Here is a 72,089-nt window from a genome sequence, read left to right on the forward strand (position 1 = left end):
TCAACAGTGTGGACTCACCATCAGTTTGCAAAGAAGAAAGAAAAGAAAAAAAATGGTTCAAATGGCTGTGAGCACTATGGGACCTAACTCCTGAGGTCATCAGTCCCCTAGAACTTAGAACTACACTCCTGGAAATTGAAATAAGAACACCGTGAATTCATTGTCCCAGGAAGGGGAAACTTTATTGACACATTCCTGGGGTCAGATACATCACGTGATCACACTGACAGAACCACAGGCACATAGACACAGGCAACAGAGCATGCACAATGTCGGCACTAGTACAGTGTATATCCACCTTTCGCAGCAATGCAGGCTGCTATTCTCCCATGGAGACGATCGTAGAGATGCTGGATGTAGTCCTGTGGAACGGCTTGCCATGCCATTTCCACCTGGCGCCTCAGTTGGACCAGCGTTCGTGCTGGACGGGCAGACCGCGTGAGACGACGCTTCATCCAGTCCCAAACATGCTCAATGGGGGACAGATCCGGAGATCTTGCTAGCCAGGGTAGTTGACTTACACCTTCTAGAGCACGTTGGGTGGCACGGGATACATGCGGACGTGCATTGTCCTGTTGGAACAGCAATTTCCCTTGCCGGGTTAGGAATGGTAGAACGATGGGTTCGATGACGGTTTGGATGTACCGTGCACTATTCAGTGTCCCCTCGACGATCACCAGTGGTGTACGGCCAGTGTAGGAGATCGCTCCCCACACCATGATGCCGGGTGTTGGCCCTGTGTGCCTCGGTCGTATGCAGTCCTGATTGTGGCGCTCACCTGCACGGCGCCAAACACGCATACGACCATCATTGGCACCAAGGCAGAAGCGACTCTCATCGCTGAAGACGACACGTCTCCATTCGTCCCTCCATTCACGCCTGTCGCGACACCACTGGAGGCGGGCTGCACGATGTTGGGGCGTGAGCGGAAGACGGCCTAACGGTGTGCGGGACCGTAGCCCAGCTTTGGAGACGGTTGCGAATGATCCTCGCCGATACCCCAGGGGCAACAGTGTCCCTAATTTGCTGGGAAGTGGCGGTGCGGTCCCCTACGGCACTGCGTAGGATCCTACGGTCTTGGCGTGCATCCGTGCATCGCTGCGGTCCGGTCCCAGGTCGACGGGCACGTGCACCTTCCGCCGACCACTGGCGACAACATCAATGTACTGTGGAGACCTCACGCCCCACGTGTTGAGCAATTCGGCGGAACGTCCACCCGGCCTCCCGCATGCCCACTATACGCCCTCGCTCAAAGTCCGTCACCTGCACATACGGTTCACGTCCACGCTGTCGCGGAATGCTACCAGTGTTAAAGACTGCGATGGAGCTCCGTATGCCACGGCAAACTGGCTGACACCGACGGCGGCGGTGCACAAATGCTGCGCAGCTATCGCCATTCGACGGCCAACACTGCGGTTCCTGATGTGTCCGCTGTGCCGTGCGTGTGATCATTGCTTGTACAGCCCTCTCGCAGTGTCCGGAGCAAGTATGGTGGGTCTGACACACCGGTGTCAATGTGTTCTTTTTTCCATTTCCAGGAGTGTACTTAAACGTAACTAACCTAAGGACATCACACATCCATGCCCGAGGCAGGATTCGAACCTGCGACCTTAGCGGTCGCGCGGTTCCAGACTGTAGCGCCTAGAGCCGCTCGGCCACCCTGGCCGGCCATCAGCTTGCACAATGTCTTGTTGACAACTGGGGTGCTTGCCTCCGTGTGACCTGTGCCAAATTCGAACTGTACCATCAACTTTTACCAACTGAAATCTGGACTCATCTGACGAAGCCACGGTTTTCCAGTCGTCTGGAAACCGATGTGATCAGGAGCCAAGGATAGCCTCTGCTTGCTATTTCGTGCTGTTAGCATAGGCACTCGCGTCGGTCCTCTGCTGCCATAGCCCATTTCGCCGCACCGTTTTAATAAATAATTTCGTCGTACGTCCCACATTGATTTCTGCGGTTATTTCACGCAGCGTTGGTAGTCTGTTAGCACTGACAACTCTACGCAAACGCTGCTTTCCTCGGTCGTTAAGTGAAGGCAGTCGACCACTGCGTTGCCTGGAATGTGGTATTCTGAACACACTCTTGACACTGTGGATCTCGGGATACTGAATTCCCTATTTCCGAAATTGAATGTCCCATCCTTGCAGCTCCAACTACCATACCACGTTCAAAGTCTGTTAATTCTTGTCGTGCGGCCATAATCACATCGGAAACATTTTCACATGACTCATCTGAGTATAAATGACAGCTCCACGAATGCACTGCCTTTTTATACGTTGTGTACGCGATACTATCGCCATCCGTATATGAGTATATCGTTATTCCACGACTTTTGCCAGCACAGTATATTTGCATCAAAACGTTAGAAGTGCTTAAAATATGAAAAATAAGCGGCTCATACCAACACTGAACACTGAAAAAAGTAAACAATGCACATAGAAGAAATTGAAACAAATCGTAAAGCTGTTATTATTAGCTTATCTTTGCTTTGTCCGAATTCTCCTGCTGCTCAGTATGGACGTTATGTACACTACTGGCCATTAAAATTGCTACACCACGAAGATGACGTGCTACAGACGCGAAATTTAACCGACAGGAAGAAGATGCTGCCATATGCAAATGAGAAGCTTTTCAGAGCATTGACACAAGATTGGCACCGGCGGCGACACCTACAACGTGCTGACATGAGGAAAGTTTCCAACCGATTTCTCATACGCAAACATCAGTTGACCGGTGTTGCCTGGTGAAACGTTGTTGTGATGCCTCGTGTGAGGAGCACAAATGCGTACCATTACGTTTCCGACTTTGATAAAGGTCGGGTTGCAGCCTATCGCGATTGCGGTTTATCGTATCGCGACATTGCTGCTCGCGTTAGTCGAGATCCAATGACTGTTGGCAGAATATGGAATCAGTGGGTTCAGGAGGGTAATACGGAACGTCGTGCTGGATCCCAACGCCCTCGTATCACTAGCAGTCGAGATGACAGGCATCTTATCCGCATGGCTGTAACGGATCGTACAGCCATGTCTCGCTCCCTGTGTCAACAGATGGGGACGTTTGCAAGACAACAACCATCCGCACGAACAGTTCGACGACGTTTGCAGCAGCATGGACTATTCAGCTCGGAGACCATGGCTGCGGTTACCCTTGACGCTGCATCACAGAGCAGGAGCGCCTGCGATGGTATACTCAACGACGAACTTGGGTGTAAGAAGGGCAAAACGTCATTTTTTCGGATGAATCTAGGTTCTGTTTACAGCATCATGATGGTCGCATCCGTGTTTGGCGACATTTCGGTGAACACACATTGGAAGCGTGTATTCGTCATCGCCATACTGGCGTATCACCCGGCGTGATGGTATGGGGTGCCATTTGTTACACGTCTCGGTCACCTCTTGTTCGCATTGACGGCACTTTGAACAATCGACGTTACATTTCAGATGTGTTACATCCCGTGGCTCTACCCTTCATTCAATCCCTGCGAAACGCAACATTTCAGCAGGATAATGCACGACCGCATGTTGCAGATCCTGTACGGGCCTTTCTGGATACAGAAAATGTTCGATTGCTGCCCTGGCCACCACATTCTCCAGATCTCTCACCAACTGAAAACGTCTGGTCAATGGTGGCCGAGCAACTGTCTCGTCACAATACGCCAGTCACTACTCTTGATGTACTGTGGTATCGTGTTGAAGCTGTATGGGCAGCTGTACCTGTACACACCATCCAACCTCTGTTTGACTCAATGCCCAGGCATATCAAGGCCGTTATTACGGCCAGAGGAGGTTGTTCTGGGTACTGATTTCTCAGGATCTATCCACCCAAATTGAGTGAAAATGTAATAACATGTCAGTTCTAGTATAATATATTTGTCCAATGAATTTCTTCTTGGTATAACAATTTTAATGGCCAGTAGTGTAATAACTGCTGACACTTGAAGACCGCTGGGCGAATGGTAAAAATGCTCTGTTACTTCGAAGATGCAACTTCATGGAGTGTTGTAAAATTCTGGGCATGTGTAATGTAGTGATATATTTGTTTGCGCCTTCAAATATCGACATCAGGTTTTCTTTTAACATCACACAAAATACAATAAGATATTGTGTAATGAAAACACGATTTCCTATAAACTGCACGGTGGGTTTCCTCCGCGTTTTCCTGGTCAAACGAAGACTGGGAAATGGGCAAAAGGAGTATCAAAATGACCATCGTGATGTCCCATTTTTGTCCGAATTTTCATTGCCAAACGAAGAGTGACAAATGGACAAATGGGGCACCGAACTGTCCAGCGTGACGTCTGCTTTTGCAAAAATGTGCTGAAAGGCTTGGAAGTAATCATCGTATTTAAAAAAATTAAATAGTGATTCGAAGGAACACTTTTTTCCTAATTTTAACAGCGAAATTATGATTAGGAAATGGACAAAATACAGTATCAAATAGACGAGTGGGTGGTGTAGTTTTGCAACGAAGGTTTTATTGCTTGAAATAAATTTATACATACTTAATTAGTAGTCTGAGGGAAAAATCTAAGTATTTCACGAAGAATTTCTGTTACCTATATAAATGAAATTTCAAGACGTTCATATCTTCAGGTTTAGCCATCTTTCATATAAAAAGTTACACTGGCGTGGCATTTAATTCAAAATGGCTTCCTTCCAACCAAGTACTATATTCAGAACATTTGCAGAACAGAAGTCGGTAGGAAAACTATTTTGTAAACGTCTCAGTATTGTCGCAGTTCTAAAAATGTTCTTTCTTCTGCAGCCGTTAGCGTTAAACAGTTGAAACCTGACAATAGTGCTCCTAGCTATAATAGATATTCTTAAACCAACACGACTATTTAGTCTGACATCGCCAGGCCACTAATGAACTGGAAGCGAATCCATTCTAGCAAGTCAACTGAATGCACACCAACTCCAAGAGAGTGCACACTTCCGGATAAGCAAGCGTGCCTCACTTTCAAAGACGCCTGGATAACGGGAGAAATCATCCAGCAACATTGAATGCGAGAGCGTGTACGAAGGCCTGAATCCGAAAAAGACAGTCCCGTCGCGCGCAGATATTTGAAAGTGTAGTCAAAATTCTTTGCAGGCATTGGCACTTTCTCGACCAAGTCGTGTCGGCTTTGCAGTCGCCAAATGCTTCCACATCTTTTCGTGTGGCGTGCAGATAACAAAATGATTAGTAAGCTGTGTCAGATAACAATATACCTGTCGATGATGATGGAAAATTATGCGCAATATGCTGTCCATTCATTGATCAGTCAGAGCACTACATCGCAAGTTCAAAAATGTTCAAATGTGTGTGAATTCCTATGGGACCAAACTGCTGAGGTCATCGGTCCCTAGACTTAAATACTATTTGAACTAACTTATGCTAAGAACAACACACACACCCATGCCCGACGGAGGACGCGAACCTCAGGCGGGAGGGGCCGCGCAATCCGTGACATGGCACCTCAAACCGAGCGGCTACTCCCTGCGGCTCCATCGCAAGCGAAGTGCAACAAAATGGAATTGGAGGAACTGCTGCCTGTTTCACTGACTTGTCATTCGAGGAAAAAACATCTTCTTGAGTTATTCCATGCATTTATAAGTATCCAGAGGTATCATTAAGTTATTCAAACAAAGTACTTTCCAAAAATCATTGAGAAAGTATTCGAGCAGTTCTCAAGCAATGTTATGGTTGCTGGCGGCATTGTGATCACATAAGACTTGCCGTCGATTAGTACCATGCGGTAGTTCTACATTCGACAAAAAACATGCAAGCTGCTTTTAATTACCTTAGGTTGCAAAACCATCTATACTCCAACGTTACTCTTATCAATTTCGAGAAATTGTCTTGCTCTGCGAAGTACTCAAATGTTCGGAAAATGTTACCTTCAAAGCTGTCATCAAAGCCAATGAAAAAAAGTGAAGAGGACGTAGAACCATGTGGTAGGGAACGTATTTCGCAAGAGCTGGAGGAAAAGAAACAACTACTCATTTCTACAAATGTCCACACATCAGGAGAACTACCATAACGATCTTTGAGTATTTCCATAAGCGTGTTTTAGGTAGCGATAAGAGATTCTGGTTCACCGAATATCATTTTTACGCTGACAAGAAGGTTGGGGAAGAGTGCATGAATACTAGCGTTAGTGTCTTAAGCAAAATCAGCAGTCCAGAATGTGACCCATCAAACGTGGCAGAGTCCACAGATATGAGTTCCATTTCAAGAATATACGTTCTTTTGCGAGTTACTAGAGAAGAACGTCAAGCGATCTCATGGCAACGGTCAGTCAGTTAGGACTTGCTTCCTGGTTTCATACGCTCAGCTCTAATGACTGTTTCTGCTCTGAAGTGATGGTTAGTATTATGGTAGTGAGCAGGCTCACCAACACTGAGAATAGCGTGGGCAAAGTTCGTTCGACGCCAGTCTGCACTGTTGCCAAATTTATCTAAGATGTCGGCTCTTCTTTGGCGGTAGCCATCTCCTCTCTGTGGGGGTGAATGTGGCAATGTCGCATTGTTGACGCACTACCCCTACTCGTCCCCCTCCCCCACTTCCCCTCTCTTCCCCGCTTTGGAACTGGTGGTAAAAGGTTCAGGCTAAGCTGCGCTGCTGTAGAGGAAGGACCTAAGGCACTGTCTTGCTTATCTTTTTATTTTTGAGGCTGTTATCCTGCTCGAAGAATTTCCAAAATTTTGGCAGGAAACTGAACTGACGTTTACCCTACAGCCTTGATGCATGAAATTCGAATAAACATATCTGCTTGAAACTGGTAGGGTAATAGAAAAACACTATCACGGAAAAATTGATCTCAAAATGCGCAGTAAATTCGAGCAGTATATTGTTCATTTATTTTAACACTAATTAAATTATTTTTCCTGGAAATTGTGTTCAATTGATGAGATGTTGGTTTTGGAAAGAGAAGGGTTTAATAAGTGTATTAACTGTAAGTAGCCGGCCAGTGTGGCCGAGCAGTTCTAGGCGCTTCAGTCCGGAGCCGCAAGACTGCTACGGTCGCAGGTTCGAATACAGCTTCGGGCATAAATGTGTGTGATGTCCTTAGGTTGGTTAGGTTTAAGTAGTTCTAAGTTCTAGGGGACTGATGACCTCAGATGTTGTCCCATAGCGCTCAGAGCCATTTGAACCATTTTGAACTGTAAGTACACTGCTCAGGACTGCGACCATTACCTTCTACATGGGATATGAAAGGAGGTGATAATGGATGTAAGGGGAATACCTGTCAGAAAATAATGGTGACAGAGCAGGATACACTGAAGGTGCATTTTGCAAGTCATAGAAAGTAATGCCTATGCTGGAAGTGTTCGTGTTTTTGTTTTGAAATGGCCAGTCAGTACATAATGCAGAAGAGAAGTTCGTCGTATTCCACTGTCCCAGAATGAACGAGAGGTGCTCGCCTTGCTCTATAGGGCTCAACTGAGAACGCTTGAAACGAGTTTTGTTCTTCTTTCTGACCATGTTTGGGTTTATGTTCATCTTACTGTATACCCTAGTCCACAATGTGACTTGAAATTGGCGAGGAACTGTCCAAAAGCCGCTGCTGGAAGAATTACCTCCTACCCATCAACAACTACAAGTTCAAGCTGCTGAACAACTTGTACACAGACACATGGTAAGAAGGGATAGGCAGCAAACTATCACTGAATTGTAGGAAGAGATGCCTCCTACCGATCTAAAAGTGTGTCGTTGCTGAGGAATTTGTGTGTGTGTGTGTGTGTGTTTATGCTACACAACTGAAAATGCTGCACTGTTCTAATTACAATCGAAACTGTCGAGTAAAAGCCATCACTCGTAAACAACGGATCGTAATACAGCACATGCACTGGTAATTGAGAAAAATCTTTGTAATAACTCATCTACCACTAAAAGCGACCCGAAAAGATCTCGCCAGGAGTGAATGGTGGTGGCTGCATTTATGTTCACCTCGATGTATGGATAAAAACTAAGGAGCTTAGAACAAGTCTCACCTCCCCTCCTACCTCCCCACCTCCCTCACTTTCCTCCCTCCGTAGTTCTCTTCCTGCAAGGCACTGGAGGCGTTTCACGGGTAGACTGTCCCCCTGGAACAATAGCGAAATACCTGAATATTTGGCATGAATGAAGAACTGAACGGTCAACAGCAATATGCTTTCAAACGTTCTGGATGTGCCGCCACTGTCCTTGGCTAAGTAACATCAGTTCTCTGTAGGAAAGACATTGAAACAATACGTTCCGCACAAATGAGACACACACACGTCTTTATATTATATTAGTCGGCTCACTGTGAGCCAATCTGACCACTCTTCCGTCGGCAGGTGGACAACAGTGCCCGCACTCGGTAGCCCCCGCTGCTGCATGCGGTTATAACCTGTCATTGCTCGCGTTCACTCTGCTTCTTCAGGTAAACTGCCCAAAGGCTGTCTAGTAGAGGTTTCAGACACTCTACTGTACCGAAAAACAGCACTATGTGTGCGCGCGCATGCGTGTGTGTGTATGTATGTGTGTGTGTGTGTGTGTGTGTGTGTGTGTGTATGTGTATGTATGTGTATGTGTGTGTGATTGTTCTTTGCCGCGCGGGATTAGCCGAGGGCTAGGGCGCTGCAGTCATGGACTGTGCGGCTGATTCCGGCGGAGGTTCGAGTCCTCCCTCGGGCATGGGTGTGTGTGTGTTTGTCCTTAGGATAATTCAGGTTAAGTAGTGTGTAAGCTTAGGGACTGATGACCTTAGAAGTTAAGTTCCACAAGATTTCATACACATTTTTTAACATTTTTTTATTGTTCTTTTATACTGTGGAAAGATGAGATTCCTGCTCTACAGACAATGCAGGAATAGACGGCGTAGGAATTTTACACAGATCACTTGCTACTGTGTATCTGAAGTGCGTTAGCGGCAAGAAACTATCAATGCCTTCTCTGCGCGATAGCGATGGAGATACTATCGAAGACAGTGCTACCAAATCAGAGTTACTAAACACAGCCTTCCGAAACGCCTTCACAAAAGAAGACAAAGTAAATATTGCAGAATTAGAATCGAAAACAGCTGCCAATATGAGTAACGTAGAAGTAAATATCTCCGGAGTAGTGAAGCAACTAAAATCACTTAATAAAAGCAAGTCTTCTGGTCCAGACTGTATACCAATTAGGTTCCTTTCGGAGTATACTGATGCATTATCTCCATACTTGTCATCTACAACCGTTCGCTCGACGAAAGATCCGTGCCCAAAGACTGGAAAGTTTCACAGGTCACAACCAATATTCAAGAAAGGTAGTAGGAGTAAGCCACTAAATTACAGGCCCATATCGTTAACGTCGATATGCAGCAGGATTTTAGAACTTATATTGTGTCCGAACATTATGAATTACCTCGAAGAAAACTATCTATTGACACACAGTCAACATTGGTCTATAAAACACCATTCCTGTGAAACACAACTAGCTATTTACTCACATGAAGTGTTGCATGCTATTGACAAGCGATTTCAGATCGATTCTGTATTTCTGGATTTCCGGAAGGCTTTTGACACTGTACCACACAAGCGGCTCGTAGTGAAATTGCGTGCTTATGGAATATCGTCTCAGTTATGTGACTGGATCTGTGATTTCCTGTCAGAGAGGTCACAGTTCGTAGTAATTGACGAAAAGTCATCGAGTAAAACAGAAGTGATCTCTGGCGTTCCCCAAGGTAGTGTTATAGGCCCTTTGCTCCTCCTTATCTATATAAACGATTAGGGAGACAATCTGAACAGCTATCTTAGGTTGTTTTCGGATGACGCTGTCGTTTATTGACTAATAAAGCCATCAGAAGATCAAAACAAACTGCAAAACGATTTAGAAAAAATATCTGAATGGTGCGAAAAGTGGCAGTTGACCCTAAACAACGAAAAGTGTGAGGCCATCCACATGAGTGCTAAAAGGAATTCGTTAAACTTCGGTTACACGATAAATCAGTCTAATCTAAAAGCCGTAAATTCAACTAAATGTCTAGATATTACAGTTACGAACAACTTAAATTGGAAGGAACACATAGAAAATGTTGTGGGGAAGGCCAACCAAAGACTGCGTTTCATTGGCAGGACACTTAGAGAATATAACAGATCTACTAAGGAGACTGCCTACACTACGCTTGTCCGTCCTCTTTTAGAAAACTGCTGCACGGTGTGGGATCCTTACCAGATAGGACTGACGGAGTACATCGAAAAAGTTCCAAGAAGGGCAGCACGTTTTGTAATATTGCGAAATATGGAAGAGGGTGTCACAGAAATAACATAGGATTTGGGCTAGACATCATTAAAAGAAAGGCGTTTTTCGTTGCGACGGAATTTTCTCACGAAATTCCAATCACCAACTTTCTCCACCGAATGCGAAATATATTTTGTTGATACCGACCTACATAGGGAGAAACGATCACCACGATAAAATAAGGGAAATCAGAGTTCGTACGGAAAGATACAGGTGCTCGTTCTTTACGCGCGCTATACGAGATTGGAATAATAGAGAATTGTGAAGGTGTTCGAAGAACCCTCTGCCAGGCACTTAAATGTGATTCGCAGAGTATCCATGCAGATGTAGATGTAGATGTCCTCGTGGTGTAACACACTGCACGTCTGCGTAAAGTGTAGCCGTTCTTAGTATCTGAAGTACTGTAATGTCAGCTTATTTATTTAAAAATAAGTGACTGAATAAACGTAAATACTCATTTCCTGCATGAAGTATTACTACTGTGTATTTTCCAGGTGTGATTCTTATGTTGCTACAACGAATATTGCTAGAATCATTGCACTAAAATCATTGGAATATCCAGCTAAATACGTGTAAACGCACTCTCGTGCTATGAACATAAGCTTGCTACAATGAATATTGAGCCGAGAACATTGAATGTTGCATTGAACATACTACAAAATTAGCACTTAACACCATCAAACAGTCAAATGATTCAAATGGCTCTGAGCACTATGGGACTCAACTGCTGAGGTCATTAGTCCCCTAGAACTTAGAACTAGTTAAACCTAACTAACCTAAGGACATCACGAACATCCATGCCCGAGGCAGGATTCGAACCTGCGACCGTAGCGGTCTTGCGGTTCCAGACTGCAGCGCCTTTAACCGCACGGCCACTTCGGCCGGCCATCAAACAGTCCTTGAAGATACTTTCAGCTAGTAAGTACCACATACTATGGTCGGTAGGAGACTTCATCAATAACTTAATGGTGGTAGGACCAAACAATGTGTGTCTTAGGACCACGCGAAATTAGTGTCTGTGGAAGTATTGTAAATAAATTGTCATGTAATTGGGTATTACATACATTTGAGAGGCACAAATATCAATACAGGACATCGGCTTTCACGCTCTCTATTCACATGTTGGGGAAAAAAAGAGTCCTTTTTATACCCGACACAAAGCTACAATTATTTCATAACGTCCAACTTAGTAAAAGTACGAACCGAATCTGCGATACTGTTGTCGATGATGTATGCTCAAACTGCCGAGGTTGGGGCTCTGTAACAATTATTTTTGTCGTATTTTTAATAATTTTACGCATTTTCCGTCATTTTTTGCAGCTTTACAAAGTTTCTTCGCAGTTTCAATGTATTTTACGCAGTTACTCGAGGTCCAAACCACTGCTATCGACTGCTTGTCAAGTCAACAAAACGTCACACCACGTCGATCTCGTGTTGGTATAAGCCAATAACATTGAATTATGGTTCTCAAATTCTGTGTCATTTCTAAACCACGCGCTGAATTACATTGCGATTGGTATATACATGTGGACATATCGTACGCCCTGTTACACTGCCTACATCACATGACACAAATATAGTTTCGTAGTGTCGGAAATAGCCAGCAGCAGACAAAAGGCACAAAAACTACGTTACTTAGCGGAAATACTTTAAAAATTCGGTAAGATTTTATTACGATTTGCTATCTCTCCCTAGTTGGGTGGGAATCACGTAGTATTCTCACATTCGTTTGATGATCTCGGAGATTCAAAGATCTCACCAAAATCTTCGATGCTTACCACCCCAACAATCGAATCATATCTATAGCAGCACTCTGCCCTTGGAAACGAGCTGTTCTTCGTTGAACCTATCGGCTATGGATCCTGAGCGAAACCCTAGATGGTCTCTCAATGCAGTGTGTACATGTTTCTCAGTCTTTAACCCGCCCTCCCTGCAACATTGTCTTGGTGCTCGTTCTGACAGGAAGTCGGTGTGCACTATATCGCCCATCTTTTGTGTCTCGTGGAGGAGCGAGTTGAGTTAATGCGACTGACCGCGTAGTAACAACTTGGTGGGAATGAGAACATGTTGTCATATGTACGCCGATCATGTTCTGCCTTCGACAACACGAGGCAATAGAAAGACACAGCGCGTGAGCAGTTACGTTGGTGCTCCTTATTGTCAAATTTGGAAGGCTTCGCATCATACGGGAACTGGGAGAAGGACGAGGAGTTTGCTACTGCTCTCAGCACTGTGGAGCGTTTACAAACTATAGGCACTGCCAGCCGAAGGCGATTACCTGTACACTGTGCAAAATCCCCACGTCAAATTGCAACCGCATTTAAAAGGTTGTAGCATCACAAGACAGCTGCATGGTGAGGGATTCTGATCACCTGTTCATGGTGTTCTGCCGACACCTAAACCGTTTGCGAAGAGATCAACAGCATGTAGAGTGGAATCGTTTGCGCTTCTCAGATGAGACCAATATCGGAGTGCAAAATCTTTGGACTGTGTCAACGTCACTGTGACACCTCACATCTTCCAGGGCTTACGATGCGTAACGGCACGTAGAGGCATTCTTGGTGTGATAAGATATTTGGCGAGACTTAAATGCAGTCGAGCATAGTGAGTATGCAGTGCACCATCTGTTGCTACTCGCGGTGGTGGAGGATTGGGCTGATTCACCTCACTAATTTCCTACCAACCGTGCGAGTGCTTTGCAGAGCATGCATCACTTTACCAAACTTACAGGTAGCGGCGTAAACATTTAGCAGCGTGAAGGCATCAGCACTAGGCACTGGAAATATGATCATGCCTAACACCGACTTTATGATATCGACACCGAACGCAACGTGCAGTGCATTCACATTCCAATGTCGTAGCTACCGTTCCGCGAAAATTGGGTCCGAACCAGGGCAGTACAACTGTGAATTATAGGTGTATATCTCAGCATTCAGTTCAGACAAAATCGATGGTTAAGTAGTGCTCTTCAAACGACTATCAATTACACGGGTGATGATCAGTGTGCGTGTATTGATAGAGACTGTATTCACTGAAAAGTTACTAACTACGACGGGAACAAACTGCGTCATGTGAACAAGCACACGCACCTTTTTTTTTTTTTTTTAATTTCATTTTATTCGTTTTCGTTCGTTGTATCTGATCGGGGTGAACGTCGTAAGACACCCTTTTAAGTTCGTTGTTGGTTTATTAACTCAGTTTTTTTTATTACAGGGGGCTGCTAACCCTCTGACCAAGCACGCTGAGCTACCGTGCCGGCGTACACGTTCACCTTGCTGTGTGCCCTAGTTAATAAGAATACAACCGCCAACCAAAACAAGGCCATGCATCCGCTACCCCCTGCGTCTACTGGTTGCACAATATGAGCACAGCAAGCTCTCCCTCTCTGTATTCGGCCTGAAATAGAGTTTTTACTGTGATATCAAATTCACTTTGCCAACAGATTCACATTGTAATCAGAGAGAGAACGGCATATTTACCCCTCTGAAAAATGTCCGTTGATCCATCATGGATAGTTATCTATCAATGAAATTCGCCAACAGCCGTGTAATTGAGATGTTATTTTATTTCATCGTGACTACCAGATTTGGCATTCCACAACGCCATCTTCAGGCTCCACACGCATCTCTCGAAAATAAATGATATTGTCATATAGCGCCGTATATTCCTGGATATCGTGAATTCAAAACCCTATTGAATTCAAGACATCCAGGAATATACGGTGCTGTAAGACAATATCATTTATTTTCGAGAGATGCGTGTGGGGCCTGAAGATGACGAAGTGGAATGCCAAATCTGGTAATCACAATGAAATAAAATAACATCTCAATTACACGGCTGTTGGCGAATTTCATTGATAGATAACTATCCATGATGGATCAACAGAGATTTTTCAGAGGGGTAAATATGCCGTTCTCTCTCTGATTACAATGTGAATCTGTTGGCAAAGTGAATTTGCTATCACAATAAAAACTATATTTCAGGCCGAATACAGAGAGGGAGAGCTTGCTGTGCTCATATTGTGCAACCAGTAGACGCAGGGGGTAGCGGATGCATGGCCTTGTTTTGGTTGGCGGTTGTATTCTTATGAACTAGGGCACACAGCAAGGTGAACGTGTACACACATGCGATCGGAAAGGGGAACAAACCCCGTTTCAACACGCCCTCATATCAGTCTCATACACCAAGGCAAGTTCACTCAGTCTGGGGTAATGGAATAGGACGATGCAGTCTCTTGCACTGTGGATTGGCTGGCCATTTTGAAACAAAAACGTGAACAGCTCCAGCACAGGCAGTATTCTCTATGAGTTGCGAAATGCATCCTCAGTCCATCACGCTGCATCGTCATTATTTGCTAAAGAGTATTCCCACTACGCTCATGCATAATCGCCTCCTTCCATTTCTCGTGTAGTAGGCTATCTACGCTGTCCTCAGTTCTACACTTACAAGTAATACACTTATTAAACTCCTCTCTGTCCGACACCATCGTCTCATCAACCAAACACATTTCTCAGCAATTTAATTAATTAATGTTTAAATAAATAAAAAATGTACTGCCCGAACTCACTGCCCATTTTGAGATCCGTTTTTTTATGAGAGTGTTTTTCTATCGTCCTGCCAATTTTAAACAGTTATGTTTATTTGAATTTCAAGCAGCAGCACTAGAGGATAGCAATCAATTCGGTTTCTCATGTTCTTCCTCTGCAGCAGCTCAGAGGAGCCTTTTTTCCTCCAATTACCAAGTGGGAGAGGGATGAGGAAGTGAGGGGAGGAGGGAGAGACTGGGGGAGGAGAGTGGGAGGGGAGGATATGAAATGAGTGGGGGTGGTGACGTCAACAAGACATTTCCACATCCACCCTTATGGAGAGGAAGTGGGGGGGCGGGGGCGACCACCCAAGAAGAGCCGCCATCTTGAATAAATTTGTAACACTCCAGACTGGCGTTGTACGAATTTTTCCACAGTACTACTGACCAGGCTATGCACAACAGTATTGCAAAGTATGATGGGCAATTATACCAAGTGGTACAGAAGTATCAGACGAACAATCATTGCAAGACTTTCTGAGAAAGGAAAAAACTCCGCAGATTCGATTTTTCTCGTGAGGTTTGCTGGAAAACAACGATTCTGAAAATGAACGACATGAAAAAAAGGAACACTCGATTTGTCAATAGCAAACGAGAAACAGACGAGTAAATCATCAATTACTGTAATCCTGGCATTCGCAAGCCAGTATGGACAAATAAGAAGCAGTTGTAATGCTCTTCAATCTGAAGTTACTTCTCAAGAGTTGATGGTCTGTGTTTTTGAACACTGTTCACGAAGAAGAAAGGACAAGACTGCTTCATTTAGGACTAATATTGGACACAAACCTTTCGTACTCGTTTTCTAAGAGTATGAAAAGAGACGAGAAACTCGGACAACATTTGTCTCTCAGAATTTGCAGCAACTTAAGGACGGTTCTTCAAGTCTCGTGAAACAGAGCCCAGAAATGCGATTTATGTCGCGGATGCCACACAAAGCGCCAAAATCGCTCGTTTAGGTGGAAAAAAAGATTCAAAAAAGGTAGGTTTCAACAGTAGCAATAAATGTGCTAGGAACCACGCGAACAAATTGCTACTTTTGCTCAGCCCCTTCCGAAAAAGATATTCCACTTAGCGAAGGTAGTGCACTTTGTAGCAGGGTTCAAGAAGCGCTAGGTTCGAAAAGAGATTCACTGCAGTCAACATTCGATGCAGGCATAGAAGGTCTTGGGAATATGTGTCGCGAACTACTCAATGCTCTTAGTGTATTTGAAAACAAAGTTTGTCTCTTCAGGTCTGAAACGGGTGCAGTTGCGACCGCTGCACAGTCTGCCTTTGATTTTGACTTCGATTGCATCATTTCAGCTGAATTCATACCGCCAGCTGAACGCAAAGTAACGCGCGATGCGCTCACAACCGAGCAGAGATAAGTCAGCGATCTTGTCCAGCGCCAGGCAAATGCAGAATTTAGCGAGCAGCCGTCCTGCTCTACGTTTATTTGTATCTGGAGGCGCTGGAACTGGCAGAAACTTTATGCTCAAGGCGATGTGCGAGTTGCTACTAACTGCGTACCGCAAGGTTGATGTTGCGAAGCCTTCTTCCTGAGTTAGCAAGACTTATAGCCAAGAAATAAGCAGTTACACAATATGTATGTTGGTTTCACATTATCTTGATAGAAACCAATGGACCGAGGTGTTCATCCAGTGGTTTGACTCGACCGTCGGAGGGCAGTGACAGCAGCTCCAAAGAAGAGACGCAGGTTTCCCACGGCACTGCAGTTTACGAAAGTTGGATGCGGTAGGGCCCTACTCCGCACGTTGTCTGTAAATGTCAGAGGTTTTCATCTTTGAAGGTAGTCTGCTTCCGAGCTACTTGAAGCCCGTACTGTATCTCTGAGCGTATCAGACTCACCTCTCTGTAAGCAGATCTAACAATGGGCCACAATGACACTGCCCGGTCACCATGCCTTTCACTCCAGATTTTGTTATTCAGTAAACGAATCGTGCTCCCCCCCCCCCCCCCCCGCACTGCGTCGGAACGAGGGGCTCGACCAATGAATGCAACGTCGTTAGCATGTATCTGAGTGGTGTCTGGGCGGTCAGACATGTGCGACAGAAAAGACTAACAGATATACCCACTTCTGTATGAGCTACGGTCGCAGGTTCGAATCCTGCCTCGGGCATGGATGTGTGTGATGTCCTTAGGTTAGTTAGGTTTAAGTAGTTCTAAGTTCTAGGGGACTTATGACCACAGCAGTTGAGTCCCATAGTGCTCAGAGCCATTTTAGGTCTGTATGAGCGCGATGGCGCCTTTACGTTTGTTTCAGAGGGGAGACACTAATATCGTCCGAATTCCTACAGGGAACAATAATTGCGAGTTGCGGGTAAACGGTAGAGAAGTTGCGATAAGTTGAAAATTTTATCGGATGGAAAACGTACCCGCATGGGCAGTACGCTTAAGTCAGCCCTTCTAGAGAAGCGGAGCAGCACAGATTTTCGACGTTCACCATTGCCCTGTGCTGCTTGAAGTCACAAATTCCCGCCCATACTTTCTGATTGTTTCCCAGATCCCTATTTCATAAACACTGATAAGCCAAAACATTATGACCGCTGCCCACAGCGACGCTCGATGTCACCTAGTGGCGTTGCGGGAACTTGACGCAAAGGCATTTAAGTGGAGCAGACACGGACGGGGGATCACCCTAGCGAATACATGGGGTAAAAATTGGGAAATTCATTGAGATAGGCGACTTTGACAAAGGACATATTATTACACAGAGCCTGTGAACTAGCATCTCGAAAGTGGCGAAGCTGGTCGAATGTCCACGTGCTACTGTCGTGAGCATCTACGGAAAGAGGTAGAGGGACAGTGAAACCACCACTAGGTACTAAATGGTCGGATGTCCTCGACTCCTCACAGAAAGTAGGGTTGGGAGGATTGTCTGCTTAGTAAAATTTGATGATCTGTGGAATCTCTGCCTACAGAGCACAATGCTGGTGCACGCGCTAGTGTTTCGGAGCACGTCGTTCATCGTACATTGTTGAACATGGAGCTCGGCAGCAGGACACCCCTACGTGTTCACAAGTCGACCCAACGATATTGTCAGCTACGATTGTTGTGGGTACAGGACCATAGGGATTCGACCGTCGATCAGTCTGAACATACCGGCCCTTTGAGTGAATCTGATGTTCACCACACTAGGTCGCCCGTCATCTCCACAAACGCCATCATCGAGGTGAACGGCGGCTCGAAACGTACAGCGCGCCACGCGCGTGGGCTGTTGGGAGCAGTACCACGCTGTGGGAGACATTCTACATCTACATCTACATCCATACTCCGCAAGCCACCTGACGGTGTGTGGCGGAGGGTACCTTGAGTACCTCTATCGGTTCTCCCTTCTATTCCAGTCTCGTATTGTTCGTGGAAAGAAGGATTGTCGGTATGCCTCTGCGTGGGCTCTAATCTCTCTGATTTTATCCTCATGGTCTCTTCGCGAGATATACGTAGGAGGGAGCAATATACTGCTTGACTCTTCGGTGAAGGTATGTTCTCGAAACTTTGACAAAAGCCCGTACCGAGCTACTGAGCGTCTCTCCTGCAGAGTCTTCCACTGGAGTTTATCTATCATCTCCGTAACGCTTTCGCGATTACTAAATGATCCTGTAACGAAGCGCGCTGCTCTCCGTTGGATCTTCTCTATATCTTCTATCAACCCTATCTGGTACGGATCCCACACTGCTGAGCAGTATTCAAGCAGTGGGCGAGCAAGCGTACTGTAACCTACTTCCTTTGTTTTCGGATTGCATTTCCTTAGGATTCTTCCAATGAATCTCAGTCTGGCATCTGCTTTACCGACGATCAACATTATATGATCATTCCATTTTAAATCACTCCTAATGCGTACTCCCAGATAATTTATGGTATTAACTGCTTCCAGTTGCTGACCTGCTATTTTGTAGCTAAATGATAAAGGATCTATCTTTCTGTGTATTCGCAGCACATTACACTTGTCTACATTGAGATTCAATTGCCATTCCCTGCACCATGCGTCAATTCGCTGCAGATCCTCCTGCATTTCAGTACAATTTTTCATTGTTACAACCTCTCGATACACCACAGCATCATCTGCAAAAAGCCTCAGTGAACTTCCGATGTCATCCACAAGGTCATTTATGTATAATGTGAATAGCAACGGTCCTATGACACTCCCCTGCGGCACACCTGAAATCACTCTTACTTCGGAAGACTTCTCTCCATTGAGAATACATGCTGCGTCCTGTTATCTAGGAACTCCTCAATCCAATCACACAATTGGTCTGATAGTCCATATGCTCTTACTTTGTTCATTAAACGACTGTGAGGAACTGTATCGAACGCCTTGCGGAAGTCAAGAAACACGGCATCTACCTGTGAACCCGTGTCTATGGCCCTCTGAGTCTCGTGGACGAATAGCGCAAGCTGGGTTTCACATGACCGTCTTTTTCGAAACCCATGCTGATTCCTACAGAGTAGATTTCTAGTCTCCAGAAAAGTCATTATACTCGAACACAATACGTGTTCCAAAATTCTCCTGCGCTTGCATGGATCCTGTGATAGTAGTCGGAGACACGCTGGCAGGTGCGGACCTCCTGCAGTTCTTCGTGCTTAATGACTTGCGCGGCGGCCATATCATGTTTCAGCAGTATAATTGTCCGAGTCTCGGAGCCAGAGAGTTATAGCGAACTCACGTTGATGTCTCGGAGACCAAATTCGCCTGGTGTAAATCCTATGGAATCCATTTGGGTCGCTATCGGGCGCCATCACCGCCTACGCAAATCAGCGACCCATTATTTATGCGAATTTCATGCCTGTGCGAAGACATCTAATGCCACATAGCTCCACAAACTTACCAACAAACTGTCGGATTCCTGACACGCAGAACCAGTGATGTACCGGGTGATCAAAAAGTCAGTATAAATTTGAAAACTTGATAAACCACGAAATAATGTAGATAGAAAGGTAAAGATTCGAATGAATAGGGTTTTATTACAAGAACAAAAAAAAAAAAATACAAAGTTCACAAAATGTACAACGGATGGCACTGGACAGCAAAACTGCTACGGTGACGGGTGAGAGGTACGCCAATATGTTACAGAATCGCATCATCCCCAGCCTGCCTGATAAACACCTGCTGGAACGTACGATGTGTATGCAGGATGGCGCTCCACCCCATATTGATAGATGCATGAAAGATCTCTTGTGCATATCGTTTGGTGATGATCGTGTGCTCAGCCGCCACTTTCGTCATGCTTGGTCTCCCAGGTCCCCAGACCTCAGTCCGTGCGGTTATAGGCTTTGGGGTTGCCTGAAGTCGCAAGTGTATCGTGATCGACCGACATCTCTTGAGATGCTGAAAGACAACATCCTACGCCAATGCCTCACCATAACTCCGGACATGCTTTACAGTGCTGTTCACAACATTATTCCTCGACTACAGCTATTGTTGAGGAATGATGGTGAACATATTGAGCATTTCCTGTAAAGAACATCGTATTTTCTTTGTCTTACTATGTTATGCTAATTATTGCTATTCTGACCAGATGAAGCGCCATCTGTCGGACATTTTTTGAACTTTTGTATTTTTTTGGTTCTAATAAAATCCCATGTCATTCCAAGCATGTGGGTCAATTTGTACCTGTCCATCTACATTATTCTATAATTTATTCAGTTTTCAAATTTATACTGACTTTTTGATCACCCGGTATATAGGAGCGAATCCTCCGTCATTTAGTGTGAAGTGCGTTCAGTTATTTGGGCGAACAAATATCTATTGTATTCAGATCCGATATCAATATCAGGACCTATAACTTTCCAAAACCTTTTCCTAGTCAGCCGACCCTCTAAATATACAGAGAGTCCCGTTTATCTTGACCATCCTAAATAACTTTGTCCAGATGTAAATTACAAAATCTTTCAAGGAAATGTTCTTTAGCCGTTAGGGGGACATCAATCAGCATGATTGCCTTCGTTGTAGCTTTGTTTTTTTTTCAAAGATATGAACAGCGGTATGACTTTTTTAAATGACACCCTGTATTTTTTATTCGGCAATTCATTTCCTCCCCTAAAGACTTATTCAAAACTGTATCACAGTGTACCATTCACTGAAACATAACAGCTCTTAGTGCAGGTACTCGGAGTAGTGGAACACATCCACGTGCTGACGTTGATAGAGGACAAATGTAAACATAAATAGAATGCACACCCGTCTTCCGTCAACTGTCGTCAGTTGAAGTGTAGTGTGAGTAGAATGTATACCAACGAAGAGGAGGTAGAAATGCTACTCATCTAAGGGGAATGTAAGTTAGCAGAACAGTAATTGTAATACTGTTTTCTTGTGTACGGGTACATTTAGTACAGTAGTTTAGTCCTTTTAAATACTGTTGTGTAGAGCAGGCATACAGTAAAGGTTGCCCTTCCTACAAACTGCATCGACATGTTTCTTTTATTGTTGTTGATGTTGAAAGTAGGCGAAATGCTACGCAAGCAGCGGAACTTGACAGAGAGCGATAGCCTGACAGGAATCCACCTTCCCGATGGATGTTTTCTCGTCTTGTTGGGACGCTTCAGGAAACGGGAAGTTTCAACCCAGGACAACGCAGTCGTCGTAGCACTCGCACAGACGAAGCTGTCGAAGTTACTGTTCTCGCATCCGTTGCTATGAATCCACATGTGCGCACACAACAGCTTGAACACGAGACTGGCATTCCTAAAACCAGTTTACATCGTATTCTTACACGTCACCGGTTCCATCCTTACCATGTACGCCTACATCAAAAATTGCATGGGAATGATTTTCAGAATTGTGTACAGTTCTGTCAGTGGGCACAGCAGCAAATCCTCGCCAACCCGAACTTATTCTCCAATGTTCTATCTACCGATGAATGTTCCTTCTCAAACAAAGGACAGGTAAATACAAGGAACATGCATTATTGGTCCAGCGACAACTCACGATGGCTTAGACAGATGGAACGCCGGCCGCGGTGGTCTAGCGGTTCTAGGCGCTCAGTCAGGAACCGCGCGACTGCTACGGTCGCAGGTTCGAATCCTGCCTCGGGCATGGATGTGTGTGATGTCCTTAGGTTAGTTAGGTTTAAGTAGTTCTAAGTTCTAGGGGACTTATGACCACAGATGTTGAGTCCCATAGTGCTCAGAGCCATTTGAACCATTTGAAGACAGATGGAACATCAGCGTCAATGGAGAGTTAACGTCTGGTGTGGCATGCTTGGTACTACAATTATTCGCCCTTATTTCATCAATGGTAGTCTAATCGGCACAGCGTATGCCAACTTCCTCAGACGAGTTCTTTCTCCTCATCTGGATATGAAGTGCCGCTAAGAACCAGAATGCTTATGTGCTATCAACACGATGGATGTCCAGCACATAATGCCTTGCGTGCAAATCGTGTTCTGAACGGAAGGTATCTTGCCGGATGAATTGGTCGAGGAGGAACAGTTATTGGCCTGCTAGGTCTTCTGTCTTCTATCGCTATGTTCCAGCAACTACAGAGGACATGCATGAATGTATCGTGCTTGCTTGTAATTCTCTTCATCAGGCAACACTGGAAGCAGTAAATAATTCTTTCATTCAACGAGTACACCAGTGTATAGGTGTCCAAGGTCACCACTTTTACCACCTTTGAATGTTCTACTCCTGGGCAATGGTACACGAGAGTCAAAGTCAATTTTGTGTTGCGTTTTACTTCGTTTTCATTTGTTTTCTGACAACTCCGGCAAGTGGACGAGTTTGAGATCCCTGGCTCAAAGTCAGTGTTGTGTTATGTAATTAATAATGTGTTTCAGTGAATGGTAGAATGTGATACATTTTTGAATAGGTCTTTAGGAAAGCAAATGAATTACCGAATAAAAAATACAAGATGCCATTTAAAAAAGTCATACCGCTGTTCACATCCTTGTAAGAAAACAAAGCTACAACGATGGCCATCATGCTGATTGATGTCCCTCTGAAGGTTAAAGAATATTTGCTTGCAGCATTTTCTGATTTGCATCTGGACAAACAGTTATTTAGGGTGGTCAAGATAAATGGGACACCCTTTATATGTAACCAGATTAGGTGCATTTCCAATTTTTTGTCTCATTTTGACGGAGTTCTGTTCCGATACAGGGGTCAGACCATCTGATCATTCAGTTTATACGCAGACATTGTGATCGGTTGTCTAATTGTGCATACGTCGAGCACGCTATTGAAGGTCTCAAAAGTAAAGTCGGATAGATACCATTTCGCACTGAAATGTATATGTAACGGTCACATTTCAATGATCATTTGTGTCCTCCTACTTACCAAAATTTCTCTTTTCTCAGTAAAAAAGTGTAAAGTTTAATTATAAGATGTGGATCAACGGGTTGTTGACTTGCTCAATTAGTGAGGCTCTTTGTTCTGAAATTGTAATCATTTGTTTGCCTGTTCCTGTGTATCACATCTAACGATATCCGTCCCATTCGGGTAATTTCTTCGTGGTGTGTCTTTTTTCTCCTTGTTTCTTTTTTTGTAATACGAGTCAAGAAATGAATGTAGTGTAACGTCACTGCCGGTTCAGTACGTTTTATTAATTATGACTGAGATTTTGCAGGTATTTCGTTACAGGTGACGTAGCACAGAATCCAAATTACATGCTCGAAACATGAGAATTTTGCTCGCTTTACATTTCAGCTACGCTAAATCGACAAACAGGCACGGTGAAACCAGAAAACTCATCATTAATTAACATGTAATTGAACCGCACTTCAGTGGATCTTTAACGAGTAGCCAGTCTAGAAATTGCGGTATTGCGTGCGCTATGTGCTATTCAGAATTTCTGCAACCTTTCTCCAACTACCCCTACATAATTTCACCGCAAGCCACGGTACGATGCGCGGCGGAAGTCATCCCGTACCACTACTAGTCATTTCCTTTATTGTTCGACTCGCAAACAGAGCGAGGGAAAAATTAGTATCTATTTGCCTCCGTATGAGCCCTAATTTCTGATATCTTGTTGCTCGTTACGCGCAATGTATAGTTGGAGGCAGTAGAACCGTTCGGCAGTCAGCTTCCAATGCAGATTCTCTAAATTTTCGCATAGTGTTTCCCCTTCAGGGATTCCCATTTAAGTTCCCGAAGCATCTCCGTAACGCTTACGTGTTGTTCGAACGTACCAGTAACAAATCTAGCAGCCCGCCTCTGAATTGCTTCGAAGTCTTCCTTCAATCCGACCTGGTACGGGTCCCAAACACTCGAGCAGTAGTCAAGAATAGGTCGTAACAGAGACCTATATGGTGTCCCCTTTACAGGTAAGCCACTCTTTTCTAAAATTCTCGCAATAAATCGAAATCGACCATTCGCCTTTCCTACCACAGTTCTCACTTGCCCGTTCCATTTCATGTCGCTTTGCTACGCTACGCCCAGCGTCAAGCAAGACACTAGTGGTACTGTATCCGAACGTTACAAGTTTGACCTTCCTACTCATCCGCACTAACTTAAATTTTTCCAAATTTAGGGCTAACTGCCATTCATGACACTTGCTGGAAATTTTGTCTAAGCCGTCTTACATCTTCCTACTATCACTCAACTTTGGCACCTTACCGTCACCACGGCATCATCAGCAAACAACCGCAGATTGCTGCCATCCTTCTCCGTCAAATCATTTATGTATATGGAGAACAATAGCGGTCGTAACACACTTCCCTGGAGCCCTGCTAACGATGCCCTTGTCTCTGATGAACACTCAGCCTCCAGGACAACATACTGGGATCTATTACTTGAGAAGTCTTCGAGCCACTCGCATACCTGTGAACTTAATCCATATGCTCCTAACTTCGTCAACAGTCTGCTATGGGGAGCCGTGTCAACCGCTTCCCGGAAATATACATATGTGGAATACGCTTGTTGCCCTTCATCCATTATTCGGAGTGTATCGTGCGTGAAAAGGACAAACTAAGATTCTCACGAACGATGTTTTCTGAAACCAAGCTGATTCGTGGACGTAAGCTTCTCAGTCTCAAGAAGGTTAATTGTTTCCGAACTGTGAAGTTGTTCAAGAATTCTGCGGTAAACTGAAGTTAGGGATTATTGATCTATAATTTTTCGGGTCCGTTCTTTTTGCCCTTCTGATATACTGGAATCAACTCTGCTTTTTTCCAGTCACTTGGGACTTCGTGCTGGGCGAGAGGTTCACGATAACTGCAGGCAAGATAAGGTGCCAATGCCATCGAGTACTCTTCGTAAAATCTGACTGGGATTCCATCCGGACCTGGTGATTTAGCTGCTTTCAAATCTCTCAGTTGTTTCTCAACGCCAGGGATGCTTATTACTATGTCGTCTTTACGGGAGTTTGTCCTATGATCAGCTGAAGGGACATTTGTAAGATTTTCCCGTGTGAACGATTTCTTGAAAGTGAAAATTAAAACTTCAGCGTTCGTTTTGCTGTCTTCAACTGACACACCATATTGGTCAACAAGGTACTCAATGGAAGCTTAGCGATTTTACGCAAGACCAGAATTTTCTCCGGTTGTCTGTCAGACCTTTCGCTAAGGTCTAGCTCAGCATCCTCCGAATTCCGTTATTTAACCATGGTGGTTCTTTTGCGTCCTTTAGCCACTTACTAGACACACAACTCTCCATATCACGATTTGCGATCTGCTCAAGCTTTGCCCATAATTGCTCTACTTCCATCTTATTGGAACTAATTGATGCCAATTCACTCTCTAAGTGAGATGTCAATAACCGCTTATCTGCCCTATCTAGCAGAAACAGTCATCTTGACTGATTTATTAACTTTAGTAACTACGGTTGCTACAGTGACATCATGATCGTTAATGCCCGTTCCTTTCCTGACATTGTCCAAAATTCCGGCCTTTTTGAAGCTACAAGGCCTAGGATACTTTCATTCCGTGTGGTCTGACGAGCTAGCTGTTTTCAGAAAACGTGTTCAGAAATATTCCCCCATATTCGTCCCAGGCAGAGGTCGCCTCCAACTACTATTGCATGATGTGGTATTTAGTGGTGCTGACTGTAGAGTTTCTTTGAATGGCTCTAAAAGTGACACAGCAGAATCTGGTGGCCGGTAAATCATCCGACAGTTAATTTGGTTTCACCAACACCTGTTATACATGACCGGATAACTTCAGTGTAACACTTAACTTCTACCTCAAAAAAAGACAATACTTTCGTCAACTGCAATCAATACTCCCTTTCCTATGGCCACTAATCTATCTTTCGGATATAAGTTCCACGACTCGCTAAATATCTCAGAGCTTTCCACTTATTGTTTCGTCACCTCTCGGTCCCAAGAATCATTTCATCGCAAGAACTTTCCTGGAGGGCAGTAAATTACGGAACTTTATTACGAAAACCTCGCCAGTTTACTGATAAAATTGTCATAGCCGAAGTGTCTTTATTGTGGACGCCGTTTGATTCCCTTGCTGCATATCGACTGTGTAGTGTTCGTCATACCACCTGAAGCTGCTTCCTTTGTGTAGTGCTCTCCTGACATATCATGTGGAATCCTACAAATACCCACACGATAACACAGGTCTGAAATCTACAGCCAAGACCGTCACAGAGTCGACGAAGCCTCGTCTACTCGACTCCAGACCAAAGGACCCCGATAAACTCTGGGAACAATGCTGCAAACTGCGATCTCTGCTTGCACCCCGCGTGCAGGCCACCAGTCTTCTCCACCTCCGCCAGCCGCCTGTACAAACTGAGGATCGCCTCAGAACCCATGCGACAGGCACCGTTGGTGCTATGTGAGGCACAACTTGCAGACGACTGCACCCTGAACGCTCGATAGCCACAGGCAAGGCCGCCTCAACATCTCGGTTGAGGCCCCCCGACAGACACACCGAGTGTACGTTGGCTTTCTCTCCAGCCCTGAACGCTAACTGTCTACGAAGCTTGACAGTGGAGCTGCCAGCAACTAGTAAACCCCTCCCCCTGTGCGCCTGCTCGGACCTTGCTGAAGGAGCGGCCACGTGTGCACTCACAGGGTGTATGGGCGAGGCCAGGCGGCCGGTCTCCACATTGACCCCCCGTCTCGAGTGACTCGAACGCCTTACCACCCGCCACTCACCCTGTTGTCAGGACGGGTCCACCACGGCGGGGGAGCTAGAAGGTGCCTCGGAAACAGAGTGGCCAAAACAAGCGACGCCAAAGGTGTCCCATGCGACGCTCCAGATTCTGCCTCCCCGCTACATCCCAAAACGGCAACCTGAAGGTGATTGAGTTTAGAAAAAAGCACATTCAGCTGTTCCCGAACTGAAGCCAGCTCTTCCTTACCCTTACGCAGCATGCACACATCCAAACCACCTCATCAAAACTGAAGAAGAAAGCTATAAAAGCAGACAGAATTGTAAATATGCAGCTAGCTTGCCTCCTGATGTCTCACCAATGGACGCTGACGCGTTTTGAGCTATGTAGCTGACTGCCCGGTGAGCAACTATTCCACTACAGATAGAATGCATTTACAATTACAAAAAACGCAAGATTAAGCCTCTTAAACAGAAAAATGCATGAAAGTTAGTAAATATACAACGAGGAAGACATGGAAAAAGATAAATACTTAACTTGCTGCTCTGTAGTTCCATGTGAGCTGAGAGCTGGAGTCTGATTTTGTGACACCGAGTATTACATACTAAAGATCATATTGAACCGTATCATCTTCACCTTTGCCTAGATGTGGTGTGTCGTCTTCCGGAGCCTTGGCTTTGCTCTGCCACGATTGGTCCCTTTGCTTTTAAATTTCTAGGAAGAGACCTGCTGACGACGAGAGTATCGAGTGCTGCTGCTGGAGTGAGACGGGGAGTTTAGTTTCCGGTTGTGTGGCAGCACAATGTTGCGGGAAAGGTGGTATGACTTCCTGTGAACGCCCGTGATTGCTACGAGCGTGTGTACTCGGGACGGCGGCAGTCGTTCTGGACGGGCTGTGTGACGAGGAAGCTCGGCGTGGCAACTGCTGACGCGGCGTGTCCGCGTTGCTACGGCAGAACTGGGGCGATTGACATAACTCGAGTTGGTGCTGGTAGCAACCTGTCGCCGAATGTTTGTCTGCCTTCTGGACTAACGGTGAGAATTTCTTGACTTGATGTGTCTCACTCAATTTCTGCCCGTGTCGTCGCGTGTGTTTGCTCTAAGGTCGTGTGCCATGGTGTCTCGCAATTTTGGTAGGCTCAGGCGTGCCCGAAATCCCGATTCAAAGATCTGCTGTTATATTGTCACGTGTAACTATCACTAGAAAAGAGTGTTAACTCTCTGTGCCTTAATAACTGAACCTAAAATATTATCTGTGGATGAAATTTCATTCTGACCCAAGTGCAATAACGATCTTGTATTTTACAATTTGTTGAGTGGTATTATTGTTTAGTACTGGCCGTCACATTTACTAAGTCGAAGATTTACGAAGGCCAGTCGGCGTCATTAACAGTTCCTGCCTAGATAGGCGTTATATTTTGAACCATGTGTTTCAATGTTTAGTAATTTTCATTTTATGTGTTATAGAGAGTTGCTGTCATGCCCTATGTGGACGATTCGCCACGTTGGTGAAGTTTCTAGTTGTTCTGCAGGTCTGCGCCATATTGCTAAAGCAGGCAGTCCCAGCACAGCTGATTGTAAATTTTTCCTAGTGGTGAGGAGCACGGGCTGGTTTTAAGTGCTAACTCACTGACTTCAGCCATTCTCAAATATTTATTACTACTGATATTCAGGCCCTTCAGGCCGAGCGGCGACGTCACTACCCCTTTTTGATTATTAATTTTATCTTGTTAGCTTGTTTCATTAAAAAAAAAGCACCTTTGGTATATGAATTTGTCGTTTGGTCTTTACTGCTCCTTTGGACGAAGTAAATTAACTGTTGGGTTTGCATTCTTGTAGCATTATCAAAACAGCATTTGTGGTTATATAGGATTGGCCTTTCTGGCCGAATGATTAGTCATTCTTTTCAGTAATGTATTGTATTGGTCAATAATTAATCAAAACTGTTGGGTCCTTCAGACCGTGATTATCTTGAATCTTAAGATTGTCAATCTGACATTACAGTTGTGAATGTTCAGCGGTCCTTCAGGCCTGGAGGTTAAAAAATTTTACTGTGTTTTGTGATTATACTGTGTTTTTTAATGTTTAATAAAATTAAATTGTGTTTGAAACTGTAACCTCATTTGGGTCTACGCTTTCACTCCCTGCAGCCTTTGAGCTCTGCTTATCTTACGTTTTGGTTAAGTTTTCCCATACCACGACGTATCAATTACAACTAAAATTCAGAGATATCAAGCTGTAGTAGAAAGCATAATTTCCAACATCTTAGTACGCTTACTGAAACTAGCCAATGTAGAGCATGTCACTTAATAGTGTATACGGAAGAGAAAATGCATAAGGATATCTGGATTACACCAAAACGTCACCCTTCATAATATTTATTTTACAGGGTAGCACATGCAGAAAGACCGATAAAATTCTAAATTACTATGAGCACAATACACAGTCTGGCGTTCTGGAACCGGATCTCAACGCTCTGGCTGCTGCATAAGTTGTCGATAATCTTTCGGTCGCTGTATTTTATCGCTGCTAACCTCTATATCTCGTGGTAAGCTTATGAGAGTTCATTCTAAAGTTTATAAACGGAACGGAAATCGAAAATGATGCCAGAAGTACCATCCGCTAAACACTGCAATGTGTGTAGCAGAATGCATTTGTAGTAGGAGTTGATACGTTGCAATAAGCATTGTGGCACGTAGGAATGGTCGGCTCTGCAAATTCACATACATGGGCCGCTTTTCAGGCTTCTTTATTACATACAGTCTGTTAAGTAAGATTATGCTCAGGTTAATCAGTATAAAAACAACAAATTAAGGCATTTGCATACATCATATATGACCAAAAGAAAAATGCAGGTACAATCAATAATGCGTCCCGTCACCTACAGCGTCAATAATTGCTTGGCATCTCCGAGGCATGCTTGAAACCAAGTTTACTGCATGTGTTAATTTGTATCTCCAAATACGTCGAATTTTCGTTGACAGCTGTTTCAATGTGGAAACGTTTATTTCTTGAAAATTCTTTTTGACGTAAGACCATACGTTTTCAATAGGATTTCTGTCAGGCGACTGTGAGCGCCAATCCGGAACCGCACACCTTTCTCCTTTTTCCAGTCGTTGCAGAAACTACTGCGGTGCTTCCAATCATTGTCCTCCTGCAGTACCCTAGTTTCAGTTTTGTCGGTTACGCTATAGGCGTCAAACATCTTTGACAAATATGTAACAGCCTAATACCAGTCGTTATTATAAAAGTGTATCCAATGTCTGTATACACATGAATTAGTACGTCAATTCGCCACTGAAAAAGACCTACGCACACCACAATGGCGAGAAAATACCAAATCTATAATTTTAAACAATAAGATTATGCATAACGTTTAAAACAGATCGCGTACACATGTATAATAGTCAAAAATTTTCGTTATTTAGTTTCTACAGTTGACTTGACTGAAGGCATCGATATCCATTAGAACCAGTTTTTCGACTATGCAGGATGACCATCGGTTCAGTAACAGCACAATATCATGTATCTACAGCTACATCTACATGGATACTCCGCAAATCAGATTTAAGTACCTGGCAGAGGTTTCATAGAACCACCTTTACCATTCTCTATTATACCAATCTCGTATAGCGCGCGGAAAGAATGAACACCTATATCTTTCCGTACGAGCTCTGATTTCCCTTATTTCATCATGGTGATCGGTTCTTCCTATGTAAGTCGGCCTCAACAAAATATTTTCGCATTCGGAGGAGAAAGTAGCTGACTGAATTTCGGGAGAAGATTCCACCGCAAGGAAAACGCCTTAGTTTTAATGATGCCCACTCCAAATCCTTTATCATTTTACCGACACTCTCTCCCCTATTTCGCGATAATACAAAACGTGCTGCCCTTCTTTGACCTTTTTCGATGTACTCCGTCAGTCCTATCTGGTAAGAATCCCACAACAGGCAGCAGTTATCTAAAAGAGGACAGACAAGCGTAGTGTAGGCAGTCTCCTTAGTAGATCTGTTACATTTTCTAAGTGCCCTGCCAATAAAACGCAGTGTGTGGCTCGTCTTCCCCACAACATTTTATGGGGGACTGATGACCTTCGCTGTTTAGTCCCCCTTAAACATCCCAACAACCACCACCACCACCACAACATTTTCTATGTATTCCTAAAAATTTGCCGACCTCTGTTACCGAGAGGTTCTAGGCGCTTCGGTCCGGAACCGCGCTGCTGCTGCGGTCGCAGGTTCGAATCCTGCCTCGGGCATGAATGTGTGTTATGTCCTTAGGTTAGTTCTAATTCTAAGGGACTGATGACCTCAGATGTTAAGTCCCATAGTTCTTAGAGCCATTAGAACCCTCCAATTTAAGTTGTTCGTAATTGTAATTTCTAGGTGTTTAATTTAATTTATGGCCTTCAGATATGATTGATTTATCGTGTAACCGAAGTTTAACGGATTTATTTCAGCACTCATGTGCATCCCCTTACACTTTTCGTTATTTAGGGTCAACTGCCAATTTTCGAAACATACACGTATATTTTCCAAATCTTTTTGCAATTTGTTTTTATCTTCTGGCGACTTTATTAGTCAATAAACGACAGCGTCATCTAAAAACCTTAGACGGTCCTCAGATTGTCTCCCAAATCATTTATATAGATAAGGAACAGCAAATGGCCCATAAACTACCTTGGAGAACGCCAGAAATCACTTCTGTTTTACTCGATGACTTTCCGCCAATTACTATGAACTGTCACCTCTCTGACAGGAAATCACGAATCCAGACACACAACTGAGTTGATGCTCCATAAGCACGCAATTTCACTACAAGCCGATTGTGTGGTACAGTGTCAAAATCCTTCCGGAAGTCCAGAAAAACGGAATCAATCTGAAATCGCTTGTCAACAGCACGCAACACTTCATGTGAGTGAAGAGCTAGTTGTGTTCCACAAGAGCGATGTTTTCTAAATCCATGTTAACTGTGTGTCAATTGACCGTTCTCTTCCGGGTAATTCATAATGTTCGAACACAACATATGTTCCAAAATCCTCCTGCATTTCGACGTTAAGGATATGGACCTATAATTTAGTGCATTACTTCTATTAACATTCTTGAATACTGGTGTGACCTGTGAAACTTTCCAGTATTTGGCTACGGAACTTTCGTCGAGCTAGCAGTTGTATATAAGTATGGAGCTATTCCATCAGCATACTCTGAAAGGAACCTAAATGGTATACAGTCCGGAGAGGAAGACTTGTTTTTATTAAGTCATTTAAGTTGTATCACTACTCCGAGGATATCTACTTCTCCGTCACTCATGTTGGCAGCTGTTCTTGGTTCGAATTCTGGAACATTTGCTTCGTCTTCTTTTGTGAAGGTATTTCGAAAGGCTGTGTTTACAAACTCTGCTTTGACACCACTGTCTTCCGTAGTATCTCCATCGCTGTCGCGCAGAGAAGGCACTGACTGTGTCTTGCCGCTAACATACTTCAGATACGACCAGAATTTCTTTGTATTTTGTGCCAGGTTTAGAGACAAACTCTCGTTGTGGAAACTGTTATAAGCATCTCGCATTGAAATTCACTCTAAATTTCGAGCTTCTGTAAAAGATCGGCAATCCTGTGGATTTTACGTCTGTTTAAATTTGGCATGTTTGTTTCTTTGTTTCTGAAACAGTGTTCTGAGCCGTTTTGTGTACCAAGGACGATCTTCTGTTACTTTATTTGGTATAAATCTCTCAATTTCTGCCGATAGTATTTCTTTGAATGCAAGCCACATCTGGTCTAGACTTATATTGTTAGTTTGGTAGGAATGGAGATTGTCTCTCAGGAAGGCGTCAAGCGAAATTTTAGTTGCTTTTTTGAACAGTTATATTTTTCGTTTATTTTGGAGAATTTGGGTGTTACAATATTCAATCTCGCTACGATAATCCTGTGTTCACTAATCCGTGTATCCGTTTTGATGCTCGTTATTAGCTCAGGATTATTTGTTGCTAAGAGGTCAAGCGTGTTTTCACAACCGTTTACTATTCGCGTGGGCTCATTAACTAACTCCTCGATATAATTTTCAGAGAATGCGTTTAGCACAATTTCGGATGATGTTTTATGCATACTTCCGGAATTAAACATATATTTTCGCCAGCATATCGAGGGTAAATTAAAGTCAGCACCATCTGTAAACGTATGAGTCGGGTAGGTGCTTGAAATCAAACTCAAGTTTTCTTCGAACCTTTCAGCAACTGTATCATCTGAATTAGGTCGGTAAAACGATCCAATTATTATGTTATTCCGGTTGCCAATAATGACCTCTTCCCATACTGTCTCACAGGAACTATCTACTTCAATTTCGCTACAAGATAAACTACTTTTAATAGCAACAAACAGGCCACAGCCAACCGTGTTTAGCCTATCCTTTCGCAACACCGTTAGGTTTATCGCAAAAATTTCGACTGAGCTTATCTCCGGCTTTAGCCAGCTTTCAGTGCCTATAACGATTTGAGCATCAGTGCTTCCAATTAGAGATTAAATACTTTCTCAACACAACAACGACAAATTACAAATGTTAGCCGATGGCTCCTCTACCTACGTTCTTCCTGTATTCAGAGTGCACCCTTTGTGACTGAAGCCCGAGACCCTCTAATATAAGAAACCTCCCAGTCCACGCCACACAGCCCCTACTACCCGTGTAGCCCCCCACTGCGTATAGTGGACTCCTGACCTATTCAGGAAAACCCAAAACTCAGCCACCCTTTGGCGCAAGTCGAGGAATCTGCAGCCTACACGGTCGCAGAACCGTCTCAGCCTCTGATTCAGACCCTCCACTCTGCTCTGTATCAGAGGTCGGCAATCAGTCCTGTCGACTATGCTGGAAATGGTCAACTCTGCTTTCATCTCGCAAGCAAGACTTGCACCCTTTACCGTTTCCGTTATCCGCTCGAAACCAGACAGAATCCATAATGACACACATCATTGGTACCAACGTGAGCCACCACCTGCAGCTTGCTGCACCCTGTGCTCTTCATGACATCTAGGAGGTCCCGTTCCACGTATGGAATGACTCCACCCGGTATGCCCACGGTGTGCACATTGGCTTTCTTCCTCTTCTTGGCAGCCATGTCCCTAAGGTGCCCATTAACGCGCCGAACGTTTGAGCTCCCAACCATCAATAATCCCACCGTGCAGACTGTGAGGTTTCCTCTGAAACAGGCCAGGCGGCGGCATCTGGCTCAGCGATAGTGTCAGCCAAAGACAGTACCTGGAACCTGTTTGCCAGACTAACCAGGGAGGCCTTACGTGCGGCCCCCTGGGAAGTCTTTCCGCCTGCTACGCCCAGGGGCGACCTCCCACTCGACCACATGTGAGTGCAAGCAGTTTATTCTCTAGCATATACCATGTCGATTACCAGATGTGTTTATACATACATGCCTCCACATTGTTCGAACGGCACTCAGCCGGCAGCCATGCACACAGGCTGACGTCACTCAGTCGGAGCTGTGTTCCAAGTGCCGTTCCCTGCTGTCTCCGGTACCGCATGTCCACGCTTTAGCGGAGGATACCTGCCAGACTGTTTCGACTCCTCACAGCTTCCCATATCGGCGCCAATTAGCTGGTTGCCCTCTAAGCGTGCTCTCATCTGACCCACTGGCTAACGTTCAATAGGTCCTAAGAAATGTAGTTTTGTCGTTAGGTACGAACCATTTGATTTCTCTGCAGCCTTTGTACTTTGCTCACGATGCTGAGGTGCTTCGTGGTGGTGATATTCGAAATGGATTTCGGAGCGAAGTGCTGAAAGAGTCTCCGAAAGTTAACAAACAGGTGCATGGCCTGTTAAATGGGTCCATGCGACTTGTCGCTGTCACCAGCACATCGTCTGTTGTAAAAGTTTCCGTGATGCATTTAGTTTGAAGCGTCTAGTTTTCTCAGTGTATCAGAAAGACAACGTCCGCAAAATAATTGATGTGTCCTGTTTGTGGAAGCAATTAAGTACTGAGAAACACACGGTGTCTTCACCAGTAACTTGGGTCTACAACTGACAGAGAAACTTTAAAATTAACTATTGAAACCTTCGAAAATAAGGAAAAGCTAAATAGAAAGGAATATGTTTCCGTGTCTGTAAAGTGGCACGCTCCAAGAACAGTTAAAGAAGGCGTTTACTACGTACAAAGGAGATTGCTTACGAAATGCTCGTGATTTCCATCTTTCAGTATTTCTCAATCATGTGGGACCCATACCAAATAGGACTGAGAGAGGCTACTAACTCAACCTTTGAACTGGCTTATTCACTCTAAAATGTGCTCTGTATTTGGCATTTTTTACGTCAGCGAGTCATTGCCAGAGGTGAGAGAAGCCTTAAATAGAAAAACGAAACATAGCGAAAATTTGTGATTGAATCCATGATATTTTTAGTTTTGAAGTTCAATATTTATTGACTGAGTCACCGAACCCAACAGGTAGTACCACTTAAACACTATTTTACTAATCAGGAACTGGTATGTTTTCATAAAAGTCACAGTTTGCGAAGATGAAGTTTTCAGGCTCTCAGATCCGAAGTAAAAACAGGCGGTAATAAATTGCTGATGGTGTACAGCAAGTAGCCACAAACGTGTTTTAGGTTACTTTATTTAAAAAGTACCGTTAACGGTATCGAATTTTTCACAATTCATCATCAGACGGTTTTTTCTTGCTTTCATCAAAACAAATTATTCATTGGTTTCCGGTGAGTTGCCATAGGATAAACGATGATTTCACAAACATAAACGTGTAACCAAATGGGTGCGCCACACATTTGTGTTGGAGTGCAACTGACACGAAGTATCCATCTGGCGCATTAGGTCTTGCACTTTTTTTGCAATGAAATACAACCTCGAGGATGTTTGAATTCTCTTAGTCACAAGGGCACTGCATTGTAAACCGCTTTAGTTCAGTCATGAGAAGAATTTTCAACGTACACCACATGTTCTGAAAACAAATGCAAAGTTTATGAGGTACATGAGTGGCAAAGATGCTGCAATGCAATGATACAAAGATATGGATTTTTTTTGGGGGGGGGGGGGGGAGGGGGGGGAGAGAGGAACCGTCAATTAGTTTCATAGTTTCATGTTAGATTGACAAAGTGTTTTGCATTAAATGCAGACAGAAACGAACCCTGTACACCACCAACATTTTATTTCATATAACATCCATTGCCTCCAACGATGTCTTTACTCGACAAAATTGCATAAATGTAGGAATAGTTCCCAAAACTGCAGTAAAAGTGCCACATGACATAAAGTGCTCGTGCCTTACTTCGTCTACCAATATCACGTACACTGACCACGGAGATCGTGATCACCGACCAAGCTGCCTTTATTATGACGTCATTAACATTAGCCAATCAGCAGCAGCACCGCAATCTAAAGCCGGTCTGCCCTGAACGGCTGGTTTCTCTGTTGTAGGCGTCTGCCCTACCCCTTCTCTGAGCCACTGTGACAGGGCGAGCAAGGAGCGGAAAATTTGTTACGTGTAGATGTGGATCGTAAAATTCCTGTTATAAGGTGCCGGGGGTGCTTTTTGTATGGTAGCATGGAGTGATCTGTTGGTAAACTAGGGATCTTGATCTGTCTTTCTGATCAAAAGCAGGCAAAAATGGGACCTGAATAATGCATTTAACTACTAATCACTATTGTCTTTCTATCACATCCACTGATAAAGGTGTCATGTCCCATAAATGCAGTAGTACATTGTGATTACTTATAAAATAGGAGGAATTTCTGCTCTAAAAACAAGTAAAACAATTTCTTTATCCTGACGCAACGAAAACACTGAATTTCAACTTTTTCATTTATTACAGTTACTTTTTATATCATGGAAGTTTAATTGCGTAACAAATAATGCTACCGTTCCTTGTGAAATGCAGACTAGACAATAATGCGGCAGATGAAATGATCAAGATTTTGGATGCCTCTATGGGAACAAGGGAAAGTATTTTATAAGATTATGCGTGATCCAACATGCTGCAACAGAGAATAAGCATTGGTGACCACACACAAGAAGACAGTAAATTGTCATTACTCATTCACACAAATTCGTGGTGGTGATAAACTTCAGAAATTTGGAAAGAATTTGGTTCAAACAAGTGGGACTGCTAACCACCTCTGATCGTGAACTAACAGCACGCCGGCAAGTAGTTGCATGCATCTCACCGTCATTGCCTTGTGCTACAGGTGCACTTGCCAATAGCGTCTCCATGCCGAGGCTGGATCTCGTTCCGTCTGCAACTGCCCCATGTTTACTCCACTGCACCCACGAGTGGAGACACTTTTGATGCACCTTCTGGCCAATCATAACCCTAGCTTCCGGGCGCAACACGACGGACCAATTGGCTAGTGTCAAACGCGCGCCCTGCGGTTTCCTTGTTCGCCCGTTTTAACGGACCGACTCTCGAAAGATCTCTAAACTTCCACCGTCTACTTTCAGCAACACATGGACGCACATATCCACGAATTCGGGGGGAAAGATCGTTCCACATACGTGCCCCAAGTCACATGCACCAAGAGAGGCGTTTGTGGTCTCTGCCACCATCTGTCTCCTTGTTCTTCGCCCCCCCCCCTTCCCAACTGCTACTGCCCTGTGCATTCCAACGGGTCAGTCCTCCGTTTCTAAGCTTGGAAAGAGTAGAAAATTCTACTTATCTTACGGCCGAAATAACAAGACAGGGAATGTTCATGAAATAGAGTTTGCAGATGAGATATTACAAAATTTCATATTTAGTTGATAGGCTATACACTAATGAAAGATGTACTCAAATAAACACACGTCTTCTATCACACTGTAGCCAATAAGAACTTTCTGCAGGGGCTTATCGTTTGGATAAAATGATGAACAAATAAATTTGGATCCAAAAGAAACGGAAAGAAACGTTACCTAAACTTTGGCATTTGAGGGGACACTACCTCAAAGCCAAGAATTCAATAACGAGTACAATTTAGCATATACTACACGCAATTTGAAAAGTGTAAACGACTCTTTTTTTTTTTTATAGTATTTATGAGTCTCACAACAACTTCGAGAAATCAAAGATACTGTATGTCACAGCAAATATATTCCTATTATCCAGAGACTCACAATGAACATTGGATACAAAAAGGGGGGTTTTAGGTCAAACACAGATGAGATACAGGGCATAAAATATTACAATATACTTGTTTTGTAAACAAAACAACAATACACTCACACACATATATGATTAATATTACACATAATTCTAAACATAAAAAACAGAACACTCAGAGATAGACACACATAAAAGATGAGCAAAAATGAGAAAGAAAACAATGAAATAGAATCATCATTATCTAAGACCACACAACTCCAGTGAGAATGACAAAACACTGATCACTAAGGCACAACTTTCCTGATTGGCAATATAACAGCCTTTGTCTGCCTCTAAAAATGTAAAACACACTAGTAAAATTGCTTTTTACAACACTTTCGTCTGAGTACTGTACTGTAGTGGCAACTTCTGCCACCGAATGTATCAGGATGACCAAATGTAGCAGGAAGAGGTAGAAGCCACCGTAATAAAACTCGTATGAGCTTTCCAAATGATTTATTGTTCCCAACCACAGTGCCCTCATACACCTCAGTCTGCATCACAGGGCCCCGCAATGCTGAGGAAGCACCCCAGCAGACCGTGCAATGCAATGCTGTGTCGAGCCGGCCTTGTACGCCAGCTGAGTTGCGGCGTCTTCAGGATGCCGGCAGTTGGCTCAGCGGTCTGTGACCATGCCGAGTCAGCGCCGCTTGGTGTGACCCACAGGCGACCAGCTACATCCTTCTCGCCAGTGTGGCTGAGATCGCGGCGACAACAAGTGCCTGTGATCCGGTGTCCGAATCTGCAGCCCTTGCCTCAGCATGCCCCTGGCGTGTGCTGGAAGCCAGGACGACTACCCGCAGCAGCGAGCTGTGGTGTGGCCCACCACTGGCTGGCTACGGACCCTGCGTCGGCCTCAGAGAGTCGAACCTGCAACCTACCGTGAACTGGGGCGCTGGCACCCCATCTGCTGCTGCGGGTAGCTGGTAGTGTGACACGCCCCGCCACCCAGGAGAGCTGCCACACTTGAATGAAAGAAACCTGCACCTATTTATATGCAGCTGTGTGACTCTGTTTTGCCATTCATGCCACTTCATCACATACTCCTAACACACTAGGTTGGTCAGTGGGCCCCTTCTGCCTGTGACTTGCAACATGCAAAACCGCTATGTATACTCTTTCAGCAATTTGATGGCCCTGTGGCCTTTATTCTACTTCGCAACCGTTAGTATGTGTAACTCACTGCAATCTGGCCCACACCTGGCTGTAACTTGTGCTCAGAATGTTGCACAAAACTAACTTTCCCTATGCTAAACAGTGGCGCCGCTACAGCACTATTCACTAATTTCACACGAAGGTAGACAATAAAATGGCAGTATACACATGTAATGACTGTGCAATTACACCCATATTTTGTCAAGCGCTCTTGAGCGATTGCTTATCTCTGAGGTGCATTGCACCAGAGTGGAGATAAACATCTGCAATGTTCAGCCTTGTGCAGAGTGGCAGAAAGTTAAAGTGGAGTCATGACGCCATTCAGTCTAGTCAGGTGGTGCTGCTCCAATAAATAACTTCAATAATCATTGTGGCTCTCTCATCTTCTACAATTCATGTTCCCTAATGTCTGTACTGATCTAACTATCTGTCAGGCAACTTAAAGAATCCATGCACTGTCACTGACAGAATCTTTTTGCGTTAAATTATGCCAGTATGACTAAAAAGAGAAAAAGGATCCCTGTCCATAAGTTCGTCGTCACATTGTAACATTATCAGGATCAGTCTGGCATGGTCTAAACTGAACTGCATTTGCTACAATCTGTCCTGCCTTCCATGCCATGTCGGACATTCACAATCACGACCATCTGTTCACAAAGTGAGTGTCCATCATACATGTCCTAATTGGGAGTGAAGGGCACGCAGCTTCAACCATCCAGGGAAGAGAACATAATTAAGCGACAGATTGACACTATATCTGTATTTATGGGTGTATAAGCTGAAAACAGCTACCACTGTCTCTGAGGGGTCTCATTTTGCTTCAAACACATGCCATAACGCTTATTGATTCAAATTTATGAGGCTACAGAAGTCTCTCCCAATCACACCTGCAAAAAGGGGTGTGATCTTCTTCATTAGCTACTGCTGGTGGACTTCCAATAACAGACAAACAAGTGAGCGCACAAATGGTTCCATAGTGCTGACAAACCTCCAGCGATTGAGAAGCCTCACTTTCACTTTCGTTGGCAGGCAGCAACAGGGTGGTGGCAGCAGGATCCTCTAAAGAGAACCTGGTGTGGAGGCCTCGTGGGAGAACCAGCATCAGGTGGGCGCCTGGAAGCCACAGTGCACATGCCGAGGGCAGGTCTCCCTGGGCGACCGAGTGTGCCCGATCAGTGTCGTTCAATCAGCCCTATGCAACACATCAGCGGTGGGCGCAGCCACCCACATATCCTCAAGGCCACCACCTGTGGAGCCGAGGGCAATAACCTCCCAGGCAAGCTCCACTGCAGTCCCGTTTGTCTGAGCCACCAAACACAAAAGCACCACAGTCGTGTCTGCACGGCGCCCATCCCACACGGTGAGTCATGGTGGATGGGCACTGTGAAGGCATGAATGCTGTACCATAACAATATGGAACATGAGTACCAGAGTATGTATTACAAATACCACTAAACATTCCGTGTTCAGTGGTGCTAATGACAAAGGACTGTACAACAATTTTTTCACAAGGAATGACAGACAATCTTTACATAAATTTACATAACAGAACTAACTCAAACTTGACTTTCAAAACAAAAAAAATTAGACTCTACCACACGCACGCAGTAACCAAAGTGAAACTTATTTATACACACAAAAAAATTTTTCATCACCTCAGTACCGAGAGTTCCGGAACCTGTACAGAAAATTGGAATAGAGATCAACGTAAACATCATTTCCACCCTTTTTATTGCTCATGGAAACCACATATTGCGCGTTGTACCCTCATACAGCAAGACCTTCAAAGGTGGTGGTCCAAATTGCTGTACACACCGGTACCTCTAATACCCAGTAGCATATCCTCTTCCATTGATGCATGCCTGTATTTCGTCGTGGCATACTATCCACAAGTTCATCAAGGCAATGTTGGTCCAAATTGTCCCACTCCTCAGCGGCGATTCGGCGTAGATACCTCATAGGGGTTGCTGGGTCGCGTTGTCCATAAACAGCCCTTTTCAATCTATCCCAGTCATGTTAGATAGGGTTCATGTCTGAATAACTTGCTGGCCACTCTAGTCGAGCGATGTTGCTATCCTGAAGGAAGCCATTCACAAGATGTGCAGTATGGGGAGGCGAAATGTCGTCCATGAAGACGAATGCCTTGCCAGTATGCTGCCGATATAGTTGCATTATTGGTCAGAGGACAGCATTCACGTATCGTACAACTGCGGCGCCTTCCATGACCACCAGCGACGTACGTCACCCCACATAATGCCACCCCAAAACAACAGCGAATCTCCACCTTGCTGCACTTGCTGGGAAGTGTGTCTAAGGCATTCAGGCTGACTGGGTTGCCTCCAAACACGTCTCCAACGATTGAAGGCAGATGCGACACTCATCAGTGAAGAGAACTTGATGCCAATCCTGAGCGGTCCACTCGTCATGTTGTTGGGGCCATCTTTGCCGCGCTGCATGGTGTCGTGGTTGCAAAGATGGACCTCGCCATGGAGGTTGGGAGTGAAGTTACGCATCACGCAGCCTATTGCGCACAGTTTAACACGACGTCCTGTGGCTGCACGAAGAGCATTATTCAACATGGTGGCGTTGCTGTCAGGGTTCCTCCGAGCCATAATCCGTAGGTAGCGGTCATCCACTGCAGTAGTAGCCCTTGGGCGGTCTCAGTGAGGCATGCCATCGACAGTTCCTATCTCTCTGTATCTCCTCCATTTGCGAACAACATCGCTTTGGTTCACTCCGTGACGCCTGGACATTTCCATTGTTGGGAGCCCTTCCTGGTACAAAGTAACAATGTGGAGGCGATCAAATCGCAGTAGTGAGCATCTACGCATGGTTGAACTACAGATCACACGAGCCGTGTGCCTCCTTCCTGGTGAAATGACTGGAACTGATCAGCTGTCGGACCCCCTCCGTCTAATAGGCGCTGCTAATGCATAGTTGTTTACATCTTTGGGCGAGTTTAGTGACGTCTCTGAACAGTCAAAGGGACTGTGTCTGTGACCCACTATCCACAGTCAAGGTCTATCTTCAGGAGTTCTGGGAACCGGGGTGAAGCAAAAAATTCATTGATCTGCGTAAAATTATCTAACAAGATAAAATCTATTTCATTTGAATTCTAACCAAGTAAATCCAATTATTAATATATCCATCGAACAACATGAACTTATTTAACGACAATCTCCGTTGCAAAAGATGATCAGGGACGAACGGATTTGTCGTGGATTGGAAAATGTTTTATGTTCATAGGAGTCGGAGGAAATGGTGGAGTACTGCTGCCCACACACCTTCTGATAACAACCAAGACGCAAATATTTTACACGCAATAAGTGGGTGTCAGTACCTGTCAGTCATTCATGCAAGCGAAATTGCGCTTCTTATCACTACTTCCAGTCAGCATGCTATTCAGTTTCCGTACAACTGTCTAATGCTGGTACATCCAAAAACATGCATATGGATATAATCCCTAGTAAAGGTGTAGAGACGGCCATTGGCATCGAACGGGACGAAAAAGATCTCTCGATACTTCCTTGATCCAACTTTATCTCGTCCACTGAAAGAAGTACAGCATCTATCATAGCATCACAAATGAGGATCGCAAACCTGAATACATCAATAACATTACCACCACTCTTCAGACGTAACAACATTGCGTAATACTTCTTCAAAGGATCAGTACTCGCAAGAAGAAAGGTGGGGAGTACATGTTTGAGCACCCTAGTCCTGTGGAGGTGTCTGTCGCTGAGTGGATATTTGACTGCGATCATTTCATTCCTTCCATGTTCAGATTCGTAATTCCATTGTCACTTCTAATAGTAAGCTGGAGCAAATAAATTCGTACCGTCCTCTCCCACTCAGTAGTGATGCTACTTGTTCCTTCCTGCAACAGAGAGCTCAACTTTCCTACGACGGTACAGAAGCCGCATCGATCTCTGCGGCTATGTGTCGACTTCAGTATCATCAGCGCTTCCCAAGTGTCTGGAATATCGGCAAATTGCGTCCATTGTATTTGGTCATAAAAAATCTATACTCATTTCTCTAGCTCAGTCTGCTCCATTAACAATCAAGCTCAACAAATGATTTGTTGAAGTTGAAGATTATTTCTAAGAGACAAATGGCAACTTCTATGCAAACATGTCCTCCAGCGACATACACACGAACAATCACAACCGACACATGTCACAAATTGTCACAGCAATAACCCCTCTCTATCTACCTAGGAACCACTTATTAGAGTATGTCACATACAATCAATGTTCAATTACAACTCTTTATGAGTGCTACAAACAGGTGAGCAGTAATTCGACTCTCCGTTTATTTCCTGTGCGTAACCCTGAGATTTCCTGAGACAAACTATGTGTTGTATACCCTTAGATTTTCGTGTAGGGAGACTTTCCACTTCGACACAATTTGGGTGAACAATCCTCTTAACCCTGAAAGGTCATGCATAGAACTTGAAGAATTGGTGACCCAGATATTTGTGCTACCTTGACAAATGATGTATTCTCACAAAGACTTTTTGACCAAAAAAACAAAAAAAACTTAAAATCCCTTATTTACCCCTTTCAGTGCTCCTTCCTCTTCTCAACTTCTCCGTTAATCAGCTGTCGCCAAGGACAGTGATTACTGGTGCCTTTTCTTGCACACATTGAGGTACTGCATTTCTTCCCTGAATATGTCGGATGGTGAATTGCCTAAAGACATGTGAGCTCGACTGCCGCTAGAACGCATGAAAGCCCACGTTCCGTAAGAGGCCCTATCCAAAGAGGTCAACTGTGGTTAATTCTTGTAGCCTAGATGGTACAATAGAGTAACATTCAGTCTTGTGCGACACCGGAGAAGGTTTTGCCAACTAGAAAGCCTCTCATGATGCAAGGAATCCCCATATCCTTTTTTTAATGATAGAAAAATATGCCCTTAATTTTGGAAAACGATTTCTTTCACTAAAGTGTTCATCACTTAGGTCTACGTACCAGACATGAATTCCTCTCGTACGCACAGTCCTCACTTATCACTCACAATAACTCTCCTTCAAAACTGGACTCTTATTCTTTACTTTACAGAAATTCCTGATAGTCACCTGACTGTGATCGTACCACTTGTTCTTCACACTTTTCAGTATGGAACGATTTTCGTGCTCTTTCAAAATTTTCCTAAGTATCGTCCCAACCAATTTCTTAGATGAGAATGACTTGAGGTGCATGATATTAACGCATTTGTCTCTCAAGTCATCAGGACTTTCGGACGTAAACCTGGAGGGCTTCTTGACAGAGAATCGACAACTATTTCTATTTTACCTGGGATGTAGAGTATAGTAAATTGAAATTTCTGGAGGACTAATGCCTGGTTAGTACAGTGTTCTGTCTGGCGCCATGAGCTCATGGGCAGTATCGACTATCCCTCTTGCGGCGCCATTGCCAATATCTATGAGGAAAAGTTGGTATCTATGGGTTGTGTCCTTAGAAGGTCTTTGCTTGCTGATATATTCCGGTTCGCTGACCCGATAGGAGGAGGCACGAAGTTTGGGGATTGGCGGTAGCGTCGCGACAGGAGGTGGCCACGAGGTCCGAGCGGCCGAAGCCACGACCTACGCAAGGAGGGCCTGCACAGAGCGAAGATGCCGGAGTACTTCATCGGGGTCAGCGTCGACCACAAACAGCAGGCCGACATCCCGTCAGTTGGTTGGCAACATTCGTGTCGGACAACCACTCGTGGCCTGGCTGCCCTCCTCTACCTGGCTTTCATCGGCACCACTTAGTAAATGCCCCGACGCACCGTGGATCCACGGAACTGTTTGCTGATAAAGGGGAGAAACATTCGGTAATCAAATGGTTCAAATGGCTCTGAGCACTATGGGACTTAACATCTGTGGTCATCAGTCCCCTAGAACTTAGAACTATTTAAACCTAACTAACCTAAGGACATCACACACATCCATGCCCGAGGCAGGATTCGAACCTGCGACCGTAGCAGTCGCGCGGTTCCGGACTGAGCGCCTTAACCGCGAGACCACCGCGACCGGCAAACATTCGGTAATCCTCGTGGTGAATTGTGTCATTGTCTAGCAGCCCTTCTAATTATTTTCTGGTTTGTAACTGACCCTCAGAGTTTTACTCGGTCGGCTCTTTGGTCGTAAATATAGGCCGTAGTACTGTAGACAGTAGTTGTCGTTTAAAAATGTGTTCCACTATTATATTGCCTTTCCTTTCTGATTTATTCCATATCATTAATGTTCTAATGAATCAGCTCCTGGTCGTAAATACAGCCTGAACAATTGTGCTAAGTCACAGGTTGCCGTTAAACAAAACAGGGGTTTTGCGCTTAGATTTAGATGTTAACCAGTTCAATTCTTTGATTGTAATTGCATCAGTTATAATCTGAACGACCTGTTGTACTAAGTTGTGCGTTGCTGTCTTTGAAACACCGGGTCATTGTTGATGTATTTTTAACTGGATCTTGAGGTTCCGCCGAGTGAGTTCTCTCGTAATAATTATTCACAAGTAATGTTTTAAGACATTCTTTCAGAGTGATCTTAATAACTGACAGTCAATTTGACTTGAAAAATATTAACAGCCAACTGTCATCAGGGTTTTGGTCCAAATAATATCGTCGAAAGGGACGTGTTGGGATGCAGTCGCACCTTGGTTGTCGATTAAAATTAAGAAGTTGCTTGCTTTGAAAAAGCCTTGTCATTGTCATATTGTTTCCTTATCTGTTTAACCTTAAAGCACATGTGCACATCTAACCCCGAACCTCTCTACATACAGCTCTCATATTAAAAGTCACGTCATCTGTTGTAAGTAACTGAATCACTCTTGTCGTCAATGGTGCTTATACAGTTTTCACGTGCTACAGAAGGGCATTTAATAAGAGAGACTGCGTCCAGCGCTGTAGTAAACACCGCTGGTTCACCTGATAATGGGCGGGCTGCAGGTCTGGTCGTCTCGTAATTATTGCAATATTGTTTGCTGTTTTGATTTCCCTTGCAAAACTTATTAATTTTACAAATTTGTTCATTTTGTAAAAAAAAAAAAAAAAAAAAAAAAAGGAAAGAAACATAATTTATAGTTAAATACACAGGTTGTCTGAAAAGAAAGCTATACCGGTGGGCCCTCCCTTCCACGTTTTCCTTAATTCCAGTGAGTAACACGTTTCATTGATAGCAGAGCGTGGTTATCGATCCGTTAGCGGGGGGTTGTCACTAGTTTCATTTCACGCAACCTGCTTCAGTTTAAATTTTGTACTTCATTCTTTTGGAACATTGTCTAATCATATTTTTTCAAACGATCTAACAGTGTTCAAGAAGGCTAGATTAAATACAGTAGGTGGTGGAGTATTTACTGCTGTCAGAGATAGTTTGCTTTGTAGCGAAATTGAAGTAGATAGTTCATGTGAAATAGTATGGGTAGAGGTTATACCTGACAATCGGACTAAAGTATTACTTGGATCGTTTTACCGACCCCCCAACTCAGAAGATACAGTTGCTGAACAGTTCAAAGAAAACTTGAGTCTCATTTCAAATAAGTACCCTCCTCATACTTCAATCTATCCTCGATATGCTGGAAAAATTATACGTTCAAAGCCGGCGGCAGGCATAAAACGTCATCCGAAATTGTACTGAATGCTTTTTAAGAAAATTATTTTGAACTATTAGTTCCTGAGCCCACTCGAAGCATAAATGGTTGCGAAAGCATACTTGACCTTTTAGCAACAAATACTGCTGGACAAATAGTGAGTATTGTGACGAATACAGGGATCGACCACAAGACAGTTGCTGCAAGGCTGAATACCGTAACACCTACAGCCATCAAAAAGAAACGCAAAGTATATCTGTTTAAAGAAGCTCATAAAAATGCACTTGACGCTTTTTTAAGAGACAGTCTGCACTCCTCCCGATCTGATCATGTAAGAGTAAAAAAGATGTGGAATGTTTTCAAAGAGATAGTATCGACAGCAGTAGAGAGATATATACCACGTAAGTTAGTAAGTCATGGTATTGATTCCCCATGGTACACAAAACAGGTCAGATTGTTGTTGCAGAAGCAACGAAAAAAGCACGTCAAATTTAAAAGAACGCAAAATCTCCAAGATTGGCAAAGTTTTACAGAAGTTCTAAATATAGCGCGTACTTCAGTGCGAGATGCTTTTAATAATTTCCACAACGAAATTCTGTCTCGAAACCTTGCGGAAAACCCAAAGAGATTCTGATCATACATAAAGCACACCAGTGGCAAGACTCAATCAATACCTTCACTGCGCGATGACAACGGTGAAGTCACTGATGACAGTGCCACTAAAGCAGAGTTATTAAACACGGTTTTCCGAAACTCCTTCACCAAAGAATACAAAGTAAATATTCTTGAATTCCAATCAAGAACAACTGACAAGATGAGAAACATAGAAGTAGATATCCTCGGTGTAAGAAAGCAGCTTAAATCACTTAATAAAGGCAAGACCACCGGTCCAGATTGTAAACCAGTCACGTTCCTCTCAGAGCTCCATATTTAGTAATTATATACAACCACTTGCTCACAGAAAGAGCCGTACCTAAAGACTGGAAAATCGCTCAAGTCACACCAATACCCAAAAAGGGAAGTAGGAGTAATACGCTGAATTACAGGCCTATATCACTAACGTCGATTTGCAGTACGGTTTTGGAACATATACTGTATTCGAACATCATGAAGTACCTCGAAGAAAACGATTTATTGACACATAGTCAGCACGGATTCAGAAAATATTGTTCTTGTGAAACACAACTAGCTCTGTACACTCCTGAAGTAATGAGTGCTATCGACAGGGGATGTCAAATTTATTCCAGATTTTTAGACTTCCAGAAGGCTTTAGACACCGTTCCTCACAAGCGTCTTCTAACCAAACTGCGTACCTACGGAGTATCGTCTCAGTTGTGCGACTTGATTCGTGATTTCCTGTCAGAGAGGTCACAGTTCGTAGTAATAGATGGAAAGTCATCGAGTAAAACAGAAGTAATATCCGGCGTTCCCCAAGGAAGTGTTATAGGCCCTCTATTGTTCCTGATCTATATTTACGACATAGAAGACAATCTGAGTAGCCGTCTTTGGCTGTTTGCAGATGATGCTGTCATTTACCGTCTTGTAAAGTCATTATATGATCAAAACGACTTGCAAAATGATTCAGATAAGATATCTGAATGGTGCGAAAACTGGCAATTGACCCTGAATAAAGAAAAGTGTTATCCACATGAGTACTAAAAGAAATCAGCTAAATTTCGATTACGCGATAAGTCATATAAATCTGAAGGCTGTAAATTCTACTAAATACTTAGGGATTACAATTACAAATAACCTAAATTGGAACGATCATATAGATAATATCGTGGATAGAGCAAAGCAAAGACTGCGATTCATTGGCAGAACACTTAGAAGGTGCAACAGGTCTACTAAAGAGACTGCTTGCACCACGCTTGTCCACCCTATTCTGAAGTATTACTGTGCGGTGTGGGATCCGCATCAGGTGGGACTGATGGATGACATCGAAAAAGTAAAAAGAAGGGCAGCTCGTTTTGTATTATCACGAAATAGGGGAGATAGTGTTAGAGACATTATACGTGAATTGGAAAAGTGGGGTTAGGGTAAGTAATACTGTTCAAATTTCGCTGACCATGGGCTTCCATGAATGCATGATAACGATAGAATATTGATTGTGTTCTGGAACTGTCATGAATGTCACATGACGTGATTTTACTCACGTTGACGTCTTAATTTGTATTTTACGTTTCGGAATATGAGTTGGGAATGGAGTGTAGTACCACATTGTACAAATACATCTATAGAAACACTCTGGAACTTCATTTTTCCTGATTTCCGTGGTTCCTTAGTGGCTTCAAAATTCATGGATGTACGTTCCGTCTACGCAACTAATTGGAGGCAGTTTGTTTATTGCCATACGCGTTTCGCTTCCTTTATTCGTGATGATACTTCACAGATAAAAGAACCGAAACGGGTACGGCAATAAACTGCCTTCAATTAGTTGCAGAGAGGAAATACCTCTCCACGAACCTGAAAAATTGTTTAAGAAAGCATCAAAGAGGAAGAAGATGCATAGAATGTGGCTGTACTCGCTCGTAGAAACCCAAATGATGTAGCCTACTTCCCTATAGGATACATCAACGATTTGGTTCATAAAAATAAAATTTTAAAAATCGCCTTTTCGAGAGCGAGTGGCGAGTGCAGCCATAGAAGTTCGCTGTAGTTTATAACATGCATCTGATTCATCAAAACGTTCCACATATGATGTTATAGTCTCAAAATAATGTGGTGGGAATTTTTCATCTCTGTCTACTGTTGTTAACGATTCGATCACAGATAAATACTTGACAACCTAGAGTATAAAGACGATTGCTGCTAATTTCATTCGCAGTAATTTACGTAGTGATCTTAGGTTCCTATCTGACCACACTCCCGGAAATCGCTATGTACTGCGAAAAAAAAAATGGTGAATCATTTGTGACAAGAAGTATAAATGTTACTGTCAGGTGTTTCATGCACATTAATTTCATCTTCCATTTCTTGAAGATATGGAGGTAACGAAATATGACATAATCGTTACTGAGAAAGCGCGAGCTTACATGTAAATTACAACGAATATTTCAGAAGATTGCTTAACTTTGACAATTAACGAAGTCTCAGAATGTGCTGCAAATGCGAAGAGGAAAAAAAAAAAAACATTTTCGCATTTTGCAGTATACGAATCTACGTTCTTCGGTACCGCAGTTCGTCACTTTACCAACTTCGATAGTACAACTTGCGTAAGGCCTGAGATTTATTTTATGTAATTCCAGTCGAGAGAGACGCATGCTTAGTTGACGAATGATGCTGGCGTAAGCTGTAAATGCATGAAATTTTGGAAGGTTTCCTCTATCAGGCTTCACAAAATTCCTTTGCGTTGTTACTTAAAAGTTTAAACGCGTTTAGATGATTAATAAGTAAACCATTTGCGGAAAAGAGTACGCGAAGTTCAGCTAACACTCATGTAATATACATAAGGACAGCCGATGGCTTGATATTCAATGATCTTTATGTGATGTCACCGCCAGGCACCCCACTGGCTAGGTGGTAGCCTTTAAATCGGCCGCGGTCCGTTAGTATACGTCGGACCCGCGTGTCGCCACTATCAATGATTGCAGACCGAGCGCCGCCACACGGCAGGTCTAGAGAGACTTCCTAGCACGCGCCCCAGTTGTACAACCGACTTTGCTAGCGATAGTTCACTGACAAAATACGCTCTCATTTGCCGAGACGATAGTTTAGCATAGCCTTCAGCTACGTCATTTGCTACGACCTAGCAAGGCGCCATTATCAGTTACTACTGATATTGAATCATGTACCGTCTAGACCGACGTTCACCATTAACGGATTAAAGTTAAGTATTCCACCAGCTACGTCCGATTTTCTAAATTCTAATTTCCTTGTCCTGTTCCAGACCTCACGCCAGCCTGCGTGAGTTAAAACGAGTGCCTTTCGGCCTCCTTCTAGTAACACGGTGTTGGCTCTCCTGCCAACCAAAACACTTTAAACTCTTACTTGCATAATATTACAGGTATTTTGAGAGAATATTGACTGAAAATTTTTTTTTTATGTTGTAATCATTTGCAGTTACAACCTAACCTAACCATTTTTCTAATCAAGGAAAATAGTCTCTTATGAACTCACTTTCCAACTGGGTGGTGACTTTTTAGTAACACAATCACTAAATACAAAGCTAAAACCGCTCAATATATTTAAAATAACAAATTATAGGTGTAAATAAGACACAGATAACAGAGCGACAGGGCCATACCAAAATCCAAAACCGGCCGGTACACTTGTAAACTCGGCGGGAGGACCGTTGGGGGACAGGTCTCAGAAGCTTACTGAGTGAGATATTTGGATAAAGAACTAAAAATGACGTCACTACCGAGACTAACCTACTGCACCGATCGGTATGGACGGTATAGAACAAGGCCCCTGATCTCCACAACTGTTTCACCTGGTTTTCAGGAGCATCTTGGTTTACGGTGTTAGATCTTAATCAGGTTTATTACCAGATACCCTTGACGGAGGAATCGAAGCATCTCACTGTGTTCGCCACAGATTAGAATCTGAGTTCAACCGAGTTCCGTTTGGATTGTCAACAGGTGCAGCAGCTTTACCCAGTTTATTCGATAAAATTTTACGTGATTTAAAGTTTGCGTCTTCAATTATTTGGACGATGTGGTCATATTTAGTGCTTCCTTTGAAGAGCATTTAGAGCACATCCGGGTGGTGCTATCCAGGCTCAGGGATGCAGGTCTGACTGTGAAACCCTCAAAGACAACCGTGGCTAAGTGCCAAGTGTCATTTTTGGCGGCCAGCCGCGGTGGTCTCGCGGTTCTAGGCGCGCAGTCCGGAACCGCGCGACTGCTACGGTCGCAGGTTCGAATCCTGCCTCGGTCATGGATGTGTGTGATGTCCTTAGGTTAGTTAGGTTTAAGTAGTTCTAAGTTCTAGGGGACTGATGACCACAGCTGTTAAGTCCCATAGTACTCAGAGCCATTTTTTTCATTTTTGGCTCACTCCTTGTCCAGGGACGGAATTACCATTGATCAGAAACGCACTAAGTCGTTGAGGAATTTTCCGCAGCCACTAAATAAGAGGGAGGTTGCCTGATTTGTAGGAACGGCTAATTGTTTCCTCAGATTTGTCCCAAACTTCGTCATCTTGCATCTCTGTCAAATTTGTTATGCAGAAATAATGCGAAATTCGTTTGGGCTGAAAGTCTGCAGGCAACCTTTGAAGGAATTAAAACTACGATTGCCAACCCACCCGTTTTAGCAGTACCTGACTGTAAGAAAAGATGCGTGGTCCAGACTGAAGCTTGCAAAAAAGGTGTGGCCGCAGTTCTTTTACAGGAAGATCAAGATATCAGGCGTCCGTTAGCACTTGCTTCCCGACGTCTGGAGGGGCCAGAGTTCAATTATTCGGTTTGAGTTCGAAGCATTAGCTATGTTATTTGCCCTGAAAAAGTTTCGGTTCTGTCTCGAACATTGTTAATTTGACCTTGAGATGGATAATCAGGCCCTTACTTGAGTCCTAGCTCGTCCTCGGAAGACAGGGCGTATTGCGACTGAAATTAAGATGTTGCTTGCTTTGAAAAAGCCTTATCATTGTCATATTGGCTCCTCATCTATTTAACCTCAAAGCACAGGTGCACATCTTAACCCCATACCTCTCGACATACAGCTTTCAAATTAAAAGTTATGTCATCCGTTTTGAGTAATTGAATCACTCTTGTCATCAATGGCGTTTTTATAGTTTTCATGTGTTGCAGAAGGGCACTTAATACGAGATACTGCATCGAGCAGTAACAGGCGGGCTGCAGGTCTGGTATTATTGTAATATGATTTGCTGTTTTGATTTCTCTTGCAAAAACTTAATTATTTTACAAATTTGTTCATTTTGTAAAAAAACAGTATTTATTGTTACCTATTGTTGAATTAAAAGGTCGTGTGAAAAGAAAACTATACTGGTAGGTCCTCCCTTCCACGTTTTCCTTAATTCCAGTGAGTACCACATCTCATCCACCTCCTTCTTCCATGTGACAATTTTGCTGCCATAAGGATATGCAATATCTCATGGTCGCTGATTTTCGTCGTGATGTTCTCAGTGAGAAAATATCCAAAGTATGTGAATGCTCAGACTATTGTGAGAGCCTTTAACTCGATCACCGAATAATTTCCTTTGCCTTTGTTTAACAATCAACTGGCAAACGTAGTCATCTGCTGAATGACTTGCTCATCTCACTCTTCTTGGAACAGATGCAGCCCACTAGCTGTCAGAAATGATGCAGAAATCTTTATTTAAATCTGGGTGTGCAAGAATGGGCGCCTCTAAAAGCAACATAACTGAGCTGCTTGAACTCTAGCTGAGCTTTGTCACTTCATTCCCACACAGTATTCTTTCCTGTGGGGCCACGCAATTGTGATGTCTTCATTCATAAAAAATCGTTTATAGTAGTTCACCACACGAAGATTTGCACATATCTTGTGCTTCATCCTTGGAACAAGATATTCACTTATTGGAGCTAACTTACTGGGATCCATTCCAAATCCTAATGAGCTGTTAATGTGTCCTAGAAGTTTTACCTTGGAGTCCCCAAAGTTCGACTCCGACAAATATATTGAAACATCTTTTATTCTAAAGACTTCAAGCGATTGCTGTAGCATTTCACTATGCACCTCCCACAGTTTTATTTTTCCAAATAAGTACATTGTGAAAATTGATAGTGATCTTTCCCTTAACATCTGCAAGAATAACCTTGTTCAGCGCCCTAGCTAAAGCTGCACATGATGTGTTGCTCTCAATTTAAAGAACTCTTAACAATGGCTGGCCAGAGTGACCAAGCAGTTCTAAGCACTACAGTCTGGAACCGCGCGACGTCTATGGTCACAGGTTCGAATCCTGCCTCAGGCATGGATGTGTGTGATGTCCTTAGCTTAGTTAGATGTAAGTAGTTCTAAGTTCTAGGGGACTGATGACCTCAGAAGGTAAGTCCCAAAGTGCTCAGAGCCATTTGAACCATTCTTAACAGTGCCTAAAGCACTGAGGCTGTATACTTCCAGCACTCGTGGTGAAGTTGAATTTGCCAGTAGTTGTCCCTGAGGTCCACTGAAGACAGCATTTTCATGGTATGAAAACTTTGTAGCAGCTCTTCAATGGTCTCATGTTGTTTCATCTCTATCTCAATCATGTCTTTTATTTTCCACATAATCGTAACCAAGTGAACCGACCTCCTTCGCTATACAGTAGATAGTGCGTTATATGGGGATGTCACTGGTTTCTTGTTTCAGCATAGACTGGATTTCAACCTCAGCCACTTATCGACTGCAGAATGGGGAATGTAGGGCCAGTGAACTTACGTTCTGAGACCCAGAATTGGTACAGGAAGTTAGAAACAGGACCCACTCTTTCAGAAAACACACTTTGAAAACACAGGATGTCCTCACTTGTTTGGTCTGCACAGCAGTTATCATGGCTCATATTTCCTTGTCTGATATGTCAATCTTAAAGTTCTCTATTATCATTCTATCACAATCTATAAACCCAATAGTGTCCATCTCTACAGTTCTCATGACGCCAGAGGATCATCAAATCGTAATTCCTTCATGGTGCCTTCGAGTTAGACCTTACTCAGACTGATAATTGTTGAACAACGACTAAGGAAATCTAGGCCAAGGATCAAATCCACTGTCAATGATGGAACAATTATAAAATTTGTCCTGAATTCCTGAGACTGCCATATGAATGGAATTTCAGGTAGGCTATTAATAATACTTTTCTCCTTAACTGCACCTCTAATCCCTGTCTTCTGTAATAGCAACACAGGACAATAACTACTATTTACACACTCATCGAAAACCTTTTCTCCAGTGGTGGATGCATCACTACCTGTGAAGAATCCCTCGAAAAGTCTTTTCGCAAATCTACACACATAAAATAGGATAACTGCTATCAATTACTCATCCTTTTCTTCAAATAGGTTTCCTTAATGTCACAAAGTATACATAAAAACGTATAGCAGTCTCTCACTAGGGCTGATACCCCTTTCTACTGAAGTCTCTAGTCATCTACTAGCGTACTCTGGTTCCCCATTTCTCAGAACATCATGTGTGGGCCTACATCTCAAACCATGGACCCACTCTCTCTACAACTTCCTCTACTCGTGCTGGAGTAAAGTGGTCAAAGTATATTGGTCATTGTACCGATTTCACAGTGGTCTAAAGTCTCATCACCCATTACAGCTTCTTTGCCCATCATTCCATCTAGAATAATAGGGCTGCGGACCACGTTGTGTCACATTTATACGGTGGGAATCGCTGTATCGATTGTTAATATGGGGCATGGTGGATACGGTACATTGCTCTGTTCATACCCCAAACCCTACAGAAGAGCCTGAAAACGACGAATATCATACATATTGTTGTGTGAAATCATAAATTCTTCCTTAGACGATGTGGCAGTTTTGTCAAACAGATCCGAATAACTCAGGAGATATTGGTTACTCCGCACCATGTCCTTAAAATAAAGGATCAGATTCTGATGTCGACAATCACTGTTGGCTTCCGATATCAAAATGCTCAGTTTAACCTGATCCTACATACTCTTTGATCAATAGTGGACAGGAAGGTTCCTCAAAGTTCTGCATGTATCTTGCAGTCCTGCATAAGAATGTGCTTCTATGATGATGCTGGATCTCTGCATAAATATGCACTTACGGAATTCATCCTTAAGAATGGACTCCAAGATAGGGGAAATGTATTGTCAAACTTTGCAACGAACATAATGGGTGTTCAAATTGTTCATTCGGTCAGGAAATGAACTGCGTTCTTGAACTGTGAGGAGGTGCGTATGATTTTCGTCATTTTCGAATTCACTGACAGAATCGTTCGGAATATCCCTATTAACTGACACTTGATCCCGAATCCTTGTCAGTTTCTCTTTAAATAGCCAGAGTTTATTTGATTTATGGCATCTCCGTCTTTTCGCATCTGAATCATTTGAATGAGCATTTTACCGCAGTTCCTACAATTGTTTATTAAGTATAGTTACCTTGTACAATTCATCTAATATTTTGCGAAGTCTTTTGTTGATCTCTATTTGGTTTCCCTTAAATTGCAGCAAATACTGTACCTCCTCTGTCTACGCTATTCTGGCCGGTCATGTCCTGTTTGTACTACCATCCTCATGCGCTCATTATTGCTGTACTGTGCCCGTGAGTACTTCTACTTGACTGGACACAGTGTCACCTTGATGAATTAAGATTTTTTCGTGTTGAACGACTTGCTGATAAACTTCTCGCAGCATCTCTGTTTGCTTTTTATTGACCTAGATCACTACCTCCAGCACAAAATATTGATCAACCACCTCCTTTTCAGATTGTGATCCACTGTTACTTTCTAGAATAGAAAGTCACTGTCTGAAGTCTTCGACGAATTTAGCTTAATTTTCCGTGGCCTCTTCGCAATACTTGTTAATATTATTGAAAGTCGATTTTACACCTATAATTGCGCACTGAAGGTTCTCGATTGTACCCAGGCATTCTTCCATAAAATCTTCGAGTCTTCGGTTAATATTCATTTCCTGTTTATCTAGTTTTTTTAGTTGCTTCACCTATCTCTTATTTCCTTTGATGTATTTTCGCCTTGAACTTTTATTTGCCACAGCGTAGCTTGTAAGCTACTAAAGTCAATGACCGGGAGGAACTTTTGCGATGCGTCCGAGCGTCCTACACAACGCGTGTTCGGTGACTTGCGTGCTAGCTCCCGGATTCCCAACCCTCACATCCCGTGTTATGTCTGTGCTTTGTTTGGTAGCAGCCACTTCGCCACCGCCGACTAGCGGACTCTGCGAGCTAGCGATCTAGCCTTCTGCATTCCATGAACTTTTACCTGTAATGGCTTCCTGCAAAATCTCGTTTTCAACTGAGCCCGAACAAGCAGAGGTTCTAGCTCACTAGTGCGTTGACACGCTCATCGCGAAATTAACCCGGAGAACACTATGGAATCGTAATTGCCTTAAACAAGTCTGTCTTTGTCTAACCTCTTTCAGATATTCACATACGCTAGAGACAACCAAACAGGATACGAGAATAAAATCAGAAACCAAATTAAGCAACCACAAACAGCGCCATATGTAAAGCAACGCTTTTTTTTACGAAGAGAGCTCAGGAAACAGGCAAGCTAGAATTACCTTGTGAAAGCTAAGGAGAAAAAATTAGTTAAAAACATAAATGCGTTTCACTATCTGAAAATCTGATCAGAAGCGCCACGTAGAAGTATAATGTATATATGGCCTCGGCTGTGTTTTTCTGTGTTCTGGTATGGAGCGATCTGCTGGTAAACTGGGGATCTTTGCGTCCATCTGGTCAAAAATATACAAAAATGAGACGTGAACAATACATTTAATTACTATACCCTATTGTATTTTCATCACACTATTGATGAAGTTATCATACCCCATAAGAGCATTGGCCACATTGTGGTTAACTAAAACAGAAGGAATTTCTGCTCTGAAATCAAGTAAAACAATTTCTTTACTCCGGCGCAACGGAGGCAAGCAGCACAATTTGACCTTATAGAGAGGAACCCATGGTTGAGCCGTACCTCATTGCCTGATGTATCTGAGAATGACCTGAGAGGCTTGAAGTAAAAGATTGAATTTTAACATGTGTATTTACGACAGTTAATTCTGAAATGGAACCTAAATTGCACAACAAATAATGGTCCTGAATTCTGCTGCCACTTACGAAATAGTCTTGACAATAACGTAGCAGACAAAGTGATCAACTTGTGGGGGGGAGTGCCTCTATGGCAACAAGAAAGAGGATTTTATAGGCTTTTGAGTGATCCATCAATCAATTACAGAACTGAGCACTTCTGAAGGCAAAGAACAAGAGAGAAATTTGATACTATTCATTCACATAAATTCCAGGTGCAGATAAACTGAAAACTTCTTTAACCGATTTGTACCGGACATGAGCACGGTGGTAAGAAAAAATGGAGCCTAATTACTGTCATTGAAACACAAAAACAAACACTCTGCGTAACGTAAAAAAGACAGTGTAAAAAATTTAGCTTACGACAGCAAAGGCTTTGACAATTTCGAAAGAGTTTGATACAAAAAATTGTCACTACTAACCAGCTCTGATCATGCACTAACGGTACGACCGTTCCATGACGTATCACGATCAATGTCTCTTGGTACAGTTGCATAGTGTGTCCACGCCAGCCAACAGCATCTCCAACATGTCCAGCCTGAAGCTCGTCTCATTCCACCTGCGTGCTTACGTGCCCGACGGCACGCACATCATGACAGGAAAGGGGAGGGGCTGGTTTCCTCTGCCACCAGTGCCCCCTCTTAACAATCAACACGGTGGTTTCCCGACGTACAAGTCACATGGAAGGAGATCAGCAGCCGTATTATTCGAGACGGAATAACGGGCGAAGAAACCATACTGGATGCAAAGACTTCACCTCACTGTGAAATCGGTACAATGCTCCTCCCCCTGCTACTGTCCAATCCAACGGTTCAGCCCTCTGTTGCCAAGCATGCAAAATACGTCTTATCCCACATCCAAACTGACAAAATGGATTTAATGCAAGACAAGGAGTGTTCATGAAATAGTTTGCTGATCAGGAAAGGAAAGTTAGGATTAAACTGAAACAAGCACCCCACTTATATCACTGCTCATAGGCATTACTCCTCCGAATAGAAAATGATGAAGGTGGCATAAGGAAATGAAAACTACTGTACCTAATTGATAGGCTATACACTAATGGAAGATGGACTCAAATAAACAGATGTCTTTCACTGTGCTCATTTAGACATACTAAATCCAAAATACACTACTTGCCATTAAAATTGCTACACCAAGAAGAAATGCAGATGATAAACGGGCATTAGTTGGACAAATATATTATACTAGAACTGACATGTGATTACATTTCAACGCAATTTGGGTGCATAGATCCTGAGAAATCAGTACCCAGAACAACCACCTCTGGCCTTAATAACGGCCTCGCTACGCCAGGGCATTGAGTCAAACAGAGCTTGGATGGCGTGTGCAGGTACAGCTGCCCATGCAGCTTCAACACGATACCACATTTCATCAAGAGTAGTGACTGGCGTATTGTGACGAGCCAGTTGCTCGGCCGCCATTGAAAGACGTTTTAAATTGGTGAGAGGTCTGAAGAATGTGCTGGCCAGGGCAGCAGTCGAACATTTTCTGTATCCAGAATGGCCCGTACAGGGCCTGCAACATGCGGCCGTGCATTAGCCTGCTGAAATGTGGGGTTTCGCAGGGATCGAATGAAGGGTAGAGCCACGGGTCGTAAAAAATCTGAAATGTCACGTCCACTGTTGAAAGTGCCGTCAATGCGAACAAGAGGTGACCGAGACGTGTAACCAATGGCACCCCATACCATCACGCCGGGAGGTATGCCAGTATGGTGATCATGAATACACGCTTCCAATATGCGATCACCGCGATGTCGACAAACAACGGATGCGACCATCATGATGCTCTAAACAGAACCTGGATTCATCTGAAAAAATGACGTTTTTCCATTCGTGCACCCAGGTTCGTCGTTGAGTACACCATCGCAGGGGTCTGTGATGCAGCGTCAAGGGTAACCGCAGCCATGGTCTCCGAGCTGATAGTCCATGCTGCTGCAAAAGTCGTCGTCGAAATGTTCGTACAGACGGTTGTTGTCTTGCACACGTCCCCATCTGCTGACTCAGTGATCGAGACGTGGCTGCACGATCCGCTAGAGTAGTCATTTCGACTGCTAGTGATACGAGGCCGTTGGGATCCAGCACGGCGTTCCGTATTATCCTCCTGAACCCACCGATTCCATATTCTGCTGGCAGTCATTGGATCTCGACCAACGCGAGCAGCAATGTCGCGATACGATAAACCGCAATTGCGATAGGCTGCAATCCGACCTTTATCAAAGTGGGAAACGTGATGGTACGCGTTTCTCCTCCTTACACGAAGCATCACAACAACGTTTCACCAGGCAACGCCGGTCAACTGCTGTTTGTGTATGAGAAATCGGTTAGAAACTTTCCCCATGTCAGCACGTTGTAGGTGTCGGCACCGGCACCAACCTCGTGTGAATTCTCTGAAAAGCTTATCATTTGCATATCAGAGCATCTTCTCCCTGTCGGTTAAATTTTGCGTCTGTAGTAATTTCAATGGCCAGTAGTGTATTTAAAGTTCTAAATTCACTGTTCCTCGCGTACTATACCAGGAGTGGTCCACATCATATAACCCTTCGAACAGGAAATGCTTCGTTTAATGTCCTTAGTGAGATGGTAGAATTGTTGTGAAATACACTGAAGATCCAAAGAAACTGGTATACTCATGCGTATACAATTACAGAGGTATGCATACAGGCAGAATACGGCGCTGCGGTCGGCAACGATTATATAAGACAACAAGGGTCTAGTGCGGTTGTTAGATCGGTTACTGCTGCTGCAATGGCAGATTATCAAGTGACTTTGAACGTGGTGTTATAGACAGCGCATGGGCGATGGGACACAACATCTCCGAGGTGGCGATGAAGTGGGAATTTCCATGTACGACCACTTCACGAATGTACCTTGAACATCAGGAATACGGTAAAAATATCTCCGACATCGCTGCGACCGGGAAAGGGTCCTGCAACAGTGAGACCGATGACGACGGAAGAGAATCGTTCAACGTGATAGGAGTGCAACTCTTCCACAAATTGCTCCAGATTACAATGCTGGGCCATCAACAAGTGTCAACGTGAGAACCACTTAACGAAACATCATCGATATGGGCTTCTGGAGGAGCAGGCCCACTTGTCTACCCTTGATGACTGCACGACACAAAGCTTTACGCCACGCCTGGGCCATCTCCACATACATTGGACTGTTGATGACTGGAAACTGGCCGGACGAGTCTCGTTTCACGTTGTATCGAGAGGATGGACGTGTACGGGTATGGAGACAACCTCACGAATCAACAGATCCTGCATGTCAGCAGGGGACCGTTAAAGTTGGTGGAGGCTCTGTAATGGTGTGGGGCGTGTGCAGTTGGATTGATGTGGGACTTTTGATACGTCTAGATAAGAGTCTGACAGGTAACACGTACGTAAGCATCCTGTCTGATCACCTGCTTCCATTTGTCCATTGTGCATTCCGACGGACTGGGGCAATTCCAGCAGGACAGTGAGGCACTCCACACATCCAGAATTGTTACAGAGTGGCTCCAGGAACACTATACTGAGTTTAAATACTTCCGCTGCCCACCAAACTCCCCAGAGATGAACATTATGGACCAATGTCTAGGATGCCTTGCAACGTGCTGTTTGGAAGAAATCTCCACCCTCTCGCAGTTTTACGATTTTATGGACAGCCCTGCAGCATTCATGGTGTCAATTCCCACCAGCATTACCACAGACGTTAGTCGATGCCATGCCACGTGGTGTTGCGGCATTTCTGCGTGCTCGCAGGGGCCGTACACGATATTAGGCTGCTGTACCAGTTTATTTAGCTCTTCACTGTATATTATTGTTCATATCTGGTTGATGCTGAAGTTCTTGTACACCAGCTTGTTTACGACTGACAGTAGTGGTAGCTAACTTCAAATTGGCAGTGTGTAATTTTTTGAAACAAAAACTCCGACGCAGCGTAATAGATAACTTGTTTATTTATTCCTTGCATCACTGAACTACCCTTTAACAAATCTTCACACAATCCCTGGAGTTCTATCCCGAAGTATTGACGGCTGCTGCCCACTCTCAAAGTCGCAGCTGCAGTAATGTAAATAACATGATGACTCTACTTGGTACTTACAGTAACTTTGTGATAAGTGGTTTATATGGTTCACAACAGAGATATATTGGTACCAAATTATGTTAGTGTAACATCACGTTCACAAACATATTTTCCCTAATTAGTTTGAAGTGTTAAATATTATGGAGAGTAATATTAACAGGTATTATTAACAGTTAATATTGCAATAGTAGCTAACAAACTCGGATTGCCCGGGTATTTGTTTTTCCAATGTTAAATTAGAAACGAAAACAAAAAATGAATTGTGTTTGTAGTGTAATATTGAAAAAAATTTCACTATCATCTGTGTGTGGAAACCTCTGAAATTATGAAACAGTCGAGCGATGAAATATGTATTACGTACAATAATGTTCAGCTGCTTCGTGTATCTATAATGTGATTTTGTAAAGGTCTGTATAGCAAAAGCTGTTCATGGTTGTTTAGACGGTCACTGTTGCACTGTTTTCAGCTACAACCGTCTGCGCTTAACAGTTTAAAGCTATCAAGCGCTGCCAGGGATCAGGGGTTTCATTAAGCTGACTCGACTGTAGGAGTGTCTCAATAGTAAAAAATAAATATATTAAAACTTCATGCATGATGCGGTGTTCTTCATGCCTATCATTATGAAGTCATATCTCTTGAACTTTTAGTACCATGGAATAATTCTTTAGGTGCCTATAGCGGCCTATATGGATACGTTCTGCTTAATTTATTGCGCACAGAGATAACAGCACTGGAGTGATAAACTTAAACGTTATGCATGATGCGGCAGTTTTTCACACAGCTAATTGTTTGCGACGTCCTATCTCCTAAGCTATGATAGGTTTACACTTTTTTAGCCCCATGGCGATTGTTGTTGACTTGCACCAATTCTTTTTCAAAATGGTTCAAATGGCTCTGAGCACTATGGGACTCAACTGCCGTGGTCATAAGTCCCCTAGAACCTAGAACTACTTAAACCTAACTAACCTAAGGACATCACACACATCCATGCCCGAGGCAGGATTCGAACCTGCGACCGTAGCGGTCGTGCGGTTCCAGACTGTAGCGCCTTTAACCACTCGGCCACTCCGGCCGGCAATGCGTTTTCAATTTGTGCCTTGGTTTAAGAGGAGATACGGAATGTACGCATGTACACACATACATATTTCCATTTTTGCAACATGTATGAATGTGTATTTTCACTAGAGTTAAATTGATATCCGTCTTGTCAAGAATGGAAGTGATATTATCAATAAAACTAATTATTCTCTACAGAATGAACTAGAGCATCTTGTATTTGAAACCAGATAGTAATATATCTTTACTTCAAGAATGATTGTTTATCTAATTTTATAAAATCTGAACAAAAATTGTAATAAGTAGTTTTATACTGTCCCAAATGTCGTTAACCGAGGATCAGAGGCAGTGGCAAAGGGTGGGGGGCGGAGGGGGGGGGGGAGGGGGAGGGGGGGCTATTGGGGCTATAGCCCCCGCCCAATGGAGTAGCATATTACACTGGATAACATGACTTCAGAAATCAGCGAATTTATTACTCCAACAGATTCAATCACTTTTTTTTATAATTATGTGGCAATATAGGCTGAAATGTATTTCAAACATATTTTAACAAAAGAATAAGAGCGGCACATAGCCTACTATCCAAACCAATAAACATCATTTAACTTAAAACGAGCGTCTTATTATTTATTAACACACATTTTTTACTGTGAAATCCAAAACAGTTACCAAAAGCTACCTCCTTTTGTAAAGCGATACTCCATTCCCCCAAAAACCCTCCCCCTCCCAATACCCCCCCCCCCCCCCCTTGACTGACTTCTAGAAATGCCCTTGTCCGGGATCGCTCGCGCCTATTGTCGCGCTATAACTCCCCTATTAGATTTTTTCTGACAAAGATATGTCATTACGTTTTTCGCTGTAGGTTCCACACAGATATACAATTATCAAGTAAATTACGTCTTTATTATTACCAAAACATCATAATTACATATAAACATTAAATGAAATATATATCTTGCTTTAGATTCAAAAATTCAATATACAGTGGTTACACACAGTTTATCAGTACATCACCACACTTCTCCTAACAGCACTTCGAAACAATGATTTTGCTGTATGTTGCTTACAAATGGAACTGGAACAAAGATGGCGGCGATGCTGTGTACATTTGTTCTTTATTTTAGGGCATTAGTGACACTTGTTTTTTCTCTTGATCCACTTGCTTCTAGTTCCTGGTTTGTGTATTTTGAAATGCAGCCAATTACACTGTCCGGAAAAAAAATACTTTCCAGCAATCGATAACAGTTTTCGAATGTTTTCCTCCCCCTTTACACCTGGAAACTGTCACAATATTTGACGAGCAGTTTTTGATGGAGGGGCTTTATGTTTGAACCATTTTGTTTTCTCATCCCTGTCTTGATACATATCACGATTTGCAGACGTAGGGGCCACTTTTTTATTGCATCAACGAGCAGACGCAGTTATAGAATCGCTGTCAGACAGCTCTGTTGCCATGTCAATCTCTTCATGTTCGAACTGTGCGTCGGTATATTAAGACAGGGTTTCTATATGGATTACTTTTGAATACATTGTGGGAGTGAACAGTGATCAACGTGTTACAAATATTTACTATCAAAAACAGTCTCGATCACTATTTATTACGTTGAACGGTTTCGAGCACTACTATGGTCATCTTCGGACCAATGAGTAAGAACCGCCTTCTGGTGGTAAATCACTACTCAAGTAGTGATTTACCACCAGAAGGAGGTTCTTACTCATTGGTCTGAATATGACCAAAGTAGTGGTCGAAACCAGTCACCGTAATAAATAGTGATCAAGACTGTTTTTGATAGTAAATATTTCTGTATGGATGTTCTCCTCCAGCAGTTCCTCTAGCCACATCAGTATCTGACATGACACCTTTCCTGTAAAATTTTATGTATTTCCACGTCTGACGGAGCAAGTCGTGTCCTCTGTGTAAGCAGCTGCTTCATTCTATAAAACCAAAAAAGTATACATACTTTTTCAAAAACACGTAATATGTGCAGAATACGTCCCGGAGAAAAAATTAACCCAATCTCACCTCTCTAGCACAGACTAAAAGAGAAGCAAGAGGGTCTTTCACTAATGTACAGGGCATTGTTACGAGAGAATTCCAGTGTGAGAAATAGTATAACAATGCGCACCACTTCAAACAAAGCCACTAATAGCAGGCTTTACTTGCAATTAGATCGGCGGAAGCCACATGGACTGAAGGTAGAGACAACAAAGAAAGAATTCCTAGATCAACACCGTAAGTTGACAATCAAAAGATGACCGCAAACACACGAAGTATGTCGTGACGTTTAGTAATGAGAATTATCGTATACTACAATACGTGAATCTCGGTCTGTAAAATAAAAAGATGTAGAGAGAGGTGTAGATCCTGACAAGCTCGTATAGAGCGGCCGTCATGTGCGTCGGGAGAGCTCGCGGTTATCCGGTGCGGGCGGCATGACGTGAACACGGCCCCGCCCTTCCTCAGCACTTTGCTCGCCCCGCCCTTGCCGTCCCTTCGCTGGCCCGCGCCCACACCGGCCGCGGGACTTTTCTGGGCGTCGCATCATCCACTCCAGCTGGCCCTTTGGCAGCGATCCGCGGCCCGGGGTCCCTCAACGCATCGGGCGCCCCTCCGCCCGCCCCCGCCTGGATTCCACTCACGGCAGGCGGCGCCGCTCCACTCGCCCACCTGCCGCACTCGTCCACGTGTCGCCAGTCGCGAGGTGCTCGTGTTGCAGCCCCTCAGCGACGTCCCCCGCCGAAAGCCTCGATTCTATCGTTTATTTACTTCGTCCTGGCCGCACGATACACTATTTGCCATCGATTCTCACCAATTCGAGCACCCCAGTCACTTTGCGACGATGGACGCTGGGCGTCGCAGCAGAACTTGACCAGTTCAAGCTTAAATTATCGGACACTAGTTGAGTATCCGACGTTGCCCAGGTGTCTATTTCAATTCTGCTAGCCAGTCTCCTCCTTGCCCCTTCCCTCTGTCCGTATCCTTTTCTCTGCGTGTCCTGCTTCTCCACCCTCGCACTTTCTCCTCCTGTCCATCTCTCTGTCCATCTGCTGTTCCCACTTCTCTCTATCTGCTACTCACCTCTATGCAACCATCCGCTCCTGTCCTCTCTATCTGTTCCTTCGCTCTTTCTCTTACACCCCTCATAGTCCACGCCTCCCCACTCCTACCTCCTCCTCACTCCTATCTCCTCTGCCCTCTCTCTCTGCACATCTCCTCCTCCCTCCCTCTCTCTCTCCCTTTTCCCTTTCTCTTTTATTTCCTCCACTCCATATACCTACCCATCTCCTCCTCCACCCTCTCTCCCCCCTGTGGGTCTGGGGTAAGAATAGGCCCAAGGTATTCCCGCCTATCGTAAGAGGCGACTAAAAGAAGTTTCGACCATTTTGGCCTTCAATGTATGGGTATGGTCCCCATTGGGGTTTGACCTCCATTTTTCAAAATTCTACAGAAGCCTTTTGGGGAAGAACACCTTACGTGGTGTAACCCCGGTCCTCAGTGCACTAAGACCTTGGCACTCATCATCGTAACGGCGTCGTAACTGCACCCACTGTTCATCCATCTGAGCCTAAACACCTGATGGGTTGCACAAGTTACGCCCATAGTGCGTCCCCATCTGCACCTACGATCATGATGGACTTCCCATGGCATCCAAAATCCAGCACAGTAGCCAGCCCGTTGTAGTGGGGTCGTCATGTACCCTTTAGGTTGTAGCCCCCTGACAACACAGGGATGGTACTGCTGATACCCTCCCCACATCAGCCAAGGAGTACACGCCCATCTACCTGGGACATCAGGACTCCCACCAACAGCCATCCTGCCAGATGGCCCTTGCTGATGCTGGGTGGCGCCCGTGGGGAGAGCCCCTGGTTGGAGTGGGTGGTATTGGGGCGGACGTTTCGCAGATGAAATATCAACATGCATCAGGTCGCTGTGCGGCTGTGTCTTCCAAGAGGAAAGGTTCTGTCTCTGGTAGTTCTGACTTTTCCCCCTTGGCCACTCCCTGGGAGGAAGCACAGGCCTGCCGGCTTGGGGCGAAATACTTCCCCCGCTGTTCTTGGACCAATGGGGGGATGTTCGCCACCTCCAAGCGCATGTTCTTTGTACAGCATATCGAGGATATCTTCGGAGAAATCGAGGCTCTTAGTAAAATGCGTTCAGAGTCCATTCTCATAAAGACCACCTCCGCTGTACAGTCGGCGGCACTCCAGGCATACGACCGACTAGGGGACATCCCAGTGTCCATTGTCCCACAACTAGCGCTCAATAGGATGCAGGGGATTATTATCCATCGGGAACTCCTGCTGCAACCTGGAGTGCCATGGCGTGCATTTCGTCTGGCGAGTCCAGCGCGGCCCCAAAGACCATCGCGTCGACACTGGGGCCTTAATCCTCGCCTTTGAGGGGGGTGTTCTCTCAGAGAAGGTATAGGTGCTGTGCTACCGGTGCACCGTGCGACCTTATGTCCCGCCTCCTATGCGATGCTTTCGATGTTTGCACTTGGGGTACATGTCATCACAGTGTGAAGCTGAGCCACTTTGTGGCGATTGTGGGCATCCTCTTCGTGAGGGACATACATGCACCCCACCAACTCGGTGCATCAATTGTCCTGGCCTCCACTTGCCTAGATCTTTCGACTGCCCTGCATATCAGAAGGAGAAGAAGATACAAGAATTGAAAACCTTGGACAATCTGTCTTATTCTGAGGCCAGGAAGAAATATAACCGCCTCCATCCCGTGATGTTGACAACATCATTTGCTTCAATCATGTCCATTCCTTCCGCAATATCCTCACACCTATCCTGTCCCCCCTCCACCCTCTCACCTCATCCGGGGACTATGCCTCCGCCTACCAAATCCCTCCCTTCCTAATCCGCCTCCCTCGTGGCCCCTGCCACCCTTCCTCCTCCTCCGCCGCCGCCGCCGCCGCCGCCGCCTGAGAAGTGATCCTCTTCTCAGGCGTCCATTGGGGAAACGTTACGGCCCCAGCTTCCGAGGTCCGGCATTCCAAAAAGGACCCCAAGCGTGAGAATTTCTTTGGGTCCAGCCCCCATAGCCCACCAACCCTGTGACTCATCGGTCTTCCAAGAAGGCCTCAAAGTCTTTATTCCCTCTCCACACTGGAGCGTTTCGTCTGATGCTCCATCCGACAGTCACTACTCCTGGCCATCCTCAGTTTCGCCGTGACGCTCTGCTGCCAGGCGCTAAGCTGGCCTGTCGTCAGCGGACGATGCTGCCCCTCCTGCGCAACCCAGGAATGTGGCCGCAGCTGGCGACGACTCGATGGAACAGGATACGCCTCCCGACGGTTGTAGCGATGTTCCCTCGAAACCTGGCCCTCCGCAGCCGTCGAGGTGACCAGCTCTTCACCCATTTCGTTCCCCATTTCTCTGATTCGTTATGGCTCTGTTACATTGGAACATAAGAGGTATTCGATCTAATCAGGAGGAATTACAACTGCTCCTCTGCCTGCACTGTCCGCTCGTTATTGGTCTCCAGGAAACGAAGTTATGTCCAAGTGACCGTCTTGCTTTTACCCACTATACCTCTGAGCGACCTGACCTAACCCCTGTGGACGGAATTCCAGCTCATGGTGGGGTCATGTTGCTCATTCGAGACGATGTCTATTACAATCCCATCCCATTGACCACCCCACTCCAAGCAATAGCTGTCCATATTACTCTTTCTGCCTTTACTTTTTCTGTTTGTACTGTCATCATCCGCAGTTAGTTGGGCTGACATGATGCACCTCATTGCTCAGCTTCCTCCGCCATTTTTATTGTTTGGCGACTTCAATGCCCATCATCCCCTTTGGGGTTCTCCTGCATCCTGTCAGAGAGGCTCCCTCTTGGTGGATGCTCTCAACCATCTCAATCTTGTCTGCCTCAATAATGGCGTCCCGACTTTCCTCTCGGACTCTACTCATACCTACTCCCACTTGGACCTCTCAATCTGTTTTACCACTCTTGCCTGTCGGTTCGAGTGGTATGTCCTTTCTGACACCTATTCGAGCGACCACTTCCCCTGTGTCGTTCGTCTCCTGCACCACACCCCATCCCCACGTCCCCCGAGCTGGAACATACTGAAAGCTGACTGGGGACTTTACTCCTCCCTGGCGACCTTTCCGGACCAAGATTTTCTCAGCTGTGACAGTCAGGTCGAATACCTCATGGCTGTTATTATCAATGCTGCCGAATGTTCCATTCCTCCTACTACCTCTTCTTCACGTCGCGTTTCAGTCCCCTGCTGGATTGAGGCTTGCAAAGACGCTATCCGTGCTCGACGACGTGCTTTACACACCTTTTGGCGCCATCCTACGTTGGCGAATTGTATTGATTACAAACGACTCCGAGCACAATGTCGTCGAGTCATCAAAAACAGCAAAAAAGCATGTTGGGCCTCTTTCACAAGCTCCTTTAACAGTTTTACTATGTCGTCTGGGGTGGCCTGCGCTGGCTGTCGGGCATTAAGGCCCACTCCTCGATACCTGGCCTGACTTCAGGTAATGACCCTGTGGATGTCTCCGACGCCTTCGGCCGCTTTTTCGCGGAGGTTTCAAGCTCCGCCCATTACCACCCTGCCATCCTTCCCAGAAAAGAGGCAGAAGAGGCTCGGCGACCTTCCTTCCACTCGCTGAATCTGGAAGATTATAATGCCCCCTTTACCATGCAGGAACTCAAACTTGCACTTGCACTGTCCTGGTCCTCTGCTCCAGGGCCAGATGCCATTCACGTTCAGATGATGACACACCTTTCTCTGGGAGGCAAATGCTTTCTTCTTCATACCTATAATCGCGTCTGGACCGAAGGTCAGGTCCCCATGCATTGGCGTGAGGCCGTCTTTGTTCCCATACCCAAACCCAGGAAGGATAGACACCTTCCTTGTAGTTACCGTCCCATTTCTCTTACAAGCTGTGTCTGTAAGGTGATGGAGCGCGTGGTTAACGCTCGGTTGGTTTGGATTCTTGAATCTCGATGGCTACTTACCAATGTTCAATGCCACCGCTACCTGCTATCCGGTGACCCCACCCCACATTGCCCTTGTGGTCTTGCATTGACAGTGCACCATGTTTTATTGTCGTGTCCCCGTTTTAATCAATCTCGTGTTGTCCTGCCTCTGCCATCTACTTTACAAGAAATTTTAGCTGATGACGCTCGAGCAGTTACTCGTGTTCTTCGTTTTATTACTTTTGACGGACTTGTCCAAAGACATCTAACTCTTTTAATTATTTTATCTGCGTCTTTGTAAGAACTTTCTAGTGTCCCCCCCCCCCCTGAGTTTTACCAGATTATATGTGCACTTACATTTGTGACTGGGGCTAATGACCTCAGTAGTTGAGCGCCCTAAAACCCCACAAAAAAAAAAAAATCCACCCTCTCTGTCCAGCCCCTCCTCGGTCCTCGCTCCTCCCTGTGTTCATCTCCTCCTCTTCCCTTTCTCTGCCCATTCGCCTCTCCCTCCCCCACATTGTGTGCATGTCCTCCTCTCTCAAATCTGTGTCCTTGTCCTCCTTCCCCCTCTGTCTGTACATCTGTTCATCTCCCCTTTCCACACCACGCTATCGTTCATGGCCCAATGGGAGTTTGCTACTTCTTACCCTCATAGTATTTCTTCTCAGATAGTAGGCTGCCTACCGAATTCAGTGGAAAACGAACCAGTTATTTAGGGGAAGCATACTAGCCCTCGCCTTTGACATAGTACGCGCATGTCACATGCATTTCATATACATTTTTACGTATTTCACACAGATTTGTACAAATATTTCACCAGTATCCGCAGTGATTTTTGATCCGCAGGTTGGATTTCACACAGCTCAATCTCTATGATGTCATATCTGCTGAAATGTGTGGCGTACAATGATATAATTTTGCATGTACATTCAGTGGTATATGTGAATACTGCCTGCAAATATATCATGAATACAATTAGTAGTTAAAAATAATAAATTAAAACGTCATGCCGGATGAAGTTTTACTGCATGAACACCAAAAATGTAATAACCGATTAACTGTTTTCCTTTCCTCAGTTTGTGGGAGTTTTCAGCAAGAAAAGTTTCGTAAGCGTTTGAAATTATGTGTAAATTTTGTTGCATGACACTAAGTGCTTTCATTCTCAAATACTGCATGCATGAAGTCTGCGAATTCGTGCGACGTGAATAACCCTAATTTTCAGTCATCCACGCCCCTTAGATAGGTATGTGGTTCTTTCTTACCCCCACATCTATTCTCTTCTGACAATAAGTTATATGTGAGAATTTTGTTGAGATCGGTCCAGTGCTTTAGGAAAGGATGTACTTACACGTATGTATACATTTTTAATGTGTAGATTTATTTTTGTATGGTGGCACTTAGCTTAATCACTTCCAGCGTATCTTATAGCACTCGTATAACGCGAGTCTCCCTTGAAGTTGCCGGAAATCGTGTATGATAGGCACCACTCGTATTAATAAAACTGTCTCACCTATACCTCGTCGGTTATACAATATGTCCATCAGTCCCCGAGCGGAAATCACAGACAAGCATTTAGGACAATTTTGTCGTATGGCAGACCTAACTAGCGGTTCTCAGCCACTTGCACCACTTGTGTTGATTAAGGGCAAAAGAAAAAATCTTTGCTGCTGACAGCAATATCATCTGCACTGAGAAAACTAGAGAACAATAGAAAGAAAATAGATAAAATAAAGGAAACAAATGCCATCAATTTCAGTTTTAAATACGGGAATAACTTCACTGTTACATGACATGTAGATGATAGTCTGCGGAGTGCGTAACAAAACAAAATTTCTAGAAATGAATATTGATTCAATAGGAATGGTGTAAATACACAAAGATACTTGCGAAGACAATTTCATCAGCGAGCTACACCCTTAGATTCTTGTCGTCAGCATGTAACAGCCACTGTCTTTTGCGTAACTACTCATAAACATACTCGATTCCTAACTATAGAGTAGCAGTGTGGTTCTTACCCCCACAGCAATCTTCTCCAGACAGTAAGTGATGTGTGCACCAAGTTTTGATGAGATCGGTCCAGTGATTTATAAGACGTACAAAATTCACACACACACACACACACACACACACACACACACACACACACACAGACACACACACACACACACACACACACACACACACACACACACACACACACACATATATATATATATATATATATATATATATATATATATATATTGCAATTTCTCCAAATAGTGCACTTTTTAGTTATGGTTTTTCTTTTCTATAGATACTCCGTATATTTTACGCCTTAAAAAGCATAGTGCTTAGTTGTTGCAAGCGTATTTGAAATTATACACTGTATATACAGCGTGAAGAAAAATTCGAGTACTCGGACTTCGCAGTGCGATTCCTCATGTACTAGCAATACAAAAATGCCTGTCATAAAGTTTCGTCCTGCGCATATTTCCGGTAGTAAATCGACGTTAAAGACTGGAAATCTGACAACATGGTAATCAAATATACGGTATCTACCTCTGTCAGCGTGTAGCGGTAGCGCTCTACAGTTGATGCAGTGGACTGCGTTCTGGGTTAGCAGGCAGTAGATCGAAGTTTCGATTATGAGTCGAG

The sequence above is a fragment of the Schistocerca americana genome, chromosome 7 (genome assembly GCF_021461395.2).
Source record: "Schistocerca americana isolate TAMUIC-IGC-003095 chromosome 7, iqSchAmer2.1, whole genome shotgun sequence".
In the NCBI taxonomy this organism is placed as follows: Eukaryota; Metazoa; Arthropoda; class Insecta; order Orthoptera; family Acrididae; genus Schistocerca; species Schistocerca americana.